Below are 72,089 nucleotides of genomic sequence, written 5' to 3'. Positions count from 1 at the left end.
AGAAGATCGACGTCACGAAGGAGACTTACCGGTCTGGCGGGAGATGGATCGGGTGAACCGGCGTGCGGGAAGAAGGCCAGGAGAGGTCCGGAACAAGCAGGAGGTCGGTGCGGCAAGAAGGGGCCTGCGGCAGTGAGAGGCGGCGTGGTCAAAATGGCGGCATCCCGAGGGGTTGCGAAGATGGCGGATGCGCGTGGAGGCCAGGAGCGGGATCGCAACCGGAAGAGGAGGTGTGGCCTGGAATCGGCGCCCGGAAGTGACGAAGACGGGGAGAGCCGACGCGCGGGAGGATCGAGGGACGCTGCCACCAGGCCGGCGGTGAGTAGCGGTGAAGAGCGAGCAGCAGCCGGGCGCAGGGGAGCGGCGGCGGAGCTAATGGCAGAGCGGAGGTTGGCGGCTGCTGACCTCTCCTGGGGGGCGGACGTGATGATGGCAACTAGCAGTACCCAGCGGGGGTCCCCAGGTGAGGCGGGGGCCTCCAGGCAGCAAGCGGTCCCAGCGGAGATGGAGCGGGGCCCCTTATGGGAGGCGGGGGCCTCAGGTCTAATTTTGGAGGGGGGGCCGCGGGAGAATGCGGCCTCCTATGGGTGCATGGCGGCGGGGGGGGTTCACGGCTCAGCCACCCCCCCTAGGAGTGAAAATGTGCAGCCACCGGGGGTTAGTCAGGGCGGGCATAGGGCCGCTGTGGGGGCCCAGCAGATTTCTGGGGGCCTGTACAGTGGCAGTGGGGGTCAGGTGGCTCTGGTGGCGCCACCGGGTGACAACGTGGATATGTACCAGGGTGTTTCGTCGGTGTTTTTTCCTTTGCAGGAGAGGGGAGGTACGGACGGGGCAGTTCGGGACGTGCTGCGGCGGGCTGTGGGCACAGCTACGCCAGGACGAGGAGCGGCATTGGATCCGGTGCCTGGCGTTGGGAGGACATCGACTCCGAGAATGGCGACAGGGGAGGCTGGATCTGCGTCGGCGCCGCTGAGCGGTAGCCTGCTCCAACCAGGTGGGTCTACAGCACCACAATTTTCACCAGATACACACACTTTGCAAGGGGGTAACATGAGTAGGGCTTTAGTGCCGATGGGCCCGCCTACCACAGGGATGGTGCAGGTGGGGCCGATGGGAGAGCTTTTCCAGAATGTCAGGCAGTTATTGACGACGATGGAGTCTTCTTGGGGGTCACAGTTAGGGAGCCCGTTGGGGGCGTGGAGGGCGAGTCAGGATCCCGTTCAGAGTATGAGTTTGGTGCCAGCGGGGGCGCCGGGGTCAGGGCAGGGAGTAGTTGAGCGACAGATAGTGACGGAGGTCTCGACTGATGCAGGTGTGCAGACAGAAAAAGTGGTGGCGAAACCACTCCCGGTGTCGGACGCGGCAAAAGGGAATTTATATATATGTTTTAACGGGCCGTTGGGAGGTCACTTAAAGCAGGAGGTGAAGGAAAAGATTTGGAAAAGGGAGAATTTGGATATCTTCACTTTGCTACCCTTGGAGCGGTTTAGTATTGAGAAATGGGAAAAAGGGAGGGAGTATAGGAAGGAGGAGGATGACGAGCGGAGGCGGTATCGGCTGATTCCACGTAACTTTGGGAATTGGTTGCATGCATTCGCAATTCTGGGAAGTGTAATTGGCGAAAAGCACCCGGAATGTTGCTCGGGTTTGTTTGCGCATTTGGACACTATATGGGATGCGTACAAGACATATGGGGGAACAGCGTGGTTAAGATACGATGAACAATTCAGGCAGCGGATGGCGGTGCAGCCGTCTCTACAGTGGGACCATAGGGACATTTCGTTATGGATGCAGATTATGACAGCTCCTAAGACTCCTGTTAGGAATCCTTTTAGTAGCGGGGGGGCTAATAGCGGGTCTTCCTTTCATTCTGGGCCCGATGGGGCAAAGGGAGGAAGCTCATCGGGCGCAGTTAAGAAGGGAGTGTGCTGGAAATACAACGAGGGCGCTTGCTCGTGGGGAGTCTCATGCTCCTTTCGGCATGAATGCTCAGGATGCGGGGGGACCAATCACCCCTTGGTTAAATGTTTCAAGAGGGGAAAGTCAAGTGACGGTGCTCAAAAAGGGGGTGACGCCAGTGCGTCTCAGCGAAATGATACCGTGGCTCGAAATGTACCCAAATAAAGAGAAGGCAAGGTTAATTTGGGAGGGTTTCAGAGATGGTTTTAGGATACCCTTCCGAGAGGGTGGGGGGATTGGTTTTGTTAAAAACTTGAAATCGGTGGGTCAATACAAGGAGGTTGTTAAGGAAAAGATTGAGAAGGAGGTAAAATTGGGTAGAATGCTAGGTCCATTTTCGGTGGCTCCGGTCAGGAATTTAAGGGTGTCACCGTTAGGTGTAGTTCCGAAGAAGGAGGCGGGCAAGTTTCGCCTTATACACCATCTTTCTTACCCGGCAGGATCATCAGTTAATGATGATATCGAGCCAGAGCTGGCGGCGGTGTCATATACTTCTTTTGATGCAGCAGTGGCGTTGGTTCGGGATGCGGGGCAGGGGGCGCTGATGGCAAAGGCTGATATTGAGGCAGCATTTCGCCTCCTGCCGGTGCATCCTGAATCCATGCATCTGCTAGGTTGTTATTTTGACGGGGCCTTTTACGTAGATGGGTGCCTCCCGATGGGCTGCTCCATTTCGTGTGCTTATTTTGAGGCGTTCAGCACGTTTTTGGAGTGGGTCATCAGGAGGGAATCTGGGTCACAAAGGGTCTTACATTATTTGGACGATTTTTTGTGCGTTGGTCCAGGGGAGACGTGGTGTTGCCGGATATTGTTACAGACATTGACTGATGTTTTTTCGAGATTTGGGGTTCCGTTAGCGCAGGACAAAACGGAGGGTCCTACAACAAAGTTGTGTTTTTTGGGGATTGAAGTGGATTCGGTAAGGATGGAATGTAGGTTGCCAGAGGACAAATTGCAGGATTTGAGAATGAGGGTACAAGAAGCGATAGTGAAGAACAAAATATCGTTGAAACAGTTACAATCGTTGCTTGGAAAGCTCAATTTTGCGTGCAGAATAATGCCGATGGGCAGAGTTTTTTGCAGAAGACTGGCGCAGGCAACTGCGGGTGTGAGGAGGCCGGAATTTTTGATAAGGTTAAAAAAGGTGCACAGGGATGACCTACGAGTGTGGGACAGTTTTTTACTTGATTTTAATGGGAAGACTTTGTGGATGGAGGAACCGGTGGCGAATGAGGCGTTGCACTTGTTTACGGATGCGGCAGGGTCAGTGGGCTATGGGGCTTACTATCAAGGGGAATGGAGTATTGGAGCCTGGCCGCAGTGGTGGATTGAGAAAGGTTTGACGGGGAATCTTTGTTTGCTTGAGCTATTCCCGATTGTGGTTGCAGTAGAGCTGTGGGGTGGGCGGCTTGCGAACCAGCATGTAGTTTTTCATTGTGACAACATGGCGGTGGTAGAGGTGATAAACAAACAGACAGCTTCGTCCCCGCCGGTGGTGGTGTTATTACAGCGGTTAGTGCTGAAATGTTTACAGTGGAATGTTATGTTTCGGGCGGTTCATGTTCCGGGGGTTGAGAATACCATCGCTGATGCGCTGTCTCGTTTGCAGTTGGACAGGTTTCGGGAGCTGGCCCCGGGGGCGGCGAGGGACCCCCTGCAATGCCCAGGGCATTTATGGGAGCTGATGTGGTAAAGTTTCTACGGTGGGTACAGAGGTCTTTGGCTCCATCTACGTGGACGGCTTATCAGAAGGTATGGCGGAGTTGGTTTGAGTTTGAGGATGGTTGTGGGATCGGATGCATGGGGGGTAGTCGGGCTGATGTGCTTTTTTGCTTTATGATGGGTTTGTTTGATAAGGGCGTGTCGGGTGCCATGGTGCACAAAACTTTGTCGGCGCTATCCTTTTTGTTCAAGTTGATTGGAGGTGGCGATGCTACACAATCGTTTCTGATACGTCAGGCGACAAAAGGTTTTGTTAAAAACAGGGCAAGGGAGGATGGCAGGCGTCCGGTGTCTGTTACAATATTGGGGGAAATTGTGGAAGAGTTGAAAGTGGTTACAAGGTCTGCTTACGAGTTTCATCTTTTTTGCTTGGCTTATTCTTGGGCTTTTTTCGGGGCTTTTAGGGTGGGGGAATTGGTGAGCGGCAGCCGGCTGGTGGCTGGGGGGATTCAGTGTCGGCATGTGTTGTTGGGCAGTGAGTCGATTCGCATTTGGTTGTTTGGGTCTAAAACAGATAAAAAAAATAAAGGATTTGTCGTGCAGTTGTATCGTGTTGATGGTTGTGAATTTTGCCCGGTGGCATGTTATGAAGCATTCTTGAGGGTGAGGAAATTGGATAAGGAGTCACTGCTGGTGCATGAGGATGGTACGTCACTGTCGAGATATCAATTTGGGGCGGTTTTTAAGCAATGCATATCTCGCATTGGCTTGAGTCCAGGTGACTATAGCTCTCACTCTTTTAGGATTGGGGCGGCAACTGAGGCCGCTCGGTGGGGGTTGAGGGAGGAGGAGATAATGAGAATTGGGCGTTGGGAATCGCAACGATTTAAGTCGTATGTGAGACTGGGATTGCTGGAGCGTTAATACGAAATGGAATGTTTAGTTACGGCAAATGTTTTTTATGGTTTGTTTACTGCAGTTATGTATTTTCTATCAGGAACGAGAAATGTGTCATTTGGGTATTTGGCCATTCTTTCGTATACTGGGCCGAAAGGAGGGCGAGGTTACGTTTATGGGGTAGGTCTCTTGGGCTTGACCCCGATCAGGTAAGTGTACACTGGATGGGTTTTAGAGGGCTCACGTGGGGTCGGGTGAGACCGAAACTGCAGGAGAATTTTAGAAGATGGGGCCCGCCGGATGTTCTTATATTGCATGTTGGGGGAAATGATGTGGGTAGTTTTCCCATGCGCCCCTTCATTAAAGCTATCAAGAGGGACCTGCTGTGTCTGTGGGATAGTCATCCGAGAATGTTGATTGCATGGTCTGACATTATTAGGAGGGAGAGCTGGCGCAATGCGATGTCAGTCACAGCGCTAAACCGTTGCCGCATCAAGATCAACAAGAGCGTGGCAAAAATGGTGCGTTTGAATGGTGGGCTGGTTGTGAGACATTCTTTATTGGACGAAGACAAGAGCTATACGGGCCCTGATGGTGTACATTTGACGGATGTGGGCCTTGATGTTTTTAATTTTGGTTTGGCAGAAGTGGCTGAATTCTGTGTTCGTTTGTGGGGATGCATGGCGAATTGAGGGGTCAATGTCGTCATGCGGTGGCGGGTTCTTGGCAACAGCCAGTTAAAAGGTAAAGCTGTGGTTATACTATGTAGCCACTATAATTCAAAGATGGTGGTCTTGTTTAAAACAAGACATGTTTTACCCGGGGTTTTAACCGGGAGGAAGGTATGGTTTACTGTCTCCAATGGTTGGTCTAGGGCCACATCTTCGTTCGCCACTCAGCTAGGAGGTTGGCGGCGAGTGGAGCTGGGGGTGTGGTCCTCGTGCGCTGAGCGTGCATTTGGTGTTTTTATGGAGACTGGTTTATCGGTGAGTTTGCAATTAAATATGACAGGATAATTTTGGTTGTTGCCAAGAGCTCTGCTGCTAAAAGAATGTATTGTTATAATAATTGATGTTATGTTTAATAAAGAATTTTTATCTTTCAGATTGTTTTTCAAGAACATTAATAAAGCTGTGACCATTCACCTTTCCAACAAAAATGGGGCACATTTACTTACCCGGCCCATTCGCGATCCAGCGGCGCGTTCTCTGCACAGGATTCGGGTCCGGCTGGGATTTAAGATGGTAGTTCCTCCGCCGTCCACCAGGTGGCGCTGCAGCGCCGAAAATAATCTTAACGCCCCGGAATGCACCATCCCATAGAAGGTGAAGGTGAGCGCTCCCCAAGCGACACATTTTCGGTTTTTAAATGCGGCGGTTTTTCCGAATACGTCGGGTTTTCGTTCGGCCACGCCCCCCCGATTTCTGTCGCGCGCATGCCGGCCCCGATGCGCCACAATCCGATCGCGTGCGCCAAAATCGCAAATCGGAAATATTCGGGTAACACGTCGGGAAAACGCGAATCGGGCCCTTAGTAAATGACCCCCAATGTTGTTGTTGTATTTTATTATTTAGGTGGGTGGTTAAGTTAAGGGGTATATGGTTGTTTTCCTGGTTCCAGAGCTCAGCCGTGGACTAGTCATGAAGGGTACACAGCATTTTGGCTACTGTCAGAATAAGACTGGCCCACCAAAGGATCCTCCAGTGGGTCCAGGCTCTTAGCTAATACTGACCCCAGAAGTCCAACTGAAGACAACCTTCTACTAAGGCTGCTAAGGCCTTCTCCCTAAAGTTGATGGAGGGTGATCCCTGTATATACATACATCACATTGAGTGTCATCCTATCAGGACCTGGAAAGGAAGAGGGAATATAACTAGGGATGAGTGGACCCTTTAAGGATCAGGATCCCAAAAGCTTGGTTCGAGGTTGCTCATACCTATCAGTAACACTAGGTGACAGGGGTAACACACTAATTGCTTGCACCGATTGCAAGTCTTACCCTTTAAAAGCCGCCGTTTAGATACCAGCGGCGTGTGCACACTGCCATTTTCCTTAAGGTGGAATCCTGCAATGTCCAGCAAGGAGTCCGAGTTCCGTTCCCGCGTTCAACTCCTCACTAGTAATGCCAGTGATTGATTCTGCCAAAGCCATTGTCACTCCCCGATGAGGTCACAAGAACAACAATCCTAGAAAAAATGGATTTGCCGGAATCCGAATGCCCGTGTCCGAACGCTGGACCAGAACCTGGACAGCCATAACAAGGGATTTATCAGGCTTGAGCAGGTGGCTCCTTTCTCAGCATTTGGCTGTGGAATTGTTTCCATTCTTTGAGTTGTGATCTATTAAAACTCTAGTTTATGGTTTTTTCGTGACATGAGAGAAATGGTAAAAACCTGTTTATTTCCTGAGAATTTCTGGCTATTTGTTTTAGAGCAAGGTAAATGTCACTGATCTGTTTTTAGTCACTCGCAAGAAACATAAGGTCATCAGTACAACGTGTTTTCATTCCTCCACTTATTAACAAGTAGATACATCTTCCTACCCGTAGATCGCTCAAGAAGTGTTCCGATCCCTGCCCCTACACCTAAATATCTTAAAGGAAACCCATCATGATAAACCATGAACACTTACTGATAGATCCAGGCACCAGGACTGTGGTAATCTTTAAATATTTGTTAAATATCCTTCCTTTTAAAATCAATTTTTAAAATTATTCAAATGAGCATGAGTTTCCAGAACCCCTCAGTGCTGTAGCTTCACAGGCTGTTACAATGAACAGGGCAGGTCTTCCCCTTCACATTCCACTGCTTATAGATTACAGATGGAGGAGGGGAGCTGAGAGAGCAGGGGTTTGGGTGAGAAATGTTCTGCTCATTGTAATAGCTTGTGAAGCTATTTTACTGAGGGGCTCTGGTAACGCCCCCAAAGCTCCTTTGGCTAAATAGCATAATTTTACAACCTGATTTTAGAAGGAAGGGGGCCATGGATAACAGATATAAGAAGATTACCACAGTAACGATGCCTGGATCTATGACTAAGTGTCCTTGCTTTATCATGTTTGATTCTGATAGAAGATTTTCTTTAATCCCTTCTTCACACTAGACAGTTTTAATTCTCAGGTTTTTTCTATTATATAAGAACAGATCACTTGATGCAGCAATAATTGAAAATCATGAAAATATCTCATAAAAAGGAATAGAGCACTTGCTTGTACATGCGCACCAGAGATTGGATTCAGCATTGGCGTAGACTTTTCATTGTGATTGCTGGGTGTCCCAGTGGGTGTCCCAGTATACAATATACTCTTGTATATCAGTTAAGGACTAACGAGAACCCCATGACCCGAAGAATGAGGGTCGTCTGCATCCCAGATCTATAGCCACCACCAGGGGGAGCTCAAGGACATTATGCATACTGGTTTCAATGGAACAATGCTCCCCCTACTGGTCGCAAAACATAGAAATAGCTTTTTTGGAATTGCATCATCATTTTTGCAAAAATTAAAAAAAATTGTAGCCTTGCATAATATGAAATATTCATTTACTGTGTATGGCCACTTAAAGAAAACCTACCATGAAGATTCTACTATCGGAAGTAGATCTGGTGGTAGATTCCTCCTGCTGCCTCTGCCCTAATCTATAATTTAATAATCCTGAAACCTAACCTAACGTTTAAAAAATTTTATTTTATTAATATGTAAATTACCTGCAGAGGCTACTGGGGCGTGTACTAGCTTGGCTGGGCAGTGGGAGCTAAGGCTACTCCACGCCCCAATAGCCTCTGCAGGTAATTTACATATTTCTAAAATAACGTTTAACAAGTTAGGTTCCAGGATTATTACATTACAGATTAGGGCAGAGGCAGCAGGAGGAATCTACCATCACAGCTACTTCTCATAGTATAATCCTCATGGTAGATTTCCTTTAAAGGGAACCTGTCATCAGAAATTTTCCTAATCAACCACTAACAGTATGTTGTCAAGCAGTTTAACAGCTTCTAGATGATGTTTATTTCATTTACCTAGCTTGGAGACATCATCCAGAAAAATTAACTTTGAAGTGAGATGTAAGTTAGAGGTATGGAGTCAGGGAGGCGGAGAGCTTTACACTGAAGTCAAGCTCTCCCTGCCTCTAAACACCTCCTACCCTGTGATTGACATCATGTGGCAGACTTTAGGAGATCTGGTCAATTATGTCCCTGGACACAGGATCATCAATTACAATGAAGGAGGCATTTTAAGGATTAAATGTTAAAATCTCCGCCTCCTTGACTTCATAAAACCAATTTACATCTCACTTCAAAGTTGATCTTCTGGATGATGCCACCACAAGAGGCCATGCAAGAAACATGATCTAGAAGCTGCTCAGCTGCTTGACAACATACCGCTAGTGGCTTATTAGTCCAATTTCTGATGACAGGTTCCCTTTAAAGTAGTTAATGGATCAGTACCGATTTTACGACGTTGAGTACAAATTCTTGTAGGTCAATAGTAAACAGCGAGTCTTTACGCGGCATGGTGGTCTCTGCCCTGAATTTACAGATCCCGGGGAATCTGGGTCAAGACGTCATATAATAGCTGTTCATGCTTAATGTCTCCATGTTGGAGGTCTGGAAACAGCGGGGGAAGGAAACAAGACTGGTATTAGGAGCACTTAGTACGGCTCGCGGAGATGTAAGCACGCTAATGAAGTCATTGGTAATTTTCTGCTGAGATTATAACAAAACTCAATTAAATTGTACTTTTTGGTAACATTTTTTTTTTTTTTTTTTTTAACTTGAAATGCCAGATGTTTGGGTTTGATGAACTGAAGAAGAGAAAATAACAAGTAATTTTCATTGGAATAGACCTCTTAACAAGCTCCCCTTAAAATAGCTAATGAGTGTTATTATGTCTACTTAGACGGAGCTCGTTATCTTATTATAGGTTTCCAAAATGTAACTTTCTTCTCTCAGACAACTCAATAAATCGAACTTGAGAAAATCTATCGCCCGTACGTGGTGCCAAAAGCTAAACATATCGACTGTGCCTTAACCCCTTCAAAACCAAGTTTCCGTTTTTCACTCCGCTCCTTCCACAAGCCGTATCTTTTCGGTTTTTTTAGCTTTACAAAGCTGTATGATGGCTTCTTACCTGAGAGACAATTGCCATGTACTGGGAAGCTGGAGAAAAATTCCAAATGTGGTGGAATTGGTAAATAACACAGTTGCGCCATACAGGCAGTCCCCGGGTTACGTACAAGATAGGGTCCAGAGTTTTGTTCTTAAGTTGAATTTGTATGTAAGTCGAAACTGTATATTTTATAATTGTAGATCCAGTCAAAAAAATTTTTTGGCCCCAGTGACAATTGGAGTTTAAACATTTTTTGCTGTAATGGGACCAAGGATTATCAATAAAGCTTCATTACAGACACCTTACAGCTGATTATTGCAATCTGGGACTACAGTAACATCCAGAGAGCCTCACCAGAGGTCAGCGGGCACCGTCTGTAACTATGGGTTGTCTGTAAGTCGGGTGTCCTTATGTAGGGGACCGCCTGTATTCTGATTGGTTTTATCTTTACGGCTTTGAATGTTTGGTTAAGATGACACCTCCCCTTTATTCTTTGACGTAGTATGATCGCAGAGATAATTTGTATAGTTTTGTTATGTCTTTATACCATCAAAAAAATTCAAAAACCTTGGATTAAAAAAAACAAACACCTTGCATTGAAATATTCTGTCACCCGTAACTTTTTTTATACTTCAGTGTAAAGAGCTGTGTCATTGTTTCCAGGATGCGACGACCTTTTCATTGCTACCACTATGACCACGGAATTTTATTGGAGGCAAAATGGCCAAAAAGGTGCAATTTAGACATTTGGGCACAATTTTTCATCACAGAGTTCACCACCGGGAATAATTGTTTATATTTTGATGTTTTTTGGACGTGGCAATACCTAACATGTTTATTATTTCACTTGTTTATTTTATATGTGTTCTAGGGAAAGGCAGGTTTTCAATTTTTAGGGTTTTTTAAATACTTTTTAAAAGTTTTCTTTTTAATTTAAATTGTTTTACTAATATTTCAGGCCCCTTAGGCTACTTAATCCCTTAGAGGGTCTGATCACTTATACAATATACTGCAATACAATTGTATTGTAGTATATAGTGAATATACTGCGCCTGTATTACAGTCTTTCTCTGAAAATAGGGAAGCAAGACGCAATTTAGTCACTGTTTGTGTCCCAGAGCAAGTAATTGTGACTGCTCTGCCCTCTATGCCGGTTAGGCAGGGAGGGGACAGTGCCAGGCCATATAGTGGGCCTGCGCGGGCAATCCCTTCCCCACTCCTGTTCAGTTGCAGACTAGGGCACAATTCTACCCCAGGTCAGACTTGGTGTAGAATTGCCCCACCTGTGCAGCACATTGCAGCTGCCTGCCAGGATTTATCAGGAGGCTGGGCACCAGGATTAAGCCTGCCATGGGCTCTGGGTTGTAGGAATATTATAGCCCCTACAAGTCTGGAATCACTTCCTACATCTGGTACTAGAATCAGCTTTTTGGGGAATGGAGGATGTGTTCCTTCTGCCTACTTTCAATCTGTGGTTTCAGGACCTTTGTAGGACCTTCAAAGGTCATGAAATGGCTCATATGTACCTGTGCATTGAGAACAGGAACAGATATCCGAAGATTTCATGGGTGAAGGTCCAATGGTTAATGGCTGAAGTATAAAATTTTGTAGGTGGTTTGGGGAGCCATGAGCCCCCTAGAAGGACAAATCGCCTATATTATAATCCACTACTGCCGAGCGCCTCCTTTCCATAGCACTTTACAAATTCTGGGGAACATATACAAATAAAATAAGAGCTTACAGTCTATGAGGATGAGGGGGTGACACAAGAGCTTACAGTCTATGAGGATGAGGGGGTGACACAAGAGGTATAATAGCTTCTATAATGATCCAGCCATTTTTATTTTTAAGGGAATGGAATAAATATAATTTAATAAATAAAAATGTTGCTGCCTGAACCACCTATCAGCCACCATCTTAGGCTGCATTCACACTGCCGACGTATATACGGCCGATATACGTCCCACATAGAAGGCAATGGGTGCACGGCGCCCAACGGGAGCTCCGTACCCCATAGAAAGATTGTACATGACTTATCTTTCTCCAGAATACGGCACCGTGCGTCCTATATTCCTATGAGTGGCGCTCTCACCATCCTCCTCTCCCTGGCACTGCCGTGTGCCCGTCGTGCTACGGTGTGAATGTAGCCTTAATTACATAGTCCAAAGTCAGTGGAACTGCAGAGATGTATTTTCCGTTTAACATACAGAGGGAGTACCCAGAATTGGTTAATAAAGAGTTAAAGTTGCATGCAGTTAGCAAGTGTGATAGGCCTTTGGAGCACATTTGAAGCTTTGGGGGTTGGGCATTAGTCTGATAGACCGGGGTAGGGCATTCCAGAGAATTGGTGCAGCTCTAGAGAAGTCCTGGAGATGTTAGTAGGAGGTTCGGATTAAGGAAGAGAATAATCTAAGATCCCTGGTGGTTACACCATCATGTGCACTTAATAAATGTGCCCCATAGAGTTGGGGTTAGTAAAGGCGATGAAAGGTTCTCTTTTAAAATGCTACTTCCCAACAAGTAGATTTTACATATTTTCTGCTTATTAATTGTGAATCATCTCCGCAATTTGCAGCATCAGGTGGATTGATTTGCTCACGTCTGACTCTTTTTGGCAGGCAGTATACAGAAGCAGATGTTTAATATGATATTTTTCGAGGCTGAGTGCAGGTTCACATTCCCACTAGCTGCCATTCACACTACATCGTGATCCATAAAGTTGGCAGTGTTATTATCCTCCCACGTGCTGTAAGTAAAGGTCTCGATGAACTTGCAGACTTTTCTGTCTTTGTCTCCTGAAATCAGGTCTCGTCTAGTTGAGAAACACCTTTGGTTTTGATTAACACAACCTCGGGCATGGCACACGGCGGGTCCTGTGCCAGTGCGCCTCAATATATCTGTAATGAGCCTCCTGTGGCTGCGCGAGTCACAATGTCAGTTGTCTTACCGAAAATAATGTACAATTCATCGCTTATTCACCTTCTATGGGAAATTACAATAAAAGCGAGGAGGCCTTTAATATCCGCACACACAAGGGTAATGTTTGCTTCCCACACTTTACGTATTGTAGTAGATACGAGATGTCAAGTGCTAGACATGAAGGTTGGGCACGCGTCCAACGTGGTGGAGAACATGGAGAATATGTTAGTTATTCACAGGTATGTTGGTTATATAAAGGAAAGATTCTCCCAATTCCTGATATGGGAGCTGCTACCGGCTTTACCTCAGTGATTGATTCTACTACTAGTTACTACACAAAGCATAGGAATGATAGGTAGGGAGATTTATCAGAAGTTTCTGAGGTAAAACTGTCCTAGTTGCTCATGGCAACCAATCAGAGCTCAGCTGTCATCTTATAAACTGCTGTGGGAACATGAAAGCTGTGCTCTGATTGGTTGCCATGAGCAACTAGAACAGTTTTACCTCAGAAACTTCTGATAAATCTTCACCAAAGACCCAGAATGTAATGTTCTATATACAGAAGTAAAGTGGAAATTCTAAAACTTGCCTGGAAGTCAAGAATAATTAAAAAGAACAAAAATAGTAGCATGTCTTTAGATTCCACCGTGATCTGGGCCTGGATGTTGCCTGTCGTGGACAACCATGAAAGAAGAGCATAAGATGAACAAGAAGAAGGTAATTATTTGAAGAGTCTGGACCATCTGATCTGGGGTCTGAGTTGATTTAGGTGATCTGATTTGAATCTATATGTCACGGGTGCTCACCCATGCCCCTCTCTACACGCTGTTGGGGCACCCGTGCATCTCACCTGTCCACGCTCCTGATCTCGGTCCTCAGGCCGAGCGCGCATGCCCCTGTCTCCTAGTGCGCGCACGCGCCAGCTTCAGAAAGTTTAAAGGGCAAGCGCACTGTTAATGAGCATTGGCCATTTTCCTACCTCACTCTGCACACCCTGCTGGATCTTCGTGCCTTGTGCCTAAGAGAAAGCTTTGTCTCATTCATTGTGCTGAAATTGTGATTTCCCGTTGTGACCCTGGTTCCGTTCCTGACTACGCTCCTCTGCTGCCTGCCTTGACCTATTGCTACGTTCCCGACTCCACTCCTGTGCTGCGCGTCCTGACCTCCTGCCTGTTCCCGACTACGATTCTGCTCAACATCACTGTAACTTGCCTTGGCTAACCCCACGGACAAAGTCGTACCTGTGGAACGACCTGGTGGCACCAAACCGCAGCAAGTCCAATCCGCTTTGATTCCAGTCCCAGGTGTCGGCTTACGTTATTGTCTGCGTGGGTCCAGTGAGTCCACTACCCCTGAAGCCTGACACTATATTAGTTTAGGTAGGGAGCATGATCTGAGGTCTACAATCTGGATTTTGCTACAATGTTTGTTCTGTAGTGTTTAAGAAGGTCTGGTCTAGGGTCTATTTTTAATTGTGGGTCGGTTGTTGGGTTTCAGGCTTAGAATTGTTTTTAATTATCAGTATTTATTGAGTTGGGCTTGTTTGAGTACTGTATTTAGGGTGTCTGTATTAATTAATTTTTGTATTTAGGTTGTTGGGTCTGGGATGGGTATTGTGTAGAAGAGGGTCTTGCCAGGAATGTATATTTGTTGGGAAAAAGGGTCTGGTCTAAGTACCGTGCTTAAGTGCTTTATATTTATTTTTAGGCTTTAGTCTGGGGTCTGTGATGAATACATGTGATATTGTAAGGTGGCACATGTATTATACAATCTTAGAACATCATTAAAAAACATGTTTTTAGTTACTCTGGCCTGGGGCAAGCACTTTTTTAGAAGGGTAGGGTTATTTTTTAATACAGGGTCTGGGGTCTGTATTTAGATTGTTGTATCTGGGTTTGTTTTCATTTGGTATCTGGTGTGAAAATGTTATACATTTTAGTGGGGCTGGACTATAAGGGGTCTATATTTATTTAGCAGCTCTTATTTAGGATGTTTATTTATATGGTGATCTGGGGTCAGTATTTAGGTTCTTAGGTCTGGGTGTAAGAGACAGGCTGGGAACAGAAATACAGACAAAGACTGTGAGCCTTAAAACTGAACCCACTAGTAGAACCCTACCTACTTTCTTGAAACCCTAGGCGGTAGCCAGTAATTAGGCGACAATCCCTTTCCTAACTGTAGGTGATGACAACAGATGAGGATAAGACAAACTAATGAATAAGAAGAGTAGTCATAATAGTGTCAAAAACTTAGAGGACAACGAAGTACCAAATCTATAGGCAAAAGTATAACCAGTAAGAGAAGCCAAAGAGTCATAACATATGAGATATTAGCAGACAGAATACACACAAGCTAGGTCAATTGTACCTTCTATGTGATGTCAGTATCCTGGTTCAAAGAATAAGAATAAGATAGAATAAGGATTCAGGTTAACTTTTAGCTAGAATGTAATAGACCAGTGTTCATACCAGTAAAGAAAGAACAATGTTTATCGTTGCATCCTCAGCCGCACTTTTTTGACCGAGGACAATGCCGGAACAGATACACTGGGTGTCGTATTGGTTTAGTATTTACAGTCATGGCCAAAAGTTTTGAGAATGACACAAATATTATATCTGTTGCCCTCTGGTTTTTATGTGTGTTTGTCAGATGTTTTTATCACATACAGAAATACAAGTGCAATCATATTATGAGTAACAAAAGCATTGATTGACAGTTAGAATGAGTTACTGCAGCAAGTCAGTATTTGCAGTGTTGCCCCTTCTTCTTCAGGACCTCTGCAATTCTCCCTGGCAGCTCTCAATCACCTTCTGGACCAAATCCTGACTGATAGCAGTGCATTCTTGCACAATCAATGCTTGCATTTTGTCACATTTTGTTGGTTTTTCTTTGTCCACCCGTCTCCTGATGATTGACCACAAGTTCTCAATGGGATACAGATCTGGGGAGTTTCCAGGCCATGGACCCAAAATATCTATGTTTTGCTCCCTGAGCCATTTAGTTATCACCTTTGCTTTATGGCAAGGTGCTCCATCATGCTGGAAAAGGCATTGTTATCACCAAACTGCTCTTGGACGGTTGGGAGAAGTCGCTCTTGGAGGACATTCTGGTCCCATTCTTTATTCATGGATGTGTTTTTAGGCAAGACTGTGAGAGAGCCGATTCCCTTGGCTGAGAAGCCGCCCCACACATGAATGGTTGCAGGATGCTTTACAGGTGGCATGAGACAAGACTGGTGGTATCATTCACCTTGTCTTCTCCCAACAAGCTGTTTTCCAGATGTTCCAAACAATCGGAAAGCGGATTCATCAGAGAAAATGACTTTCCCCCAGTCCTCAGCCGTCACTCCCTGTACTTTTTGCAGAATATCAGTCTGTCCCCGATGTTTTTTCTGGATAGAAGTGACTTCTTTGCTGCCCTCCTTGACACCAGGCCTTGCTCCAAGAGTCTCCGCAGTCTCTCAGTGTGTGCAGATGCCCTCACACCTGCCTGCTGCCATTCCTGAACAAGCTCTGCACTGCTGGGAGCCCCATCCCCAAGCTAAAACACTTTTAAGAGATGGTCCTGGCGCTTGCTGGTCCTTCTTGGGCGCCCTGGAGCCTTTTTGGCAACAATGGAACCTCTCTCCTTGAATTCCTTGATGATGCAATAGATTGGTGACAGGTGAAATCTTTCTAGCTGCGATACTCTTCCCTGTTAGGCCAGTTTTGTGCAGTGCAATGCTGACTGCATGTGTTTCCTTAGAGATAACCATGGTTAACAGAAGAGAAACAATGATGCTAAGCACCAGCCTCCATTTAAAGTGTCCAGTGGTGTGATTCTTACTTAATCATGACAGATTGATCTCCAGCCCCGTCCCCATCAGCACCCGCACCTGTGTTACTGGAGCAATCACTGAAACCATGTTAGCTGCTCCTTTTAAGGCAGGCCTGCAATGAAGTTGAAATGTGTTTTTGGGGAAAAAGTTCATTTTCTAGACAAATATTGACTTTGCAATTAATTGCTGTTAAGCAATTTTATAACATTCTGGAGTATATGCAAATTGTCATTATAAAACCTGATGCAGTAGACTTTGTAAAAATTTACATTTGTATAATTCTCAAAACTTGTGGCCACGACTGCATACGGAGAGTAATAGTCTGATCTTTTTTACTTACGGTATAAGTCAGTCTTTAGGTTGTTGGTCTTGGGTCTTAATTTGTTCTGTATGCGTCTGGTATCTGGGTTTGTGTTTATTTTACGGGAAGCTGCTTTGTAGTCTATAGTGGATCTATTTTTATTTGGAAGCTATGGTCTGGTGTGTTTATTTATATAGCGGTATGGGGTCTGTGTTTATAATGTTGGGTCTTGGCTTTGTGTTTGTTTAGAAGGGGGCTTGGTTTAGGACCTGGATTTTTTTTGGTTGGGCTATGGTCTGTGTAGTATTTATTGGGGGTCGGTATTTATTTTGAACTTGATGGACTTGAGTCTTTTTCCGGCCTTATATATTATGATACTATGAGACGCTGATTTAACTTTGCGTCGCACGATCAAGCACTTACATGCACCGGGAAGAAGATGGTGAACTCTATCGGACCTGAGCAGGGAAGTGAAACATGCAGGATATCGGGCGCACGATCTTAGTGAATTGCAGCACACAGCATTATCGTCGGTTCTGTGAACTCCTCCGGAGGGGTAAGTAAATGTGCCCCTTTATTTAAAGGGTTTGTCCAGAAAATATCATTGATCAGCTTGGTGTCCGGCCCTTTAACTAATCAACTCTTCACCCAGCAAACATACAGCATACGCTTTGTGCAGTTACAGCTTCTGGCCACTACAGGGACACTGGGTCCTGGTCTATTTTTAATTCCAGGCCCAGCAGATGATAGGGATGGCAGATGGGTGTCACCGTACAATTCGGCCATCACTGATAATAACAACTAATTAAATCTAATAATTTACCCACCAATGTTTCTTCTACTCTATATAGTTACAAAGTAGAATTGAATCCCATGTTACATTTGATCCGGAAATGTCTGGATTATCTGGTAGCCGCCTGGAATGGTATCACATTTGTGTGCGGCTGGAGAGCTGCGCCTTCAATTTACCTCTTATGATCCACTGCTGTGAATATCTGAACAATCCAATGTGATTGGACAGTATACGCAGGATGCATGGATGGAGAGGGGAGGAGGGATGAGTACAATGCAGGATATCTACAACCTCTTACAGATATCAGCTCTTCTCTCAGGGTCCCTATGTCTAGTCCTCCTGGTGTTACGGTCTGGTGACTCTTGTTGGATGTAATGATGGATTCTCTGTGATCGCTCGGCCGCGGCCTCTTATAGAATGGAAATAATACGAATCGCCAGTAATTGTCTAGTGCAATGGAAAGCATCAGTGGAGGAAAGCTAAGCAATTAGAATCTGATGGTTACATTGTTGTAAATAGGAAGTTGATGGATGATCTGAATTCCAGCAGACATGTCCTGAGAAGGAAATTTCTTGGGGGAAGTGACATGCTGCCTTCACAGACAATATTTTTACTTATTTCTCCATGAAAAATATCCAAATTGTCTTGTGTATTTCATTCCAAAGCAAACACATGCATTGCTATGGTAACAGACAGCAAAGAAACCCCATGTAGTCAGATTGTGCAGTCATACTCTGTGCCCTGCTGCTTCCTAGAATAAGGCACGTGAGCAAGATGTAGTGTGGAAGGGAAAAAGAAATATAAATGTTAATCTTTTGGGGTTGATTTCCGGAACCCACAATATAAACACATGTAATAAACTTTATCCTGGGATTCCAAGGTGCTCTACAGATAGGATATACCGTAGATATGTCTCTTTTAGTTCAAACATTTATCGGTATATCTATTCTTTTACTACAAATTTACTATTAATCTAATTGTGTATTGTACCAGACCTGATGAAGCACTTTGCATAGTGCGAAACGCGTTGTCCCAAAAGCTTTTTCTGAATAAAAGAAACCCTTACCCTTGAGTACCAGCGCCATCCAGACAGCTCTTTATTTTGCAAAGGGAGTTACAACCAGTAACCTACCCTCCTATCTATCTGTTACACCCCTTGGGTGAGGGTGGAGACGCGGCAGCGGACACTCACCATACATGCCTAACACCAGCGTTGTGCCGGTCTCCAGCACAACCAAGTAAGGTGAGTACATATCTCACCCAATAACAAATTCCAACCAACCAAGGATGATCTTGCACTAGGTAGCGCTACTTTTCTCTGTTCCCCTTCCTTTTTTTCTCCATACACCCACAGATATCTAGAAAGATGGATAGATAGATATGAGATAAAGAGATATGAGATAGAGAGATATGAGATAGATAGATAGATAGATAGATAGATAGATAGATATGAGATAGATAGATAGATAGATAGATAGATAGATAGATAGATAGATAGGAGATAGATAGATAGATAGATAGATATGAGATAGATAGATGGATATGAGATAGATATGAGATAGATAGATAGATAGATAGATAGATAGATAGATAGATATGAGATAGATAGATAGATAGATAGATAGATATGAGATAGATAGATAGATAGATAGATAGATAGATAGATAGATAGATAGATATGAGATAGATAGATAGATAGATAGATAGATAGATAGATAGATAGATATGAGATAGATAGATAGATAGATATGAGATAGATAGATAGATAGATAGATAGAAAATGCAAAGTCCAAAGCAGCACAAGCCAGTAATTAGCTCAGGGCGATGCAGCATTTCTTAGCGTTCCCACCACAGAAGAAATGAAACGTAAATATGAATTTATTTCTAAAAGAATTATATCCCTACAACTTCACATGATCACGCTGTGCGAGTATGTTAAAAACAAAAGGATTCCAAGAGGAATGAGATCAAATGTGCGCCCGAACCTTTTCTCCCAAGATTCTAACTTTTGTACTAAATTTATGCATATTGCCAATAAGTTCTCTATGGACTTGATGCTATTAAACATTGAATTTTTACAACAAGAAATCAAAAAATTACAAATCGCAACAACCACCCTGGAAACATCATTGCGGGAAGCCCTTAATCCTACGGATTTAAAAACCTTCATGGATACTATTTCTGAAAGGCTGACACGCCTTAAGTCTGAACAGGAACTAATCAAGAGATCCAAATGGTCAAGAGACGAGGAGGATTACAAGTCTGGAAAGATCTACACCTGGCAAATGAACACAACCACCGCCTCCAAGAAGGAAACGGCAAGAAAGAAAAAAAGTACCCCTACACGGAATACCACTCACATGGACAATAATCCAGATATTCTGGACACAAACACAGGTGATTCTTTTTTAGAACAGGATCAAAGCAACACAAAAGATCCCGGCGGGGCGGACAACATTGGCACCGAAGGAGGAAAAGCAAGAACCATGAGAAGTCGGAATCACCCACAAAGGACTGTCAACAAGAGCCAAAGACAATAGTGGTAAATATCTCCTCTCGTACCCTTGATGTACATGAAATGTCTGTTTTGCAAAAAGGTCTATCATTTTCACCATGTGCACAAACTGACTGGTTCGAGGTTGAACAAGATTTATGCAGATTTTTTCGTAACATCAGACTTAAGTATTGGTTCCATAATAACCCCATACCAAAACACAGCACCGATAGGGCATTAGACCCCAAACAGTTTGGGTTGTACAATAAAAGCCAGTTTACCCCGAGCATAGATGCACCTGCCATTACCACTTTTTGCGAAGCAGTACAACATGATGTTGAATCATTAACCACAGACACCAGGTTAACACATGCCAATATGACATCCGCTGAAATAGATGCTTTAAAAACATTGGTCCATGATGGCGACATCACTATTAAGCAAGCCGATAAAGGCGGAGCTGTCGTCATCATGGACACCTCAGCATATATTACAGAGATCCGCAGACAACTCAGTGACACTTCAGTTTACAGATACATATCAGGAGATCCAAAATTCACCATTGCTCGCAAGATCAAAAATATTTTGGACAGGTCTTATTACTGAAAATATGCACAAATACCTGACTGTACTACACCCCATTACACCGGTGATATATATCCTCCCAAAAATTCATAAAAGTTTACAAAATCCACCCGGTAGGCCTATAGTCTCTGGACGCAATTCCATTTTTTCACACATAGCCATCTTCTTGGATGTGATTTTGGGGGAATCAGTACAGAAAATCAAGTCTTACGTCCGTGACACATCAGACTTTTTGAGCAAACTACAAAACATCAATATTACAAAAGAGGATCAATTTTTACTGGTGTCATTTGACGTGGTATCTCTGTATACCTCAATAGATCATTTACGAGGTATAAAAGCTGTAGAAAAATGTTTACAACTTACGGAGTATTCTCCACAAACTATTCTACTTATCATAGATCTGTTAAAGGTGGTGTTATATAACAATTATTTTTTGTTTGGCAATGAGTTCTACACTCAATTAAAGGGGGTAGCAATGGGGGCGAACATGGCCCCTAATTACGCAAATATCATGATGGCAATGCTTGAGGAGGACTTCATCTATGTGTCCCACCACTTCCAACACGCTAGGGAGTGGTGGCGATACATAGATGATGTCTTCCTTCTATGGTCGGGCACTGTTCAGGAACTTGAGCAGTTCCATGCATATCTCAACACCAGTGATGATGATATAAAGTTCACTGTTGTGCATTCTTCTTATTCTTTACAGTTTCTCGATGTCACTGTGTATTATGAAAACCACGCAATACATACGGATTTATTTACAAAACCCACAGACAGAAACACCTTATTGAGGTATGACAGCGCACATCCACGGCATATGCTTGAGTCACTTCCACTAAGCCAGTTCCTCAGAGTAAAGAGGATCTCTAGCAATGAACAGGCCTACGAGACTAACAAAACAATAATGACAAAAAAATTCTTGGACAGAGGTTACCCTAAAAAAATAATTGATAAGAACATCAGTTTGACTGATACACATGACAGAAGTGACTTACTCCAACCTAAGAACAAAGTACGCAAAACAGACAGAATCCCCTTTGTATCTACTTTTTCCGACAAAAGCAACTTAATCTCTAACATCATAAAAAAACATTGGAAAGTGTTAAGTAAAGAAACCACGGGAGTCCCAGAATTCAAAAACCCTCCCCTTTTCTCTTACAGACGGGCTAAGAACATTGGGGACCGAGTGGTTAAATCTGATGTAGGACCTTTAAAAATGTCCCGACAAAGGGGTATATTGGGCATAACTCGTACAGGGAGCTTTCCATGTAGAGCCTGTATTAACTGTGCATTAATGCACAAGGGAGAAACGTTCTCACACAATGGCACTACATATAGGATACGTCACTACCTCACATGCAATAGTGACTACGTGATCTACATGTTATCATGCCCATGTGGACTTAAATATATTGGCGAAACAACGAATGACTTTAAAACGAGAATTACGCATCATAAGTACACAATCAGGAAGAAAAGACAGGATTTACCTGTAAGTCGACATTTTTTTGAAAAGGGTCACACAGAATCTCAATTAAGGTTTGTCCTCATTGATCATGTCCCTCCCTTGAGACGAGGGGGCGACAGGACACTACTATTGAGGAAACGAGAGCTTCAATGGATACATCGCCTAAATACGCTACAACCACATGGCCTCAACATTGAGTATAATCTCACGAGCATTATTTAGATTATTTCGTTCTTCATGTCATGGTGGAGCGCATGGGACTGCTGGTCACTTTGTTCGTCCCAATGTTTCTTCTGTACCTTCATGTGATGTATATTGTACGGGGAGAATCCCCCTTTTTCTTTATCCAACTAATCCGTGTATTTCTATCTTTTTAGATGTCAAGACAATTGTTCATTAATAACCCCCATCGGACGGACCAACTTTGTTCACGTCTCCTATATGAGTCTTATTTTTTGGTAATTTTGTCCCCATATATACACAGATGTTACTTGGAGGTGGGATTATTATCCCTAGGGGCAACAACACGTTGTAGGTGTATAGTACTTTGTCCCATAAACACACAGGTCTGTCGACTGATGGACCAGTGACAAATGGGCGGTACTAGACATACTGTGGGTCTTATATAGTCTAGGACCCCCAGAATTTGTCCACCTCGTTAGCGTGCGCCTCACTAGTACAGTATTTTTATACTTACCTCCTCTCATCATAAGTATTGTTGGTGGAAATGGGCTGCCAGATTCCAAGATGGCCACCGCTACCTGCACATGTCTTACACGCCTGCACGAGTGGTGATGTATACAACAATGTCATCACTTTCGGCGTTTCCACACACCCACCTCCGGTATCACGTGGATCCATGACGTATGGCCGCTGGCGGTTCCGAAAACAAAAAACTATTTATGAATGAAACTCAGGAGACGTGGGGCAGGTCTGAATACCGATGGGCGGGATCACTGGTTTTAATAAAGCACTATGTCACTTTTGTATCGTTTACACTGTTTATTATGATGTATCAATACTATTGCACTTTAATAATGCTACATGCATTCTGATATTGCACTACTGGATCAATTTTGTATTTTGTATCAACTTTTGTTTCACATAATGATTGACCAATCAGCAGGGCTGTTGGTCCTTAAATAGTTGGATCTGTTTCACTGTTGTTATGCTTGAGAAAGGTGCGGTTTTAGCACCGAAACGTCGCTGTGTGATGGAATAAAAGTTCACCACTTTTCTACAATTCATTGAGTGCTGCCTCTTCACTACGTAGATAGATAGATAGATAGATAGATAGATATGAGATAGATAGATAGATAGATAGATAGATAGATATGAGATAGATAGATAGATAAAATAGAAAAATAGGCGGCACTCCAATATTGTGGGGATAAATCAAGTGGTTTTTATTCCCAAGTTGCTACGTTTCAGCCTCGTCCGAAGCCTTTCTCAAGCCTCAAGCCTCAAGATAGATAGATAAATGGATATGAGATAGATAGATAGATAGATAGATGATAGATAGATCCTTAACAGAGTATAATTTTCTCAAAATTGCATAAAACGCACTGCACTTCCCATCATATGACGGGGTGACTCCATGCATTTACGTAATCCAGGCTGACATTACAGTAGCGTCCAGTTTGCTCATGATATGACTCAAAAAAGGCTTCTGTTCTTATTTTAGCTTTTGGCCGAATAGGATGACGTTAGGAGGAGATAACACGGAGCTTCACCTCATCCATACTATTCCTGTTAGAAATCTATCAGCCCGGTGATGTGTCTCTCACCTCATTACATCCGCTCGCTGTCTGACGTGCGCCATTCTTTATTATGACAGAAAGTTTTATTTGACATTTTTGCTTTTAAGTAGTGGGACAGAGCGACTAGACAGTCTTATACTGCTCCAAAGCTGGAAGATATATCTGTCACATCTATACACTGTACGATCTAAGTTTTTATTAATTACAGTTTTTTTTTTACCAAAAGTTTTGGCATAATATTGCAACACATTGGGGCACATTTACTAAGGGCTTTGCATGTTCTTCTGGGTGCAAACTGCTTGCACCAGTATTTAAGAAGTGTCCGCGCCACAATTGTGTCATCATGCAGCACAAATTAGGGAATGTTCCGATGTTCCGGTGCTCAGTCGCGACTATTTATCATGCAAAGTCCGACAGAAGTGTGTCACATGCCCCATGTTAAAGGTGCACCAAAAAAAAGTGTTGCACTCTGTTGCGGCAGAGCAGGGGGCGCCAGATTCATGAAGAAAGTGCACCACAAATCCTGCTCATTTACTAAGGGTCCGTCGGATGCATTTTCATCGGGTTTCCCGACAATTTCTGGGATTTTGGCGCACGCAATCGGATTTTGGCACATCGACGCTGGCTTGTATGCGACAGAAATCGGGGGGCGTGCCATCAGACAACCCGACGGATTCGGACAAACCGCGGTATTTAAAAAAGGAATTGTGACGCAAGATCAGCACTTCCATGCACCAGGGAGAAGAAGGTGAACTCCAGCGGACCTCAGCATGGAAGCAACGGATGCAGGAACTTGGGAGCACAAGGTTACTGAATCGGGCCGGACCCGAATCCTCGTTGGACAACGCACCGCGGGATCGTGACAGGACCGGGTAAGTAAATGTGCCCCAATGTTTCGATACATCATACATGCACCAATTGTTGTACTGAAACTGAAGCTCCCCCGTGCAGCAGCACAAATCCAGGTCCACAGCTCCACGATACAAAGATGCTCCAATTCTCAGACCACGTTACCCAGAATGGGGCCAAACAATAAGAAGGTTGGAGAAGCACAGAGCACAGAGAAATAGAAGGGTGCGGGTCTTCTAACAGCCGACCAATCCGAAATAAATCCGCAGAAAAATAGCAACGCAACAGCACTCCGTACAAAAGTGATTTTCTATCCCACCATAGACCAGAGCTTGATAATGTCATAGAGAAGGCGAAACATCGCGTGTTTGTTTTTTTTGTTATGGTGAAATATAAGAACATTTGTTACAGAGTTCTGCTTCATTGCTATTTTTCTGCTGATTTACCTAGAATTGGGTAGTGGAAGACCCTGCCTCCTGGTTTCTTCACTGTGTCATTTATATAAAAAATGGAGGGATGCAGAAGGAAGGAAGGTTAAGTTAACTAAGTTAACCTTTTAGTTAGCAGCAAACACAAGGGGGGTCATTTACTAAGGGCCCAATTCGTGTTTTCCCGACGTGTTACCCGAATATTTCCGATTTGCGCCGATTTTCCCTGTATTGCCCCGGGATTTTTGCGCACGCGATCGGATTGTGACGCATCGGCGCCGGCATGCACGCGACGGAAATCGGGGGGCGTGGCCGAACGAAAAACCCGACGGATTCGGAAAAACCACCGCATTTAAAAAAAGCAATGTGTCGTTTGGGACGCGCTTACCTTCACTTGGTCCGGCTCGGTGAACTCCAGAGCGTTCAGATGCTTTTCAGCGCAGCAGCTCCACCTGGTGGACGGCGGAGGAACTACCTTGATGAATCCCGACCGGACCCGAATCCAGCGCAGAGAACGCGCCACTGGATCGCGAACGGACCGGGTAAGTAAATCTGCCCCAAGATCTTACAGTCTATTTGGATGAGGAGGTGACACAAGAGCTTACAGTCTATGAGGATGAGGGGGTGACACAAGAGCTTACAGTCTATGAGGATGAGGGGGTAACACAAGAGCTTACAGTCTATGAGGATGAGGGGGTAACACAAGAGCTTACAGTCTATGAGGATGAGGGGGGGGACACAAGAGCTTACAGTCTATGAGGATGAGGGAGTGACACAAGAGCTTACAGTCTATGAGGATGAGGGGGGGACACAAGAGCTTACAGTCTATGAGGATGAGGGGGTGACACAAGAGCTTACAGTCTATGAGGATGAGGGAGTGACACAAGATCATACAGTCTATGAGGATGAGGGGAGACACAAGAGCTTACAGTGTATGAGGATGAGGGGGTAACACAAGAGCTTACAGTCTATGAGGATGAGGGGGTGACACAAGAGCTTACAGTCTATGAGGATGAGGGGGTGACACAAGAGCTTACAGTCTATGAGGATGAGGGGGTGACACAAGAGCTTACAGTCTATGAGGATGAGGGAGTGACCCAAGAGCTTGCAGTCCATGAGGATGAGGAGGTGACACAAGAGATTACAGTCTAAGAGGATGAGGGGGTGACACAAGAGCTTACAGTCTATGAGGATGAGGGGGTGACACAAGAGCTTACAGTCTATGAGGATGAGGGGGAACACAAGAGCTTACAGTCTATGAGGATGAGGGGACACAAGAGCTTACAGTCTATGAGGATGAGGGGGTGACACAAGAGCATACAGTCTATGAGGATGAGAGGGTGACACAAGAGCTTACAGTCTATCAGGTTGAGGGGGTGACACAAGAGCTTACAGTCTATGAGGATGAGAGGGTGACACAAGAGCTTACAGTCTATGAGGATGAGAGAGTGACACAAGAGCTTACAGTCTATGAGGATGAGGGGGTGACACAAGAGCTTACAGTCTATGAGGATGAGGGGGTAACACAAGAGCTTACAGTCTATGAGGATGAGGGGGTGACACAAGAGCTTACAGTCTATAAGGATGAGGAGGTGACACAAGAGCTTACAGTCTATGAGGATGAAGGGGTGACACAAGAGCTTACAGTCTATGAGGATGAGGGGTGACACAAGAGCTTACAGTCTATGAGGATGAGGGGGTGACACAAGAGCTTACAGTCTATGAGGATGAGGGGGTGACACAAGAGCTTACAGTCTGTGAGGATGAGGGGTGACACAACAGCTTACAGTCTATGAGGATGAGGGTGTGACACAAGAGCTTACAGCCTATGAGGATGAGGGGGTGACACAAGAGCTTACAGTCTATGAGGATGAGGGGGTGACACAAGAGCTTACAGGCTATGAGGATGAGGGGGTGACACAAGAGCTTACAGTCTATGAGGATGACACAAGAGCTTACAGTCTATGAGGATGAGGGGGGACACAAGAGCTTACAGTCTATGAGGATGAGGGGGTGACACAAGAGCTTACAGTCTATGAGGATGAGGGGGTGAAACAAGAGCTTACAGTCTATGAGGATGAGGGGGGACACAAGAGCTTACAGTCTATGAGGATGAGGGAGTGACACAAGAGCTTACAGTCTATGAGGATGAGAGGGGACACAAGAGCTTACAGTCTATGAGGATGAGGGGATGACACAAGAGCTTACAGTCTATGAGGATGAGGGGAGACACAAGAGCTTACAGTCTATGAGGATGAGGGGAGACACAAGAGCTTACAGTCTATGAGGATGAGGGGGTGACCCAAGATCATACAGTCTATGAGGATGAGGGGGTGACACAAGAGCTTACAGTCTATGAGGATGAGAGAGTGACACAAGAGCTTACAGTCTATGAGGATGATGGGATGACACAAGAGCTTACAGTCTATGAGGATGAGGGGGTGACACAAGAGCTTACAGTCTATGATGATGAGGGGGTGACACAAGAGCTTACAGTCTATGAGGATGAGGGATGACACAAGAGCTTACAGTCTATGAGGATGATGGGGAACACAAGAGCTTACAGTCTATGAGGATGAGGGGGGTGACACAAGAGCTTACAGTCTATGAGGATGAGGGAGTGACACAAGAGCTTACAGTCTATGAGGATGAGGGGGTGACACAAGAGCTTACAGTCTATGAGGATGAGGGGGGACACAAGAGCTTACAGTCTATGAGGATGGGGGGGTTACACAAGAGCTTACAGTCTATGAGGATGAGGGGGTAACACAAGAGCTTACAGTCTATGAGGATGAGGGGGTGACACAAGAGCTTACAGTCTATGAGGATGATACAAGAGCTTAAAGTCTATGAGGATGAGGGGGGACACAAGAGCTTACAGTCTATGAGGATGAGGGGGTGACACAAGAGCTTACAGTCTATGAGGATGAGGGGGTGACACAAGAGCTTACAGTCTATGAGGATGAGGGGGGACACAAGAGCTTACAGTCTATGAGGATGAGGGAGTGACACAAGAGCTTACAGTCTATGAGGATGAGGGGATGACACAAGAGCTTACAGTCTATGAGGATGAGGGGGTAACACAAGAGCTTACAGTCTATGATGATGAGGGGGTGACACAAGATCTTACAGTCTATGAGGATGAGGGGGTGACACAAGAGCTTACAGTCTATGAGGATGAGGGGGTAACACAAGAGCTTACAGTCTATGATGATGAGGGGGTGACACAAGATCTTACAGTCTATGAGGATGAGAGAGTGACACAAGAGCTTACAGTCTATGAGGATGATGGGATGACACAAGAGCTTACAGTCTATGAGGATGAGGGGGTAACACAAGAGCTTACAGTCTATGAGGATGAGGGGGTGACACAAGATCTTACAGTCTATGAGGATGAGGGGGTGACCCAAGATCATACAGTCTATGAGGATGAGGGGGTGACACAAGAGCTTACAGTCTATGAGGATGAGAGAGTGACACAAGAGCTTACAGTCTATGAGGATGATGGGATGACACAAGAGCTTACAGTCTATGAGGATGAGGGGGTGACACAAGAGCTTAAAGTCTATGATGATGAGGGGGTGACACAAGAGCTTACAGTCTATGAGGATGAGGGATGACACAAGAGCTTACAGTCTATGAGGATGATGGGGAACACAAGAGCTTACAGTCTATGAGGATGAGGGGGGTGACACAAGAGCTTACAGTCTATGAGGATGAGGGAGTGACACAAGAGCTTACAGTCTATGAGGATGAGGGGGTAACACAAGAGCTTACAGTCTATGAGGATGAGGGGTGACACAAGAGCTTACAGTCTATGAGGATGAGGGGGTGTCACAAGAGCTTACAGTCTATGAGGATGAGGGGGAACACAAGAGCTTACAGTCTATGAGGATGAGGGGGTGACACAAGAGCTTACAGTCTATGAGGATGAGGGAGTGACACAAGAGCTTACAGTCTATGAGGATGAGGGGGTGACACAAGAGCTTACAGTCTATGAGGATGAGGGGGTGACACAAGAGCTTACAGTCTATGAGGATGAGGGGTGACACAAGAGCTTACAGTCTATGAGGATGAGGGGGTGACATAAGAGCTTACAGTCTATGAGGATGAGGGGGTGACACAAGAGCTTACAGTCTATGAGGATGAGGGGGTGACACAAGAGCTTACAGTCTATGAGGATGAGGGGTGACACAAGAGCTTACAGTCTATGAGGATGAGGGGGTGACATAAGAGCTTACAGTCTATGAGGATGAGGGGGTGACACAAGAGCTTACAGTCTATGAGGATGAGGGGGTGACACAAGAGCTTACAGTCTATGAGGATGAGGGGGTGACACAAGAGCTTACAATCTATGAGGATGAGGGGGTGACATAAGAGCTTACAGTCTATGAGGATGAGGGGTTGACACAAGAGCTTACAGTCTATGAGGATGAGGGGGTGACACAAGAGCTTACAGTCTATGGGGATGAGGGGTGACACAAGAGCTTACAGTCTATGAGGATGAAGGGGGGACACAAGAGCTTACAGTCTATGAGGATGAGGGAGGACACAAGAGCTTACAGTCTATGAGGATGAGGGGGTGACACAAGAGCTTACAGTCTATGAGGATGAGGGGGTGACACAGAAGCTTACAGTCTATGAGGATGAGGGGTGACACAAGAGCTTACAGTCTATGAGGATGAGGGGGCGACACAAGAGCTTACAGTCTATGAGGATGAGGGTGAACACAAGAGCTTACAGTCTATGAGGATGAGGGGGTGACACAAGAGCTTACAGTCTATGAGGATGAGGGGGTGACACAGAAGCTTACAGTCTATGAGGATGAGGGGTGACACAAGAGCTTACAGTCTATGAGGATGAGGGGGCGACACAAGAGCTTACAGTCTATGAGGATGAGGGTGAACACAAGAGCTTACAGTCTATGAGGATGAGGGGGTGACATAAGAGCTTACAGTCTATGAGGATGAGGGGGTGACACAAGAGCTTACAGTCTATGAGGATGAGGGGGTGACACAAGAGCTTACAGTCTATGAGGATGAGGGGGTGACACAAGAGCTTACAATCTATGAGGATGAGGGGGTGACATAAGAGCTTACAGTCTATGAGGATGAGGGGTTGACACAAGAGCTTACAGTCTATGAGGATGAGGGGGTGACACAAGAGCTTACAGTCTATGGGGATGAGGGGTGACACAAGAGCTTACAGTCTATGAGGATGAAGGGGGGACACAAGAGCTTACAGTCTATGAGGATGAGGGAGGACACAAGAGCTTACAGTCTATGAGGATGAGGGGTGACACAAGAGCTTACAGTCTATGAGGATGAGGGGGTGACACAGAAGCTTGCAGTCTATGAGGATGAGGGGGTGACATAAGAGCTTACAGTCTATGAGGATGAGGGGGTGACACAAAAGCTTACAGTCTATGAGGATGAGGGGGTGACACAAGAGCTTACAGTCTATGAGGATGAGGGGTTGACACAAGATCTTACAGTCTATGAGGATGAGGGGGTGACACAAGAGCTTACAGTCTATGAGGATGAGGGGGTGACACAAGATCTTACAGTCTATGAGGATGAGGTGGTGACATAAGAGCTTACAGTCTATGAGGATGATGGGAGTGACACAAGAGGTATAAGAGCTTGTATAATGCTCCAGCCATTCTTTGTAAGGGAACCACAGAGGGCTAGGACATATCCCCCTGTTGCTTAGTTCTCTCCTGAAAGCGGGTATAGAAGTGAACATCAGCTGTTCAAGGTGTTTCCTACAATGTATTCTCAGCAAGGCCAGGGATGGGTGCAATACTTTGCATGCATCCCCTAAAAGCTCCAATGGCCTCCGCTGGTTGTATACGACACCCAGCAGGAGTGAGCAGGGTGGAAAGATGTCGCTTGTTTACCCCAGTATTCAACACATACAGGTTAAAAGGAGACAAAAAGGATACCCCCACCTGCCAGTATATGTCTATGGATATGCTCAGGGAATATATACGCTGGGAGTGTATGGGAGTGTATGAAAATAACGAGGTGTGAATGTAGCCTTACATGTTATCTCATGGGATATAGTCACCCTTGCTCCAGTACCTTTACTTTCTGGCAGAAACCCGCTAAAAGCCCATACTTTTTGCCTATAGGATTTACTCACCATGAGCGCACTGCATTTTGAAGCCACACCCATGGCCAACTGAAACACAAGAGTTGAATTTGTATGTAAGTCGGAACTGTATATTTTATAATTGTAGCCCCACCTATTTTTTTGGTCTCTGTGACAATTGGATTTAAAAAATGTTGGGTTGTCATAAGAACCAGGAGTAACAATAAAGCTTCATTACAGACACCTGTGATAACTGTTACAGCTGATTATTGTAGCCTAAGGATAAAGCACAGAAAATTAACAATTACCAGAGGTCCGTTTGTAACTAAGGGTCGTATGTAAGTCGGTTGTTCTTAAGTAGGGGACCGTCTGTAAATGAAAACATCAATTTCTCTGTCATTAGATCATACATTTTGTATAAAATAGAAATTTATGATGCAGAAAACTTCAGCTACAAGGTCATAGGTTTATTTAATATGTGAATGGGAGTTGACAGATTCACCTTTTAAAGGAAATCCACCATGAAAATGACACTGTGCCGGGGCACTTCCACCCTCCCACTGTGTGAGATTACAGCAGGGGGAAGTGCTGAGGGAGCAGGGGGAAGTACTCCTGCACAGTGTAACAGCCGGTGAAGCTGCAGCATGGAGGGGCTTATGTAACACCCCTTACGACTCATTAGCATAATTTTAAAAGTTGATTTTAGAAGGAAGGAGGCCATGGATAACAAATATAAGAAGATTACCACAGTCACAGTTCCTGGATCCATGAGTAATGTCCCTGGTTTATCCTGATGGATTTTGATAGTAAATATCCTTTAACAATGAATGTTTTGTCTGCTGTATAAGGCATAAATATCTGATCTATAGAGGAGGAAATCCTTGGTCCCTTGTTTCTTATCACGGGGACAGATTGGGACACCTTAGGGTCTGTGTCTTATGGATTTATGCAGTGGTGTAACTAGAAGCTGATGGGCCCTGGTCTGGTTTAATGTATGGTTTATAGTAATAATCTACTCATATGGGAAAGTGACACCATAAGGGCCCCCTAACCTCTTGGGCCCTGGTGCGATCGCACCCTCTGCACCCCCTGAAGTTACACCCCTGGATTTATGCTATAGATGGGGCCCCAGCTTCCATTAATTACATGGGACAACCCCTTTAAGAAGCTGGTATGATGATATATGGCGGATATTGACCCTACAAAGCTGATACGTGCTGCGAGTGGCTCCCGTCCTCTCCTCCATGTGTTGTGTTTGCTGAAGCATAAAGAAATCATGATTTTTTTCCTTGTCAAAACACCAACCTCCATTCCTTCCTCTCCTCGGGTGAAATCGCTTGAGACAAAGACTCGGTATCCCAGGAAACTGCGATCACATGAAAATATCTTCATGTTAAGGTTGGACTGTATCTACGTGAATGGGGACCGGGGCGCAGGAATCGCATTAACCCCTTATGTCTCTTACAGTCTCTCGTGTCCTCGTATCCAGATACATTGAATAATTTATGTTTAGAAAATCATCTTTGTTCTCGTAACATTCCAGATGTAAAGTGCGTCCGTCTCTGCGGAACAGATTAATGAACACTGTAAGAAAAACATAAATCCAGCAGAAAGCGGTCGGACGGGAGAGCGCGCGCACCATCGCCATGGAAACTAGTGCGCAGTGTTGTCTAGTCTCCAGTAATCAACCTCTATTCTTTATTATCCTAATAAATTAGCACAACTTCCCATGTAATGCCGCCAATTATTCCCCGGGGTGCCGGGACGTCAGCGCCTGCACTATGGTCACGCAGGATTTTTTAGATATTCCATATTACACCAGGTTCATTAACCCCAGGGGCGTAACTTGAGGGGGTACAGAGGGTGCGGTCGCAACGGGGCCCAAGAGGTTAGGGGGCCCATAAGGAGTCACTATCCCATATGAGAAGACTATTACTATACACCATACATTATAGTCGGGGGCCTGACACAGACTTTGCACTGGGGCCCATCAGCTTCTAGTTACACCACTGATTATCCCCCTGAGATGAATAATGGTGGACACTGTGGGACCCATACATATATGTCCATAGTTATCACAGCGATATCGCTCATCACAACAGCTTTACCCCAGAGGAGAGGCTTTTATAATTAAAGGTGCATTAATCTGCATAATTTTGGCAGCCGCACTAATTACCTAGTGCTTCGGAAAAACAAACCCCAGAGCCCTTTAGGCTCAGACTCATTAGCATAAATTTAAAAGTTGATTTTAGAAGGAAGGAGACCATGGATAACAAATATAAGAAGATTATCACAGTCCCGTTGCCTGGATCTATGAGTAAGTGTCCCTGGTTTATCATTTTGATGGTAGATTTCCTTTAAAGGGGCCGTCCTTATAGACTAAATACCTTTATACTTACCCCGGGTGTACTGCATTATTGTGCAGCCAAGGGGAACACCAGGGATGAGTCCGGTGTGCCTCATCCATCTCTAGGTAACTATAAAGGTTTTTTATTGTGTTTGTTTTATAGCAAGCACAAGCGGACTTTTGGGACACTAACCCACCAGGGGCGGATAAAGACGGCCATGTGCCCATGTGGCTGTGCTACAATGCTGGACCATTACAAGTCTGATTATTTAATAGCATTTACTTCCTTTATATGGTACTAGAATAAAGCTACGCAGGAAAAGAGAGGGAGGTCCCTTCTGTCCACTTTTAGTTATGCAGTTTAAGGACCTTCAAAGGTCCTGGAAGGACCATTGTATATATTTGTGTTGAGAGTCTGAGGATTTCTTGGCTGGAGATCCTTCTCTTTCTTATCTCTACAAACCAGTCTCAAATTTGGCAAATTCAGGTGACCATGGGCCCCGGGCAGCTGCCCAAACCGCCTATATTATAATCCACTACCGCTGTTGTGTCATTTCTTATTTTGATGTTGGATTTTCTTTAGGGGACCAATTAACCCTACAAGTATTGAGTTACACCTCGGATGTGATAACCATCAGCTCCTAATGAGAAAATGATGTAAATGCAGCGTCTGGATACGGATTCTTATTGCAGGACATTATCAATAACCACACAATCTAATAATATAGTGTGGAAATTTACAAGGGCAAATGTAAGATATTATTGGGGCTCATTTACTAAGGGTTCAAACGCCGCACTTTTGTCGGGTTTTCCGAATATTTCCGTTTTGCGCCGAATTGCCCCAGGATTTTGGTACACGCGATCGGATTTTGGTGCATCTGACAACCCCACGGAATCGGAAAAAACACAGAATTTAAAAAAGGTTTTGTGTCGCAAGATCAAGCACTCACATGCATCGGGAAGAAGAAGGTGAACTCCGGCGGACCTCGGCGCAGCAGCGACACATGCAGGAACTCAGACGCACGACCTTAGTGAATCGTGCCAGACCTGAATCCTCGTCGGATAACGAACCGCGGGATCGTGACGGGACCGGGTAAGTAAATCTGCCTCATTCTTGCTATATATTGATGACCTTTGTATAATGTAGCTCATCAATATGAAATTAATGGTGGTCCAACATCCTAATGGATCAACTATGGCTTCCTCCACTGGCAAACCCCCACCTGATACTGAGATCTTATCCTATGGATAATTGTCAGGCTGTGCAAGATGTAGGACACAAAGTATATCAATTTTTTTTAAGGTTTCCCTTAAATCCTTCTGCACATAAAAGGATACAATAAAACAATTATATATATATCAATATGTATATAATGTGACAGTGAATGTAATATTATGGAACCCGCCCTGACATTCACCAAAACTTTATCATCTTCTGCAGCCGTTTTCTATAACGTTGCTGCCACCTTCTGGGGAAAAGTAGGTATAACTCATTACGCACATCACGTAGCAGGAAAGTAACATCTGGTTTTCAATTTTAAAATTTTGTAACAAAAAAAAAAATTGGCCTGTGGTGAAAACATTCGGGTCCGTTGGGTCTATAAAAAGCGTCATAATTAAGAACATCTTTTGGGGAGTTCTGTAATGAGCATAGTTCAGGTTAATTCTACACAGGGATTTATAAGACTCGACTAGGGGGACCCAAAATATTGGGGCACATTTACTTACCCGGTCCTGACGTAATCCCCGATCCAGCTGGTCCGACGAGGATGAAGTCCGGCGCAATTCACGTAGATTGTGCACCCGATATCCTGCATGTGTCGCTTCCCCGCTGAGGTCCACCGGAGTTCACCTTCTTCTTCCCGGTGTGATTGCATTGTCTTGCGACACAATTTGCGATGTTAAATCCTGTTGTCGGATCGTCCGACGGCAGGCCCCCCCCCATTTGTGTGGCATGAAAGTTGTCATCCGAAAGTTTAAAATCCGATCGCTTGCGCCAAAAACCCGTTAAATGCAGCGCACATCGGAAATCTTCGGGAAACCTGACACAAATGTAATCCGCGGACCCATAGTAAATGAGCCCCATTGTCTGTGTGATCTGCCTCCAAGTCGTGGCACTGGTCCTACACCCCTATTAAAGTGACCCTGATGCAGCCAGTTGTCTTACAGTCAGACGATCAAGAGGAGGAGGGAGACATGCAGGACACATAAAGAGGCAGCAAATTCAAGGCTGGTTCCCTTTTCTACCAAAGGTGGCCCAATATTGTCTGTGTGGTCTGCCTCCAGGATGTTCCTCTGGTCCTATACACAGTGCTCCTGCTGCAGCCAGTTGTCTTACAGTTAGACACAGGAAAGTGAAGAGTAGTATGGGGGGGATATGCACAGGAACGGTAAGAAAAGCAATAAATGTAAATATAAGAAACATTTATTTTCTTATATCATTCAGTTGTTGCATTTTTCCAGTAAAACCCAAAGAATATTAAATGGTGCCAGTAAGAAATACAATTTGTCCCACAGAAAACAAGCCCCCAAATGGATAAAGTCAGGCTTTGGAAGGTGAGGAGTAGAAAACAAATATCGGCCTGCTCCGTAGTGGGTTAATCTCGAGTCATTTGTTGTATGTAACTTCTCCAATATGTTCTTGGAAGTCTCAGTGTATTCATGTGAACATGAAAGAGGGGAGACCTTCCTCTACTCCCAATGCAATGAAGACAAAGCAATGGTAACCCCTCCCCTTAAGTTAAACCCCTCCCCTAAAATATTTTTTTAATGAATAAATAAGCAATCAGATGATTTTATTTTTAAATATGCAAACTTTTATATCAAGTAACTATAAACCACAGTATAACAAACGATATTCTTACACACATGTGACATAACATATCATAGCGTTTATTCATGTCAGTCTCAGGCTTGGAATTTAGCTTCTTAATTCCTAGAACCCTTTAATTTTTAGGAAGAAAAATCCACCCACCATTGGAAACTTAGCTTCCAGCTCAGATATGTTTACACAGCTTTTGTTTTACACATGAAAATACATAGTAAAATGACAATGTCGGTCAATGTGCGTGGGCGGAGTAATCAGGACTCTCCCTGTCAATCACTGTGTGTGGGCAGAGTAAGGACTCTCCCTGTCAATCACTGTGTGTGGGAGGAGTAATCAGGACTCTCACTGCCAATCACTGTGTGTATGTGTGTGTGTGTGTGGGGGGGGGGGTAATCAGGACTCTCACTGCCAATCACTGTGTGTGGGAGGAGTAATCAGGACTCTCACTGTCAATCACTGTGTGTGGGAGGGGTAATCAGGACTTTCTCTGTTAATCACTGTGTGTGGGAGGAGTAATCAGGACTCTCACTGCCAATCACTGTGTGTGGGAGGAGTAATCAGGACTCTCACTGTCAATCACTGTGTGTGGGAGGGGTAATCAGGACTCTCTCTGTTAATCACTGTGTGTGGGAGGAGTAATCAGGACTCTCACTGCCAATCACTGTGTGTGGGAGGGGTAATCAGGACTCTCACTGTCAATCACTGTGTGTGGGAGGAGTAATCAGGACTCTCACTGTCAATCACTGTGTGTGGGCGGGGTAATCAGGACTCTCACTGTCAATCACTGTGTGTGGGAGGAGTAATCAGGACACTCACTGCCAATCACTGTGTGTGCATTTCAGCTCCAGAATCTGGTAAAATAACAGAAGATGTACAATAATTTGAGGAAAGATTGTCTGCCCCACATGTTCTTCTATACCCCACAGATCTCACAAACCTGAATGTCACTTGTAATGAATTCCTGGCTGCCATGAATAATTAAGGCAGGAATGAACATTCTCCAAGTACAGGCGAATGAGAAGATTTCGGGTGGCATTTAGTTAGCAGGACATCGACTTCTGATGTGACATTTCCAGTTTTGGTCTCTAGATCTGAGGTGACAATGTGAAGTCACATAACTCTGAACTTTTCCAAAAGCTAAACTTCAATTTTGGGTGGATTTCTGTTTATTATTAGTTTTAATATAAATAACTTATGATAAAAGAAACCAAAATATAACAATCATACACAAAAAAAATGTAAACTAACCCATAGTCTGCTCCATTAGTCCAAAATGTCTCCCTACCCAACAATAAGGTTGTGTGGGGGCCTTCAATAGGAGCGGAAACTTACCTTTATGTCCTCAAACCGATGAAGCACTGCAGAAATAATCCTCTTTTTATGGATATGTAAATCAGCTTGCAAGTGCACTGTGGGCGGGCCACAATTTTTTCCCCCAAAAAAACAGACACTTTTTGCTTTTTGTCTTCGGCTCCTATGTATGTCGCCGGTTACTAAATATATACAAATCTTATGTGGTCTGATCCTTCTTCTACAATTGTATCAGAAAGAAATATGGCCTGACTGCAAGATTTGGACCATTGTTTGTAGTCTGTAACCGTGGATACACATAGGACGGCACAGGAGCTGAATACATGAAACGGGGACATATGTATTCAGAGTGTAGTATTTAAAGGGGTTGTATCAAGTTTTAGATTGTTTCTCCCAAAAATTATGGGGGGGGGGTCTGACTGCTGAGGATTCTCCTTCGATCCCCAAAATAATGGAGTACAAGTGGCTTGACCTGCTCCATGCTCCGATTTTTGGAAGTTCCATACAAGTCAATGGAGAACAGAATGCAGCTCCATCCTCCGCACCATTGAATTCTATGGGAAGTACCTTTGATACAAAATTATTGATAATTATTCTTATTGGTAAGTTGTGTCTTGGGAACAGTCTTTGGCATATTACTTAGCAGCATTCACTTAAAAAACACACATATATATATATAAAATGGGCATTCACCCTAGCACTGTCCTCACTTCTTCATTCGCCGTATAGGATGTGATATAGAAATTTTAAAGGGGTCGTCCACTTTCTGCTAATAATTGATATTGTTTGTGTAATGGAAAATTATACAATTTTCCAATATACCGTATTTACTCGAATATAAGCCGACCCGAGTATAAGCCCTAATTTTACCACCAAAAACTGGGAAAAACTATTGACTCGAGTATAAGCCGAGGGTGGGAAATGCATTGGTCACAGTATATAGCCAACCAGCCCCCTACAGTATACAGCCAGCCCAGCCTGCCCCCAGTAGTATACAGCCTGCCCACAGTGGTATACAGCCTGCCCACAGTGGTATACAGCCTGCCCACAGTGGTATACAGCCAGTCCACAGTGGTATACAGCCAGCCCACAGTGGTATACAGCCAGCCCACAGTGGTATACAGCCAGCCCACAGTGGTATACAGCCAGCCCACAGTGGTATACAGCCTGCCCCCAGCATTAAAAAAAAAAGAAACTTATATACTCACCCTCCGGTGGCCCGACGTGCAGAGCTGCTCCCCCGATGTCCGCGCCGCTTGTCTTCAGGCTTCCGCGCCGTCTTCTTTCTTCGGCAGGGCGCCGCCATTGCTCTCTCCGCCGCTGCTGATGCCATACTAGGCGCCGCCCGGGTGAAAGACATGGCGGCGCCCAGCAGAAGACAGAAGACGGGCGTGGAAGCCTGAAGAGGAGCCGCGCGGACATCGGGGGAGCAGCGCTGCACATCGGGGCCACCGGAGGGTGAGTATATAAGTTTATTATTTTTTAAGTATTTTTTACTCTGCATTGACTCGTGTATAAGCCGAGGGGACGTTTTTCATTGTCTATTTCCTATGGGTATAATTCAGTCCATGATCATGTGATGTCACGCTGGTGATACGAATGTGTGTCATGTCACATGATCATGGACAGATTTCTATCCAGTCAACATGAAAGCCTTGTATAGGAAGACAGCAAACAGAGGCACAAGCTATTACAATTATTTGCTGAAACTGGACAACCCCTTTAAATAAGGCAGGCATAACTCCAGACTCGTATCAGAAATCTGCATCCAGAGTGAAGACGTTATCGGCCGTCTGAGACATGACAGAGAAGCGCTGATATTCCGACACTCGCTTCTCAAAGAAATTGGTTTTTCCCTCCAGAGAAATATTCTCCATGAAGTCAAATGGATTTTCTACATTAAATACCTGGAACGTAAAGAAAAGAGAGAAAGACAATAAAAGATGATATCATGTAGAATAACAGACAGGATCTATTTTTTTAAGCTGGGGCCCCCTTTTATGTAGCAATGGGTATTAACCCCTTCTCACTTAGAGCTGATGAACTGCAGCAAGAATAGGAGATAAGTGTCAGATCACTAAGAGTCCCATCACTGGGTGCCCAACGAATCATAATAATCCTTTATTTATATAGCGCACACAGATTACGCAGCGCTGCACAGAGCTTGCCAGATCTGTCCCTGTCCCCATGGGGCTCACAATCTAATCAACCTACCAATATGTTTTGGAGTGCGGGAGGAAACCATAGGACCCGGAGGAAACCCACGCAAACACGGGGAGAACATACAAACTCTTTGCAAATGTTGACTTGGATGGGAATTGAACCCAGCGCTGCAAGGCTGTAATGCTAACCACTGACCCACCGTGCTGCTTATAGGGATTATCCCAGTTCCCGCACTGATCAGCTGTTGGGGCTGTCACTGTATGGAGTCCTATGTAGTAGTCAGAAGTATAAAGTGGAGGTCATCACATTAGCTACACTAAGTAAGTGTTTCTCGAGCGATACTGGCCATATCCTTACTGTTCTTTGCCGCCGAATAGCTTAGCAACTTTGTATCTAAAACCCCTGTATGAAAGAGAGATGGGTGGAACATCACCGCCACCTACTGACCTGAGTAGGTATTTTTGTGCATTTTCATATTTTGTTACTCATGTTTTGTATTTACTGTTAAACATCACCTGGTAGTAAGCAGGCTGTGCTGTTGGCTGGACGCCCAGAGCCATGTAGAATGGAGAATATCCTATAGATCATAAAAGGGAATCTGCCCTGGTTCTGGGGTTTTCTTCTTGTAAAGTGATTAAACTAGAGAATTGTATGTAGCAGTGCCGAGTCGGCTACTGCAGGAGTCCTGACGTGCAGACTGTGGCTGAAGAAGCTCATTTTCTGAGTCTTACAACCAGTCAGTTGGATTCTACTGTCTCCTTGTGTGTCCCAGGGCTACCCGCTTAACCTCACAGTCCTCACCCTGAACCCTCCTAATGAATGCAGTGTCAGTGAACTCTATTCATATCTATGGGGCTACCAGAATTGTGCTCTCCAGTGAATAGGTGTGTTTAAAGGAAATCTATCACCAGGATGAAGGTTTGTAAACCAAGCACACAGACATATTGGCGTGTGCCCCCTCTGGTAGGATCTGCTCTTCTTTTAGCTTCTTATTTCCTGATTTTCACAAAAAAAAAAGGGTTTTGAATTATGCAAATGAGCCTGAGAGCCTAGGTCAGTGGTGGCGAACCTATGGCACGGGTGCCAGAGGTGGCACTCAGAGCCCTTTCTGTGGGCACTCAGGCCATTGACCCCAAGATTGTTCACCAAACAGGACCAAATTCACAATCTTCCTGAAGACCCAGGCAATTTGAGAGATGCTGCAATCAGATCTATTTTCAAACGACACTTCATTGGCTGTTTGGAACTGCAGGAAAAGTGAGAAGGTGTTGATAGAGCTGCATTATCTGTGGAGGTCATCCTACTGGTCTCTTCATTCTTACTGTACAGAGAGACCCTGGCGAGAAGTTACAATGATAGTCTGAATGTGCCCTCCGGGGGCCGATATGATTGATAGATGTTGAAGGCCAGGTAGCAATAAGTTACTGCTTAAAATGCAATGTTGGCACTTCACAGTAAATAAGTGGATTTTGGTTATAGTTTGGGCACTCTGTCTCTAAAAGGTTCGCCATCACTGGCCTAGGTGTTTATGAGCATATCATTTGCATAATTTTCAAAGCCTTTTTTTCCTAAAAACAAGGGCATAAGAAGCTAAAAGAAGAGCAGATCCTTCCAGAAGGGGCACACACCAGTATGTCAGTGTGCTTGGTTTACAATCCTTCATCCTGGTGGTAGATTTCCTTTAAGACCGTCTATGTCATTACTGATGCAGAATATCTCCATGGAATGACAATGGGAGAAATATCTTCTCACAATTTACCTTTGAGAAGCCGAGTTCCCCCAGCAGCCGATCGGCCACAAATTCTATATACGTCTTCATTAACCTGCAGTTTATACCGATGAGGTCCACGGGTAAAGCTTCTGTCAAAAACTCCTGTGGAGAGAGGAAGGTAACGAGATGCTGATCCGGCAGGATACATTGGGGGTCATTTACTAAGGGCCCGATTCACGTTTTCCCGACGTGTTACCCGAATATTTCCGATTTGCGCCGATTGTACCTGAATTGCCCCGGGATTTTGGCGCACGCGATCGGATTGTGGCGCATCGGCGCTGGCATGCACGCGACGGAAATCGCAGGGCGTGACCGAACGAAAACCTGACGTATTCGGAAAAACCGCCGCATTTAAAAAACGAAAATGTGTCGCTTGGGAAGCGCTTACCTTCACCTGCTCCAGCTCGGTGTCTTCCGGTGCGTTCCGACGCTTTTCAGCGCAGCAGCGCAGCGCCACCTGGTGGACGGCGGAGGAACTGCCTTCATAAATCCCGTCCGGACCCGAATCCTGTTCAGAGAACGCGCCGCTGGATCGCGAATGGGCCGGGAAAGTAAATCTGCCCCATTGTATCAAATACAAGAAGGGTTATTAACCTTTATATCAATCCCAAATAGAATGTCGACCCTGTGACCCCTGATGTATTATTAACGGGTTACGTTCTGTCATATGTCCGGATTATAAACCTAAGGCCATGGACCCAAGTAATAATAATGTATACAGCTATAAGGAATGTGCTATCACATGCAAATCCAAGGAATTTTTCATTAGAACCTGTCACCATATTTTACCCCATTAAACTAGTAGCCCCCTCGGGTAGGATATGAAATGTCCTTCCTAGAATTCCCTCTTTTTTGTGAAATTTCACCCGTTTACTTAAAAAAAAAAAAAAATCTCCAAAATCTTGAAAATGACTCTTCTCAATTCATTTTCACATGAGATGAGTCAAGTTTAGCGGTTTTAGGGAAAGTATCACTTCGAAAGCCGCTACCCTCTGTTCTATAGCACCTAGAAACGTAATTTTGGTGTCGTATTAAAGATAAGAATCTCATCTTTACGATCACATCAGGCTTATGGCTTTGTGACCAGAGATAGAGGAAATGCAAATTACAGATATAGATCCAGTTGTTGTCTATTTTTTAACTTCCTTTATGTCTGGTTCTGTAGCTCCCAGAACCATAAGCTTTTTCATGTGATCGGAAAGATGAGATTCTTATCTTTAATAGGACACATAAAGCTTTTTCTAGGTAACAGACATCCAAAGAAATGGACTTCTGAAATGACACTACCCCCGGAAACCACTAAACTTGACTCATCTCCTGTGAAAAAGTGAGAAGAGTCATATTTGCTTTGGAGGAGATTTTTTTTTATAGGTAAAAAGATGTGATTTCACATAAAAGAGAGAATTTTTAGAAAGGACATTTCATCCCCTACCATAGGGGGCTAGTAGTTTATAGGGCGAAAAAAACCTGGTGATTGACTCCCTTTAAGGGTGGGAGGAGTTGCATTTAGCTCTTGGCTATGGCGCCCCCTCTGTCCGCCGTACATCACTGCATTAGTGTATTGTTCTGAATCCATTACCTGTTCTATCCTCACGGCGCTGACTATGATCTCCGTCACTCGCTGCTGGCTGGGTTTATTCACCAGGTAGTGAAACATCAGGCAGGCAAAATCACAATGTAGACCCTGAAGACAAAAGAAGAGATCGCAAATAACATGAAAATTAAAGATTGATTTTTATAACAGCAGTTTGTATAATGTTTGATTTCTTAAAGGGATTGTCCAGAAGTTGGAAAACATGGTTGCAGCTCAGCGCCATTCATTTCTATACAGCCGAGCTGCAATACTGGCACAGACCAGGTGTGGCGCTGTTTTTTTGAAGAAAGTCTTTCAACCTATGGACAACCCCTTTAAGGGAACATTTAATGGCCAGCCCCCCACACCACCAAAGCTGTCAGGTTCGGCCAAAGTTTATCTCAATTGTATGACCCCTTTTTTAAGGGGGTTTCTAAACATCCAAAGAAATTCAAGGGGTTGTACCAAGTAAATAAGTAGAGACGAGTGGACACCCCTGGCCAATCATAGCCATGGCTAGTTGTTAGTGGGCGTGGATTTGCCTGATTGGCTGCAATATGTCCGGGTTGGTGAGCAAACACAGAACCAGAACATCAAGTCCGCTCATCTCTATTAGTAAGTACTACACGGGATAACAATCTGATGAGTGGGGATCCGACTACTGGGACCCCAACCGATTACGAGACCCCCAGCAATCAAGAGAATGAGGGTCCTTTTTCACCAATGGATGGAGTGGCAGGACGAGCATGCATCCATTCAATAGTATAGGAGCGTCAGAAATTACAGAGCACAGCGCTCAAGTATCTCCAGCTCTCATTAAAGGAAACCTACCACTTGAAGTGGCAGGTTTCCGATGGCAATACCGAGCACCAGCTCAGGGTGAGCTGGTGCCGGAGCTTATTTTAGTTAGTGTTTTAAACCGCGGTATCGCGGTTTAAAACACTTTTTAAACGTTATAGCCGGCGCAGGCAGGTACGCGCTCGGTGCTTACCGTGCACGCGGCTCTCATTCACTTCCTATGTAGCCGCGTGCACGGTAAGCGCCGAGCGCGTACCTGCCTGCGCCGGCTACAACGTTTATAAAGTGTTTTAAACCGCGATACCGCGGTTTAAAACACTAACTAAAATAAGCTCCGGCACCAGCTCACCCTGAGCTGGTGCTCGGTATTGCCATCGGAAACCTGCCACTACAAGTGGTAGGTTTCCTTTAACTGTCCATGGCAGTGCTGGAGATACCCATGTGCCGTGCTCAGCAAATTTGCTATCAACAAGTCAGAGGGAGCTCATCTGCTGCAAGTACATGGAATTCCAACCTAATAACAGATCACAACTGAACTCCCAGATTCCCCGGGGTTCTGATGATCCGAACCTAGAAACCTACAGAAATCTATGTTCACTTGTGCAGAATCCCAGACATTCCATAAGGGTAATAGTAAGGAATTGTGTAATAGAAGTTGCCCCAGAGATCTGCGCCCTGTATTCTTATGCTTCTCTGTGCGATCATATACCTTACCACTCTCTCCAAATATATTATGTGTGTATAAAAGGAAATCTACCAGCAAAATCCATAATGCTAAACCAGGGAATTACTCATAGATCCAGGCACCGGGACTGTGGTAATCTTCTTATATGTGTTATCCATGGCCTCCTTCCTTCTAAAATCAACTTTTAAAATTATGCTTATTAGCCAAAAGAGATAGTGTGGTGTTACCAGAGCCCCTCCGTGCTCTAGCTTCACAGGCTGTTACACAGTGGGAGAGGAGAGGTGCTCCTGCACATTGTAAGATTAGTCCAGAGGGTGGAAGAAGTGCGGAGGGAGCAGGGGGAGACAGTGTAATAGCCTTTGTACCTACAGCTTGATGGTGCTCTGGTAACACCCCAGGGAGCCCTTATGGTTCATTTGCAAAATTTTAAAGGTTGATTTTAGAAGGAAGGAGGCCATGGATAACAAGTATAAGATGATTACCACAGTCCCGGTGCCTGGATCTATGAGTAATGTCCCTGGTTATTCATGATGGATTTTCATGGAAGATTTCCTTTAGAGGGGTATACCCAGGATAACAAAATAACACATTCTCTAATTCAATGTTATTAAATAAAATACAGCATTTCACAGATATAATTACAACATCAATCCTGATGTTTATAATTTGGTTGTCCCTGGATACGACCATAAACTCCTGTTTATGGTCGGTAGATTCCTCTGACATGAATAGCTTCTCTTGTACTGCAGCAGAGGGGCAGGAGGCAGAGAACACTACAGACAAAGGCACTTCCTGTCCAGCAGCATCACAGACAAGATTAGCTCTGTAGCCAAAGGGAGGGGGGGCATAGCAGTGCTGATTGTGTGTTTTATAGGTGAGGCAGCAGAGCTGAGTGTGTCATTGTGTCATTTCCTGATTCTGATCCGTCTCATCTCTCTTTGTGTCAGATACTAGTAGAATGTTCAGAAGCTAAATTAAAGTGCACATAAACCCTGTACCCTGACAATCTAAGCACATTATCAGCACACAGCATCTCATAGCACTAGAGGGATCATGAAGTGTCTGCTTAGAGTCCCCGCTCTAAGGAGCTAAAACAGCAATAAAACTGAGTAAAATTGTAAAGTTAGGGGTTAAAAATGATCTTTATTGTGTAAACATCACTAGGGGGTTGAAATCACTAGGGGCCCCTTTAATAAAGCGTAAGAAGATGTGCCGTTACCTCATCCCGACTGATGAGTTCATTGGAGAAGGTGAGTCCGGGCATCAGACCTCTCTTTTTAAGCCAGAAAATAGCAGCAAAAGATCCGGAGAAGAAGACGCCTTCTACAGCAGCGAACGCCACGATCCTCTCCCCTATAATACAGACAACAATTATTGTGCAAGTGACTGCTCAGCCAATCACTGGCCTCAATGGTCATGTGTGTATGAATGGCATGTGACTTCTCAGCCAATCACTAACCTCAATGGTCATGTGTTTATGAATGGCATGTGACTTCTCAGTAAATCACTGGCCTCAATGGTCATGTGAGTACGAATGAACGTGGCTGCTCAGCCAATCACTGGCCTCAATGGTCGTGTGTATGAATGGCATGTAACTTCTCAGTAAATCACTGGCCTCAATGGTCATGTGAGTACGAATGAACGTGGCTGCTCAGCCAATCACTGGCCTCAATGGTCATGTGTGTATGAATGGCATGTAACTTCTCAGTAAATCACTGGCCTCAATGGTCATGTGAGTACGAATGAACGTGGCTACTCAGCCAATCACTGGCCTCAATGGTCGTGTGTATGAATGGCACGTGACTGCTCAGCCAATCACTGGCCTCAATGGTCATGCATGTATGAATGGCACGTGACTGCTCAGCCAATCACTGGCCTCAATGGTCATGTGTGTATGAATGGCATGTGACTGCTCAGTAAATCACTGGCCTCAATGGTCATGTGAGTATGAATGGCATGTGACTGCTCAGTAAATCACTGGCCTCAATGGTCATGTGAGTATGAATGAACGTGGCTGCTCAGCCAATCACTGGCCTCAATGGTCATATGTGTATGAATAGCACATGACTGCTGAGGCTGAGCGCTGATATTAACCATTACAGTCCAATGGTGACTGATGCCACCGGGACCAGACCAGTAGCAGAGGAACTACAGGTCCTTCAGCGCGTGAGTAAGGTTTTTCTTACGTTTATATGGTGGATTAGTGGAACACCCCTTTAAATATATAAAAGTATCTAACACGTACCACAGTATAATACATACCAAATGAAGCTTTCCTGTTTGATATCCATTGCAAGGCCCACTCCGCTTTTTTCCTGATGCACGGCATTGTTTCAATAGCATTAAATAAAAAATTACTGTAAAAAAAAAAAAAAATTAAAAACTATATCAATATGAGACAAAATCCATTGTAAAATCCAGAAAGTGATTATTCTTTAATGGGCAAAGCTTGTGGAGCCCTGGTGACCTGTGTAACCTTTGTGTGTGTGTTGTTAGTAGTAACAGGATTGTGAAAAATGCATAAATATTCCAGCATTGTAGCTGGACTTAGAGCACTCTGGTGCACTGGTGTGTGAAAGCTCTTCAGTGAGCACAGAAGAAACTCCACGTGAAACTGCTGTAGTATTCAAACTGAAGCTGCTACAGCAGTGACTTATAGCAGGGGAGAGGGGCTGTGGTGAGATGTGCTAGTCCAGCCACAATCCTAAAATATAATGTATTTTCACAGTTCACCTGCTAACAACGAACATGGAAAACATAATCTATTGGGACTTTTGTCAGTTTGATGGTAAAAATTATTTTAGAAGCAGTTTTGGAAAACAAGGTGTGGACCAGGAACCCGATTTTCGGGTTCAGCATCCTCCTGTTGCTTGATGGGTTGGAGAGCAGCCAATAAAGCGGATTTGCTGTGATTGGTTAGGGGCGTAGAGCTGACTTATTGGTTGCACTACAACTCCGAAACCTTATTAGGGGGAGGTGCCGAACGGAGGACGACCAAACTTAAGGTTGGTGGAGCCGGGTGCCGTTAGCTCCTTGCTCCACCATTGAGCGTAAGGCCTCAGGAGGCGTGATGACATCACTACATCTCTCCTCCTGAGAGGGGAGATAGGGTAAGGCAATGAGTAAGTCTTACCGTCTGTGAGGATCCTTGATGTACGTCTCGATCAGCAGGCTGTACATTTCAGAGTGAATATTTTCGATGAGAATCTGAAAGCCGTAAAAACATCGAGCTTCTGGTACCTGCACCTCCTGCGAGAATCGTTCCACCTGAGGAGCACATGGAAAGGTAATTCCCTACTATACATGGGATCACTGAGGATAAGTACCCCAGGGAGAGCACCGGGGGTACAGAACATGCACATAGCCCCTTAAAGGGGTTGTCCCGACTGATTACCCCCTGAGGAAGCGACGGCGAAACGTACGTCGGGGTTGTCTGGTACAGCGCCACATCTCCTGTTCAATATGCAGCCTGGTTGGTATATATAGCTATTTTGCACGTTGCACTTTATTTTGTCTTGTTTGGTTTATATGACCTCCTACCAGGTTCCATGTTATTTAGATTAGGTTTACATTATAAACCCCTTGTTTACACTTGTAATATATTATATCGATTGACTTGTGTGTTACATTGAAACCTTATGTTTACACCTGTAATGAATTGACTGACTGTGGTTTACAATGTGATTGTACAGGAATGGCGGTGTACTTCTAGTCCACCAGGGATTGATTTTATGGGTTGTTTTTATTGCAGTGATCATATGTGTATTATTATTTTGTTCAATAAAATTTTGTGTTTTCCATATTATGGTATTTATACATTTATTTTGTGTACTTTGTTGTATAAGGCCTGTATATAGGTACATATTGTCCCGACTGATGGTCTGAAAAATGCTGAGGGTCCAAGTCCCCTGGCAGAAGCTGAGGGCATCCTGCATGTTCCAGGAGGAGTCTCCTATCAGTAGGACTAGGACTATGGACTAGACTAACACATACTATACACATCACATACAACCTATAGTATCACATCACACACAACCTATAGTAACACATCACATACCACCTGTAGTAACACATCACATAGAACCTATAGTAACACATCACATACCACCTGTAGTAACACATCACATACAACCTATAGTATCACATCACACACAACCTATAGTAACACATCACATATCACCTATAGTATCACATCACACACAACCTATAGTAACACATCACATACCACCTGTAGTAACACACCACATACCACCTATAGTAACACATCACATACCACCTATAGTAACACATCACATACCACCTGTAGTAACACACCACATACCACCTATAGTAACACATCACATACAACCTATAGTAACACACCACATACAACCTGTAGTAACACATTACATACCACCTATAGTAACACATCACATACCACCTATAGTAACACATCACATACCACCTATAGTAACACATCACATACCACCTATAGTAACACATCACATACCACCTATAGTAACACATCACATACAACCTATAGTAACACATCACATACCACCTATAGGAACACATCACATACAACCTATAGTAACACATCACATACAACCTATAGTAACACATCACACACAACCTATAGTAACACATCACACACAACCTATAGTAACACATCACATACCACCTATAGTAACACATCACATACCACCTATAGTAACACATCACATACCACCTGTAGTAACACATCACATACCACCTATAGTAACACATCACATACCACCTATAGTAACACATCACGTACAACCTATAGTAACACATCACATACCACCTGTAGTAACACATCACACACAACCTATAGTAACACATCACATACCACCTATAGTAACACATCACATACCACCTATAGTAACACATCACGTACAACCTATAGTAACACATCACATACCACCTGTAGTAACACATCACATACCACCTATAGTAACACATCACATACCACCTATAGTAACACATCACACACAACCTATAGTAACACATCACATACAACCTATAGTAACACATCACATACAACCTATAGTAACACATCACACACAACCTATAGTAACACATCACATACCACCTATAGTAACACATCACATACCACCTATAGTAACACATCACATTCAACCTATAGTAACACATCACATACCACCTATAATAACACATCACATACCACCTATAGTAACACATCACATACCACCTATAGTAACACATCACATACAACCTATAGTAACACACCACATACAACCTATAGTAACACATCACATACCACCTATAGTAACACATCACATACCACCTATAGTAACACATCACATACAACCTATAGTAACACACCACATACAACCTATAGTAACACATCACATACCACCTATAGTAACACATCACATACCACCTATAGTAACACATCACATACCACCTATAGTAACACACCACATACAACCTATAGTAACACATCACATACCACCTATAGTAATACATCACATACCACCTATAGTAACACATCACATACCACCTATAGTAACACACCACATACCACCTATAGTAACACATCACATACCACCTATGGTAACACATCACATACAACCTATAGTAACACACCACATACAACCTATAGTAACACATCACATACCACCTATAGTAATACATCACATACCACCTATAGTAACACATCACATACCACCTGTAGTAACACATCACATACCACCTATAGTAACACATCACATACCACCTATAGTAACACATCACATACCACCTATAGAAACACATCACATACCACCTATAGTAACACATCACACACAACCTATAGTAACACATCACATACCACCTATAGTAACACATCACATACCACCTATAGTAACACATCACATACCACCTATAGTAACACATCACATACAACCTATAGTAACACATCACACACAACCTATAGTAACACATCACATACCACCTATAGTAACACATCACATACCACCTATAGTAACACATCACATACAACCTATAGTAACACATCACATACCACCTATAGTAACACATCACATACCACCTATAGTAACACATCACATACCACCTATAGTAACACACGACATACAACCTATAGTAACACATCACATATCACCTATAGTAACACATCACATACAACCTGTAGTAACACATCACATACCACCTATAGTAACACATCACATACAACCTATAGTAACACATCACATACCACCTATAGTAACACATCACATACCACCTATAGTAACACATCACATACCACCTATAGTAACACATCACATACAACCTATAGTAACACATCACATACCACCTATAGTAACACATCACATACCACCTATAGGAACACATCACATACCACCTGTAGAAACACACCACATACCACCTATAGTAACACATCACATACCACCTATAGGAACACATCACATACCACCTGTAGTAACACATCACATACCACCTGTAGTAACACATCACACACATCCTATAGTAACACATCACATACCACCTATAGTAACACACCACATACCACCTATAGTAACACATCACATACAACCTATAGTAACACATCACACACAACCTATAGTAACACATCACATACCACCTATAGTAACACATCACATACCACCTGTAGTAACACATCACACACAACCTATAGTAACACATCACATACCACCTATAGTAACACATCACATACCACCTATAGTAACACATCACATACCACCTATAGTAACACATCACATACCACCTATAGTAACACACCACATACAACCTATAGTATCACATCACACACATCCTATAGTAACACATCACATACCACCTATAGTAACACATCACATACCACCTATAGTAACACACCACATACCACCTATAGTAACACATCACATACCACCTATAGTAACACATCACATACCACCTATAGTAACACACCACATACCACCTATAGTATCACATCACACACAACCTATAGTAACACACCACATACCACCTATAGTAACACATCACATACCACCTATAGTAACACATCACATACCACCTATAGTAACACACCACATACCACCTATAGTATCACATCACACACAACCTATAGTAACACACCACATACAACCTATAGTAACACATCACATACCACCTGTAGCAGTGATGGCGAACCTTTTGGAGACAGAGTGCCCAAACTACAACCAAGATCCACTTATTCACAGTGATGTGCCAATATGAAATTTTAAGCAGTAACTTATTGCTACCTGTTCTTTCGCATCCTTCAATTGTATCGGCGGTCTGAGGCCACCAGTTAAAAGAAGGAGGGCAAATTCAGATTATCATTGTAGCTTTTCTCAAGGGTCTCTCTGTAAAGGAACAATGGTGGGGGTCCAGCATGATGACCTCCAACTATAATGTAGTTCTGTCAAAATCTTCTCACTTTTCCCGCAGTTCCAAACAGCCAACAAAGTGTCGAATAGAGAGAGCAGCATCTCTTAATTTGCCTGGGACTGCAGGAAGATTGGAAGTGTTTGGTGAACTCTGTCCTGGGGTGATGGCCTGAGTGCCCATAGAAAGGGCTCTGAGTGCCACCTCTGGCACCCGTGCCATAGGTTCGCCACCACTGACCTATAGTAACACATCACATACCACCTATAGTAACACATCACATACCACCTATAGTAACACATCACATACCACCTGTAGTAACACATCACATACAACCTGTAGTAACACATCACATACAACCTGTAGTAACACATCACATACCACCTATAGTAACACATCACATACCACCTGTAGTAACACATCACATACCACCTATAGTAACACATCACATACCACCTGTAGTAACACATCACATACCACCTATAGTAACACATCACATACCACCTGTAGTAACACATCACATACCACCTGTAGTAACACATTACATACCACCTATAGTAACACATCACATACCACCTGTAGTAACACATTACATACCACCTGTAGTAACACATCACATACCACCTGTAGTAACACATTACATACCACCTATAGTAACACATCACATACCACCTGTAGTAACACATTACATACCACCTATAGTAACACATCACATACCACCTATAGTAACACATCACATACCACCTGTAGTAACACATCACATACCACCTATAGTAACACATCACATACCACCTATAGTAACACATCACATACAACCTATAGTAACACATCACATACCACCTATAGTAACACATCACATACCACCTATAGTAACACATCACATACCACCTGTAGTAACACATCACATACCACCTGTAGTAACACATCACATACCACCTATAGTAACACATCACATACCACCTGTAGTAACACATCACATAGAACCTATAGTAACACATCACATACCACCTATAGTAACACATCACATACAACCTATAGTAACACATCACATACCACCTGTAGTAACACATCACATACCACCTATAGTAACACATCACATACCACCTATAGTAACACATCACATACCACCTATAGTAACACATCACATACCACCTATAGTAACACATCACATACAACCTATAGTAACACATCACATACCACCTATAGTAACACATCACATACAACCTATAGTAACACATCACATACAACCTATAGTAACACATCACACACAACCTATAGTAACACATCACATACCACCTATAGTAACACATCACATACCACCTATAGTAACACATCACATACCACCTATAGTAACACATCACATAGAACCTATAGTAACACATCACATACCACCTATAGTAACACATCACATACCACCTGTAGTAACACATCACATACCACCTATAGTAACACATCACATACAACCTATAGTAACACATCACATACAACCTATAGTAACACATCACAAACAACCTATAGTAACACATCACATACAACCTATAGTAACACATCACATACCACCTGTAGTAACACATCACATACCACCTATAGTAACACATCACATACCACCTATAGTAACACATCACATACCACCTATAGTAACACATCACATACCACCTGTAGTAACACATCACATACAACCTATAGTATCACATCACACACAACCTATAGTAACACACCACATACAACCTATAGTAACACATCACATACCACCTATAGTAACACATCACATACAACCTATAGTAACACATCACATAGAACCTATAGTAACACATCACATACCACCTATAGTAACACATCACATACCACCTGTTGTAACACATCACATACCACCTATAGTTACACATCACATACAACCTATAGTAACACATCACATAGAACCTATAGTAACACATCACATACCACCTATAGTAACACATCACAAACCACCTATAGTAACACATCGCATACAACCTATAGTAACACATCACATACCACCTGTAGTAACACATCACATACAACCTATAGTAACACATCACATACAACCTATAGTAACACATCACATACCACCTATAGTAACACATCACATACCACCTATAGTAACACATCACATACCACCTGTAGTAACACATCACATACCACCTATAGTAACACATCACATACAACCTATAGTAACACATCACATACCACCTATAGTAACACATCACATACCACCTATAGTAACACATCACATACCACCTGTAGTAACACATCACATACCACCTATAGTAACACATCACATACCACCTATAGTAACACATCACATACCACCTGTAGTAACACGCCACATACAACCTATAGTAACACATCACATACCACCTATAGTAACACACCACATACAACCTATAGTAACACATCACATACCACCTATAGTAACACACCACATACAACCTATAGTAACACACCACATACAACCTATAGTAACACATCACATACCACCTATAGTAACACATCACATACCACCTGTAGTAACACATCACATACCACCTATAGTAACACACCACATACAACCTATAGTAACACATCACATACCACCTATAGTAACACATCACATACCACCTATAGGAACACATCACATACCACCTGTAGTAACACACCACATACCACCTATAGTAACACATCACATACCACCTATAGTAACACGCCACATACAACCTATAGTAACACATCACATACCACCTATAGTAACACACCACATACAACCTATAGTAACACATCACATACCACCTATAGTAACACACCACATACAACCTATAGTAACACACCACATACAACCTATAGTAACACATCACATACCACCTATAGTAACACATCACATACCACCTGTAGTAACACATCACATACCACCTATAGTAACACACCACATACAACCTATAGTAACACATCACATACCACCTATAGTAACACATCACATACCACCTATAGGAACACATCACATACCACCTGTAGTAACACACCACATACCACCTATAGTAACACATCACTTACAACCTATAGTAACACATCACATACAACCTATAGTAACACATCACATACCACCTATAGTAACACATCACATACCACCTATAGTAACACACCACATACAACCTATAGTAACACATCACATACCACCTATAGGAACACACCACATACCACCTGTAGTAACACACCACATACCACCTATAGTTACACATCACATACCACCTATAGTTACACATCACATACCACCTATAGTAACACATCACATACCACCTATAGGAACACATCACATACCACCTGTAGTAACACACCACATACCACCTATAGTTACACATCACATACCACCTATAGTTACACATCACATACCACCTATAGGAACACATCACATACCACCTGTAGTAACACACCACATACCACCTATAGTTACACATCACATACCACCTATAGTTACACATCACATACCACCTGTAGTAACACATCACATACAACCTATAGTAACACATCACATACCACCTATAGTAACACATCACATACAACCTATAGTAATACATCACATACCACCTATAGTAACACATCACATACCACCTATAGTAACACATCACATACCACCTATAGTAACACATCACATACCACCTGTAGTAACACATCACATACAACCTGTAGTAACACATCACATACCACCTATAGTAACACATCACATACCACCTGTAGTAACACATCACATACCACCTATAGTAACACATCACATACCACCTATAGTAACACATCACATACCACCTATAGTAACACATCACATACCACCTATAGTAACACATCACATACCACCTATAGTAACACATCACATACCACCTGTAGTAACACATTACATACCACCTATAGTAACACATCACATACCACCTATAGTAACACATCACATACCACCTGTAGTAACACATCACATACCACCTATAGTAACACATCACATACCACCTGTAGTAACACATTACATACCACCTATAGTAACACATCACATACCACCTGTAGTAACACATTACATACCACCTATAGTAACACATCACATACAACCTATAGTAACACATCACATAGAACCTATAGTAACACATCACATACCACCTATAGTAACACATCACATACCACCTGTAGTAACACATCACATACCACCTGTAGTAACACATCACATACCACCTATAGTAACACATCACATACCACCTGTAGTAACACATCACATAGAACCTATAGTAACACATCACATACCACCTATAGTAACACATCACATACAACCTATAGTAACACATCACATACAACCTATAGTAACACATCACATACAACCTATAGTAACACATCACATACAACCTATAGTAACACATCACATACAACCTATAGTAACACATCACATACAACCTATAGTAACACATCACATACAACCTATAGTAACACATCACATACCACCTATAGTATCACATCACACACAACCTATAGTAACACACCACATACAACCTATAGTAACACATCACATACCACCTATAGTAACACATCACATACAACCTATAGTAACACATCACATAGAACCTATAGTAACACATCACATACCACCTATAGTAACACATCACATACCACCTGTAGTAACACATCACATACCACCTATAGTAACACATCACATACAACCTATAGTAACACATCACATACCACCTATAGTAACACATCACATACCACCTGTAGTAACACATCACATACAACCTGTAGTAACACATCACATACAACCTGTAGTAACACATCACATACCACCTATAGTAACACATCACATACCACCTGTAGTAACACATCACATACCACCTATAGTAACACATCACATACCACCTGTAGTAACACATCACATACCACCTATAGTAACACATCACATACCACCTATAGTAACACATCACATACCACCTGTAGTAACACATTACATACCACCTATAGTAACACATCACATACAACTATAGTAACACATCACATACCACCTATAGTAACACATCACATACCACCTGTAGTAACACATCACATACCACCTGTAGTAACACATCACATACCACCTATAGTAACACATCACATACCACCTGTAGTAACACATCACATACCACCTATAGTAACACATCACATACCACCTATAGTAACACATCACATACAACCTATAGTAACACATCACATACCACCTGTAGTAACACATCACATACCACCTATAGTAACACATCACATACCACCTATAGTAACACATCACATACAACCTATAGTAACACATCACATACCACCTATAGTAACACATCACATACAACCTATAGTAACACATCACATACAACCTATAGTAACACATCACACACAACCTATAGTAACACATCACATACCACCTATAGTAACACATCACATACCACCTATAGTAACACATCACATACCACCTATAGTAACACATCACATACCACCTGTAGTAACACATCACATACCACCTATAGTAACACATCACATACAACCTATAGTAACACATCACATAGAACCTATAGTAACACATCACATACTACCTATAGTAACACATCACATACCACCTGTAGTAACACATCACATACCACCTATAGTAACACATCACATACAACCTATAGTAACACATCACATACAACCTATAGTAACACATCACAAACAACCTATAGTAACACATCACATACAACCTATAGTAACACATCACATACCACCTGTAGTAACACATCACATACCACCTATAGTAACACATCACATACCACCTATAGTAACACATCACATACCACCTATAGTAACACATCACATACCACCTGTAGTAACACATCACATACAACCTATAGTATCACATCACACACAACCTATAGTAACACACCACATACAACCTATAGTAACACATCACATACCACCTATAGTAACACATCACATACAACCTATAGTAACACATCACATAGAACCTATAGTAACACATCACATACCACCTATAGTAACACATCACATACCACCTGTTGTAACACATCACATACCACCTATAGTTACACATCACATACAACCTATAGTAACACATCACATAGAACCTATAGTAACACATCACATACCACCTATAGTAACACATCACAAACCACCTATAGTAACACATCGCATACAACCTATAGTAACACATCACATACCACCTGTAGTAACACATCACATACAACCTATAGTAACACATCACATACAACCTATAGTAACACATCACATAACACCTATAGTAACACATCACATACCACCTGTAGTAACACATCACATACCACCTATAGTAACACATCACATACAACCTATAGTAACACATCACATACCACCTATAGTAACACATCACATACCACCTATAGTAACACATCACATACCACCTATAGTAACACATCACATACCACCTGTAGTAACACGCCACATACAACCTATAGTAACACATCACATACCACCTATAGTAACACATCACATACAACCTATAGTAACACATCACATAGAACCTATAGTAACACATCACATACCACCTATAGTAACACATCACATACAACCTATAGTAACACATCACATACCACCTGTAGTAACACGCCACATACAACCTATAGTAACACATCACATACCACCTATAGTAACACATCACATACCACCTGTAGTAACACATCACATAGAACCTATAGTAACACATCACATACCACCTATAGTAACACATCACATACAACCTATAGTAACACATCACATACAACCTATAGTAACACATCACATACAACCTATAGTAACACATCACATACAACCTATAGTAACACATCACATACAACCTATAGTAACACATCACATACCACCTATAGTATCACATCACACACAACCTATAGTAACACACCACATACAACCTATAGTAACACATCACATACCACCTATAGTAACACATCACATACAACCTATAGTAACACATCACATAGAACCTATAGTAACACATCACATACCACCTATAGTAACACATCACATACCACCTGTAGTAACACATCACATACAACCTATAGTAACACATCACATACAACCTATAGTAACACATCACATAGAACCTATAGTAACACATCACATACCACCTATAGTAACACATCACATACCACCTATAGTAACACATCGCATACAACCTATAGTAACACATCACATACCACCTGTAGTAACACATCACATACAACCTATAGTAACACATCACATACAACCTATAGTAACACATCACATACCACCTATAGTAACACATCACATACCACCTATAGTAACACATCACATACCACCTGTAGTAAGACATCACATACCACCTATAGTAACACATCACATACAACCTATAGTAACACATCACATACCACCTATAGTAACACATCACATACCACCTATAGTAACACACCACATACAACCTATAGTAACACATCACATACCACCTATAGTAACACGCCACATACAACCTATAGTAACACATCACATACCACCTATAGTAACACATCACATACCACCTATAGTAACACACCACATACAACCTATAGTAACACATCACATACCACCTATAGTAACACGCCACATACAACCTATAGTAACACACCACATACCACCTATAGTAACACACCACATACCACCTATAGTAACACACCACATACAACCTATAGTAACACATCACATACCACCTATAGTAACACATCACATACCACCTATAGTAACACACCACATACCACCTATAGTAACACATCACATACCACCTATAGTAACACACCACATACAACCTATAGTAACACATCACATACCACCTATAGTAACACATCACATACCATCTATAGTAACACACCACATACCACCTATAGTAACACATCACATACCACCTATAGTAACACATCACATACCACCTATAGTAACACACCACATACAACCTATAGTAACACATCACATACCACCTATAGTAACACATCACATACCACCTATAGTAACACACCACATACAACCTATAGTAACACATCACATACCACCTATAGGAACACATCACATACCACCTGTAGTAACACACCACATACCACCTATAGTAACACATCACATACAACCTATAGTAACACATCACATACAACCTATAGTAACACATCACATACCACCTATAGTAACACATCACATACCACCTATAGTAACACACCACATACAACCTATAGTAACACACCACATACAACCTATAGTAACACATCACATACCACCTATAGGAACACATCACATACCACCTGTAGTAACACACCACATACCACCTATAGTTACACATCACATACCACCTATAGTTACACATCACATACCACCTATAGTTACACATCACATACAACCTATAGTAACACATCACATACCACCTATAGTAACACATCACATACAACCTATAGTAATACATCACATACCACCTATAGTAACACATCACATACAACCTATAGTAACACATCACATACCACCTGTAGTAACACATCACATACAACCTATAGTAACACATCACATACCACCTATAGTAACACATCACATACAACCTATAGTAATACATCACATACCACCTATAGTAACACATCACATACAACCTATAGTAACACATCACATACCACCTGTAGTAACACATCACATACAACCTATAGTAACACACCACATACAACCTATAGTTACACATCACATACCACCTGTAGTAACACATCACATACCACCTATAGTAACACATCACATACCACCTATAGTAACACATCACATACCACCTGTAGTAACACATCACATACCACCTATAGTAACACATCACATACAACCTATAGTAACACATCACATACCACCTATAGTAACACATCACATACAACCTATAGTAACACATCACATACAACCTATAGTAACACACCACATACAACCTATAGTAACACATCACATACAACCTATAGTAATACATCACATACCACCTATAGTAACACATCACATACCACCTGTAGTAACACATCACATACCACCTATAGTAACACATCACATACCACCTATAGTAACACATCACATACCACCTATAGTAACACATCACATACCACCTGTAGTAACACATCACATACCACCTATAGTAACACATCACATACCACCTGTAGTAACACATCACATACAACCTATAGTAACACATCACATACAACCTATAGTAACGCATCACATACCGCCTATAGTAACACATCACATACCACCTATAGTAACACATCACATACAACCTATAGTAATACATCACATACCACCTATAGTAACACCTACCAGGTTCTCATTAACAATGCCATCACTAGCAGCAAAGAAAGCCAATACATGGGAAATGAAGTATTTCTCATCCGACGTCAGCGTCTCCCAGTGAGCAAGATCTCTGGACAAGTCCACCTAATAGAAAATGATAACATGCAGCACATTATAGAGCAGCGGTAAAGGAAGTGTAACAGCAGTTACAACCATACAAAGCTCCAGACAGTGAGAACTCTGCAACCATCCTTTTGGTGTTCACAGCAGGACTGTGAAGAATACATTCCTATTCCAGGATTGTAGCTGGATTTAGAGCTCTTTGGTGCACTGGTGTGTGAGATCTCTTCCTTGTACTGCTGCACAGTCCCGCCCCTTCTGTTTGGATACTACAACAGTTTACTCCAGGGGGAAGGGCTGTGCAGCAGTACAGGGAAAAGATCTCGCACAGCAGTGCACCAGTCCAGCTACAATCCTAGCATATAACTGCCTTTTTCACTAATAACAACACACACAAAGGTATGATAACACATCTCTCCAGGGACAATACCAAATGCTGCCTATAGCTATGTATGGTCAAAACTGACGACGTAATCCCTTTCAAATATACGGAGTTCCTTATATGTCATTGTTATTATATACAGCAGATAATGTAATGTCATCATTTACCGGTGTTATATCCCTGCGTCTACGGCCAAAGTGTAAAGTTACGGCTGCAGATGGTGAATACATTGGTTGCATATTGATACATTGTCAGTTGTATATCGATACATTGTTGATTGTATATCAATACATTGTTTGTTGTATATTGATAAACTGTTGATTGTATTTTGATACATTGCTGCTTATAATGTTCGGAAAACGGGAGAATTCTGCACCAAAATTTTACACATGATTTTGTCACAGGTTTGCTACGGATTTAGGACAAGACCTACCTAGCAACCTATCAGCACTCAACTTTTCTTTCCTAATCATCTCCAAAAAATACAATTAAAGGGAATCTGTCACTATGATTTACCTACCTGAACTACCTACTATGTGATGTAGGGCTATGCCAACACCTGCTGCTCTTACCTTTATACTTATTGTCCAGCTGCTCCTTTCCTTCCAAAACTTTACATTAGAAATATGCAAATTAGGCTGAAGTGCTCTGGCAGAGCACTTTAAGGATACAGGTCCACGTCTCGCTGGAGCCAGGACTGATGGAGTTGAAGGGAGAAGATGAGAGTAGTCGCTGGGCAGTGGAAGTGCAGCCGGGGGCGTCGTTATTGCTGTGGTGTTAGAAACCTGAGGTGCTCTTCTAGAGCTCCCAAAGCACTTCAAGCCAATTTGCATATTTGTAGACTAAAGTTTTGGCATGGAAGAAGCATGTCTTAAAAATAAGACATGGGTGACGTGTGGTCACAGCCCTATGTAACATAGCGGTTAGTTTGGGTAAATTGTGGTGATGGATTCCCTTTAAATCACTTACCCGGGGCTGTGACTGTGCCTATATTCTTATATTAGGTATCCATGGCCTCCTTCCTTCTAATATCAACTTTTTTAATTAGGCTAATTAAAGGGGGGGAATTATTAGATTTCTTTCTTGCTGTAGCTTCACAGGCTGTTACACTGTGCAGGAGCACCACCTCAACAGTATGAGAATACAGCAGGCAGATGGAGGGGGGAAGAACTGAAGTAGCAGAGGAGGAGAGGTAAACAGTGTAACAGCCTGTTAAGCTACAGCACAGAAGGGCCCTGGTAACACAGAGTATTTCTGTCTCATTAGCATAATTGTAATAGTTGATGTTAGAAGGAAGGAGGCCATGGATAACAAATATAAGAAGATACCACCGTCCCGGTGCCTGGATCTAAGGCAGGTCTAATCTAATAATCACTTACTTCCTCCACGGTCCAAAATGAGGCCTGCGCCTTTTTATACATTTTCCAAATGTCCGGATACTGTATTGGAAAAATGACGAATCGCCGGGGGTTCTTCCTGAGAAGGGGCTCATCTTCATCACTGGCTCCATTACTAACACTGCAACCGTTCTGCAGAAAAAAAGACACAATGGTAAAAATGGCGCCAGTTTATATTTTTGATGCTGCACTTAAAGGGAACCTGTCACCAGGTTTTACCACATTAAACTAGCAGCCACTAGCAGGTGTGAAATGTCCTTTCTAGAATTCCCTCTTATGTGCAATCTAACCCATTTACCAATATAAAAAAAAAATCCTCCAAAGCAATATGCAAATGATCTGAGACGAGTCACTTTTTGCATGAGATGAGTCAGGGTTGGAGGCTGCAGGGGAGGTGTCACTGTGCTCTAGCACCTAGAAGCGTCTGAGGGATGTCAGTAGTGGGAGGCAGCAGTCTGTAGCCGTAATATCTCAGGTGTCTCCTCAGGTAAATGCTCCGCAGCAGATGTTTCACCATCAGTAAGTTCCTTTATTGCATTCAGAAAGTCACTGAGGAGTTTTCTTACCATATTTTGGTACGGTATATAGGTACAGTATGTTACAGTATGTTGGTACGGTATATTACAGTGTATTGGTACAGTATGTTACGGTATATTACATTATATTGGTACAGTATATTACAGTATATTGGTACAGTATATTACGGTATATTAGTACAGTATATTACAGTATATTAGTACAGTATATTGGTACAGTATGTTACGGTATATTGGTACGGTATATTACAGTATATTGGTACAGTATGTTACGGTATATTGGTATGGTATGTAACAGTATATTGGTACAGTATGTTACGGTACGTTGGTGCGGTATATTGCAGTATAACAGTACAGTATGTTACGGTATGTTGGTACAGGATGCTATGGTATGTTGGTACAGTATAATGGTACAGTATGTTGGTACGGAATGTTGGTACAGTATGTTACGGTATGTTGGTACAGTATATTGCAGTATAACAGTACAGTATGTTACGGTATGTTGGTACAGTATAACGGTACAGTATGTTGGTACGGTATGTTGGTACAGTATGTTACAGTATGTTACGGTACGTTGGTACGGTATATTACAGTATGTTGATACAGTATGTTACGGTTTATTGGTACAGTATGTTACAGTATATTACAGTATGGTACCGTATGTTACAGTATATTAGTACAGTATGTTACGGTATATTGGTACCGTATGTTACAGTATATTACAGTATATTGGTACGGTATGTTACAGTATATTACAGTATATTAGTACAGTATGTTACGGTTTATTGGTACAGTATGTTACAGTATATTACAGTATGGTACCGTATGTTACAGTATATTAGTACAGTATGTTACGGTATATTGGTACCGTATGTTACAGTATATTACAGTATATTGGTACGGTATGTTACAGTATATTACAGTATATTAGTACAGTATGTTACGGTATATTGGTACGGTATGTTACAGTATATTACAGTATATTAGTACAGTATGTTACGGTATATTACAGTATGGTACCGTATGTTACGGTATATTGGTACGGTATGTTACAGTATATTACAGTATATTAGTACAGTATGTTACAGTATATTACAGTATATTAGTACAGTATGTTACGGTATATTGGTACGGTATGTTACAGTATATTACAGTATATTAGTACAGTATGTTACAGTATATTAGTACAGTATGTTACGGTATATTGGTACGGTATGTTACAGTATATTACAGTATATTAGTACAGTATGTTACGGTATATTGGTACCGTATGTTACAGTATATTACAGTATATTGGTACGGTATGTTACAGTATATTACAGTATATTAGTACAGTATGTTACGGTATATTGGTACGGTATGTTACAGTATATTACAGTATATTAGTACAGTATGTTACGGTATATTACAGTATGGTACCGTATGTTACGGTATATTGGTACCGTATGTTACAGTATATTACAGTATATTAGTACAGTATGTTACGGTATATTGGTACGGTATGTTACGGTATGTCCTCGGTTTTACTGATGAGGTATGTTCTATATACGATGTTGCTATATGAGTCTATAGATTCTCCCCCTCACAGTCCAGCACCAGACAATGGCAGCTGTGTACAGGCCGCACCTGTAGTACAAGTCTTTCCTCCAGGTACAACGTTATGTAACATGTCATAAATCCTCCGGGTTGTAGCTTCACAGGCTGCTACACTGTGCAGAAGCACTACCCCCTACCACTGCGTGAGATTACATCAGGCAGAGTCAGGGGGGAAGTGCTGAGGGAGTAGGGGGTAAGAGCCTGTGTAAGCTACAGTGTAACAGCCTGTGCAGCTACAGAACAGAGGGGCCCTGGTAACAACCCCTGGATCTATGAGTAAGTGCCCCTGGTTTATCATGATGGATTCCGATGGTACATTCCCTTTAAGCCTCTGCTGTTGCTCTGTGCAGAAGAGACAATCAGACGCAATGTGATGATGTCATCGCGCCTGCGCACTGCTGCGACACAGGAGGAGGCAGAGCTGCTGAGGGGGAAGGAGAGATGCAAATAATAGATTTTAATTCTAATATAAAACAACAGAGAAGGAAGACAGTGGCCACAATGTGACAAGAGGAGGAGAGGAGCACAATGTAAGGGGGAGGGGCACAATGTGAGGGGGGAGGAGGAGGAGAAGAGGGGCCACAATGTGAGGAGGGAGGGGGACACAATGTAAGGGGGGAGGGGGCACAATGTTAGGGGGGAGGAGGAGAAGAGTGGCCACAATGTGAGGAGGGAGGGGGACACAATGTAAGGGGGGAGGGGGCACAATGTTAGGGGGGAGGAGGAGAAGAGTGGCCACAATGTGATGGGAGGAGGAGAGGAGCACAATGTGAGGAGGGAGGGGACACAATGTAAGGGGGAGGGGGCACAATGTGAGGGGGGAGGAGGAGAAGAGGGGCCACAATGTGAGGAGGGAGGGGGACACAATGTAAGGGGGGAGGGGGCACAATGTTAGGGGGGAGGAGGAGAAGAGTGGCCACAATGTGATGGGAGGAGGAGAGGAGCACAATGTGAGGAGGGAGGGGACACAATGTAAGGGGGAGGGGGCACAATGTGAGGGGGGAGGAGGAGAAGAGGGGCCACAATGTGAGGAGGGAGGGGGACACAATGTAAGGGGGGAGGGGGCACAATGTTAGGGGGGAGGAGGAGAAGAGTGGCCACAATGTGATGGGAGGAGGAGAGGAGCACAATGTGAGGAGGGAGGGGACACAATGTAAGGGGGAGGGGGCACAATGTGAGGGGGCAGGAGGAGAAGAGGGGCCACAATGTGAGGAGGGAGGGGGACACAATGTAAGGGGGGAGGGGCCACAATGAGATGGGGGGAGGGGGCACAATGTTAGGGGGGAGGAGGAGAAGAGTGGCCACAATGTGATGGGAGGAGGAGAGGAGCACAATGTGAGGAGGGAGGGGGCACAATGTGAGGGGGGAGGAGGAGAAGAGGGGCCACAATGTGAGGAGGGAGGGGGACACAATGTAAGGGGGGAGGGGGCACAATGTTAGGGGGGAGGAGGAGAAGAGGGGCCACAATGTGAGGAGGGAGGGGGACACAATGTAAGGGGTTGGGGGCCAAAATGAGATGGGGGGAAGGGGCACAATGTGAGGGGAGGAGGAGGGGAGGAGCACAAGGTGACGGGAGGAGGAGGGGAGGAGCACAAAGTGACCGGAGGAGGAGGAGGAGAGGAGCACAATGTGAGGAGGAAGGGGGACACCATGTAAGGGGGGAGGGGGACACAATGAGATGGGGGAGTGGCCACAATGAGATGGGGGGGAGGGGGCACAATGTGAGGGGAGGCGGAGGAGAGGAGCACAATGTGAGGGGGGAGGGGACACAGTGTGAGGGAGAGAAGAGAAGCACAATATGATGGGAGGAGGATGACAGGAGCACAATATGAGGGGGGAGGGGGACGGGACTCAATGTGTTGGGAGGAGGAGGAGAGGAGCACAATGTGAGGGGGGAGGGGACACAGTGTGAGGGGGAGAAGAGAAGCACAATATGATGGGAGGGGGATGACAGGAGCACAATATGAGGGGGGAGGGGACACAATGTGTTGGGAAGAGGAGGAGAGGAGCACAACGTGAGGGGGGAGGGGGACACAATATGTTGGGAGGAGAGGAGCACAATGTGAGGGGGAGAAGAGAAGCACAATATGATGGGAGGATGACAGGAGCACAATATGAAGGGGGAGGGGGACACAATGTGTTGGGAGGAGGAGGAGAGGAGCACAATGTGAGGGGGGAGGGGGACATAATGTGAGGGGGGAGGGGGACACAATATGTTTGGAGGAGGAGGAGGAGAGGAGCACAATGTGAGGGGGAGGAGACACAGTGTGAGGGGGAGAAGAGAAGCACAATATGATGGGAGGATGACAGGAGCACAATATGACGGGGGAGGGGGGCACAATGTGTTGGGAGGAGGAGGAGAGGAGCACAATGTGAGGGGGGAGGGGACACAATGTGAGGGGGTATTATGCCCCACTCTGCATCACAGCTCTCACATTACAAATAATGACTTCCCCTTTAAATGAGAGAAAATCACATTTTGTTACATGTTGCAGTTTTCATTGGTTGCTACGGGTAACACTGACTGTTTTGGGGTTAGAAGAGCCCCCTGTGTACCATGGACCATTGTGACCCCCTCCCCTTGCACAGATCCGCTGCTATTATGAGAGCAGGAGGGGTCTCTGCAGGTCACACACAGTGCGGCTGCGTCACTACATGTTCCGGTGTCTTCCGTTGCAGTGTGTCAGCGCAGTGTACGTGCTGTACATTACCTGCTCTCCTATGCGGCAGCCATCAGACCCCGGAGGAGGAAGCCTGCAGTCCCCCATAGCAGGGCAGATCCGGGCACCGGCTGTGACTCCTCCTTACACAGGGCGGGAGGGGCGGCACAGTCACAGTGTCCCATCACTAAGCCGGGCGTGCACGTCCCCTCCTCCATGGCAAGGCATAGACAATGCAGGGTGCCTGCTGGGTGCACCCATAGGTGCTCTGTGAGAGTATGGAACACCCGGCCCTTATTATCTTCCACAACTAAACCGATTACACCGGAAGTCTATGGGATCCGGTACCGGGGATTACCAGGGATCTGTTCGTCTTCCGTTACTATTGTTTCAATGACAGAAGACGATAATAATGGAGCTGAACTGGGCCTAACCGTGTACACAGGTTCTGTAGGTCCAAAATCTGTAGATCCATGTAATGATCTGGCCCAGAAGCTGCATTTATAGACATAATTCTGGGTCCAGTTGGATTTAATGTGAGAAAATCAGTGAAAAAATACAAAGCTGCCCTGAGAGTGTAGGGGGGTCCATAATTTGGTACCTGTGCACACATGGAAATACCGGACCAAGCGCCAGGTCTATATGCACAATAGATTGTAAGCTCTTGTGGGCAGCCATCATTGCTATTCTTCTTCCCGTCAATGTTATTGCCATGTAATATGTTATATGAATTGTAGATGTTCCCCATGATCTGTAGAGAGCGCCACAGTATACGATGGCGCCATAGAAATAACAATATTTGTTGTACAGGGATTATTTCCCTACAGCAGTGCATTGCTTTACCACAACCTATACCAGTGATGTTGAACCTTTTAGAGCCTGAGTGCCCAAACTTCAACCAAAAGCCACTTATTTATAGCAAAGTGCCAGCACAGCAATTTAAGCAGTAATTTATTTCTCCTTGTTCTTTGACAACTTTCAGTCGTTCAGCCTCCTAAAGACACCAACGCAGTGGAAAGGAGGAGGGCAAATTCATCTATCATTGTAGGAAGATTCTCCAGGAAGAGTCTTTGAGTTCTGTCTGGTGAACTTCATGCTGGGGTGATGGCCTGGGTGCCCACAGAGAGGGCTCCGAGTGCCGCCTCTGGCACCCGTGCCATAGGTTCACCACCACTGCCCTACGCCGGGAAAAAAAAATCAGATATGTCTCGGTAACCAAATAACAATGGTAAGATGTGGTCACACTAATGGGTCACAGAAGATCCTGGCAGTGTTTCTATATGGGCTGGGGATGAGGATGTAGACTGATGTGCATAAATCACCATAATTATCACTGAATATATGCAGAGACACAGATCACAATAACTGACTACAGTAAGGGATTGGAGACAATTTTAGCAATCTTTTGGCCTTTACCTAGAGGAGAGGAGGTTCTACCATCAGCATAGACAGGGGGCATCCTCTACACCTAGAGGAGAGGAGGTTCTACCGTCACCATAGACAGGGGGCATCCTCTACACCTAGAGGAGAAGAGGTTCTACCATCACCATAGACAGGGGGCATCCTCTACACCTAGAGGAGAGGAGGCTCTACCATCACCATAGACAGGGGGCATCCTCTACACCTAGAGGAGAGGAGGTTCTACCATCACCATAGACAGGGGGATCCTCTACACCTAGAGGAGAGAAGGTTCTACCGTCACCATAGACAGGGGGCATCCTCTACACCTAGAGGAGAGGAGGTTCTACCATCACCATAGACAGGGGGCATCCTCTACACCTAGAGGAGAAGAGGTTCTACCATCACCATAGACAGGGGGCATCCTCTACACCTAGAGGAGAGGAGGCTCTACCATCACCATAGACAGGGGGCATCCTCTACACCTAGAGGAGAGGAGGTTCTACCATCACCATAGACAGGGGGCATCCTCTACACCTAGAGGAGAGGCAGCTCTACCATCACCATAGACAGGGGGCATCCTCTACACCTAGAGGAGAGGAGGCTCTACCATCACCATAGACAGGGGGCATCCTCTACACCTAGAGGAGAGGCAGCTCTACCATCACCATAGACAGGGGGCATCCTCTACACCTAGAGGAGAGGAGGCTCTACCATCACCATAGACAGGGGGCATCCTCTACACCTAGAGGAGAGGCGGTTCTACCATCACCATAGACAGGGGGCATCCTCTACACCTAGAGAAGAGGCGGTTCTACCATCACCATAGACAGGGGGCATCCTCTACACCTAGAGGAGAGGCGGATCTACCATCACCATAGACAGGGGCATCCTCTACACCTAGAGGAGAGGCGGTTCTACCATCACCATAGACAGGGGGCATCCTCTACACCTAGAGGAGAAGATGTTCTACCATCACCATAGAGAGGGGGCATCCTCCACACCTAGAGGAGAAGAGGTTCTACCATCACCATAGAGAGGGGGCATCCTCCACACCTAGAGGAGAGGCGGCTCTACCATCACCATAGACAGGGGCATCCTCTACACCTAGAGGAGAGGGGGGTTCTACCATCACCATAGACAGGGGACATCCTCTACACCTAGAGGAGAGGCGGCTCTATAATCACCATAGACAGGGGACATCCTCTACACCTAGAGGAGAGGCGGCTCTATAATCACCATAGACAGGGGGCATCCTCTACACCTAGGGGAGAAGAGGTTCTACTATCACCATAGACAGGGGGCATCCTCTACACCTAGAGGAGAAGAGGTTCTACCATCACCATAGACAGGGACATCCTCTACACCTAGAGGAGAGGAGGTTCTACCATCACCATAGACAGGGGGCATCCTCTACACCTAGAGGAGAGGAGGTTCTACCATCACCATAGACAGGGGGCATCCTCTACACCTAGAGGAGAGGAGGTTCTACCATCACCATAGACAGGGGGCATCCTCTACACCTAGAGGAGAGGAGGTTCTACCATCACCATAGACAGGGGGCATCCTCTACATCTAGAGGAGAGGTGGTTCTACCATCACCATAGACAGGGGGCATCCTCTACACCTAGAGGAGAGGAGGTTCTACCATCACCATAGACAGGGGGCATCCTCTACACCTGGAGGAGAGACAGCTCTACCATTACCATAGACAGGGGGCATCCTCTACACCTAGAGGAGAGGAGGTTCTACCATCACCATAGACAGGGACATCCTCTACACCTAGAGGAGAGCCGGTTCTACCATCACCATAGACAGGGGGCATCCTCTACACCTAGAGGAGAGGCGGTTCTACCATCACCATAGACAGGAGGCATCCTCTACACCTAGAGGAGAGGAGGTTCTATCATCACCATAGACAGGGGACATCCTCTACACCTAGAGGAGAGGCAGCTCTACCATTACCATAGACAGGGGGCATCCTCTACACCTAGAGGAGAGGAGGTTCTACCATCACCATAGACAGGGGGCATCCTCTACACCTAGAGGAGAGGAGGCTCTACCATCACCATAGACAGGGGGCATCCTCTACACCTAGAGGAGAGGAGGTTCTACCATCACCATAGACAGGGGCATCCTCTACACCTAGAGGAGAGGCGGATCTACCATCACCATAGACAGGGGCATCCTCTACACCTAGAGGAGAGGAGGTTCTACCATCACCATAGACAGGGGCATCCTCTACACCTAGAGGAGTGGCGGTTCTACCATCACCATAGACAGGGGGCATCCTCTACACCTAGGGGAGAAGAGGTTCTACTATCACCATAGACAGGGGGCATCCTCTACACCTAGAGGAGAAGAGGTTCTACTATCACCATAGACAGGGGGCATCCTCTACACCTAGAGGAGAAGAGGTTCTACTATCACCATAGACAGGGGGCATCCTCTACACCTAGAGGAGAGGAGGTTCTACCATCACCATAGACAGGGGGCATCCTCTACACCTAGAGGAGAGGAGGTTCTACCATCACCATAGACAGGGGGCATCCTCTACACCTGGAGGAGAGACAGCTCTACCATTACCATAGACAGGGGACATCCTCTACACCTAGAGGAGAGGAGGTTCTACCATCACCATAGACAGGGGGCATCCTCTACACCTAGAGGAGAGGAGGTTCTATCATCACCATAGACAGGGGACATCCTCTACACCTAGAGGAGAGGCAGCTCTACCATT

General features: G+C 44.0%; 1 protein-coding gene across 1 annotated transcript; it reads right to left on the bottom strand.

Annotated features, from left to right (window-relative positions):
• Window positions 1-39,096: 39,096 nt before the first annotated feature.
• RRM2B (ribonucleotide reductase regulatory TP53 inducible subunit M2B) lies at window positions 39,097-68,230 on the bottom strand. Its single transcript, XM_072154630.1, has 9 exons — window positions 68,003-68,230; window positions 63,142-63,291; window positions 61,288-61,404; window positions 47,750-47,883; window positions 46,879-46,973; window positions 45,836-45,969; window positions 43,140-43,244; window positions 41,549-41,662; window positions 39,097-39,533 (listed from the first exon to the last, which is right to left on the bottom strand). The coding sequence occupies exons 1-9, from the start codon at window positions 68,057-68,059 to the stop codon at window positions 39,381-39,383; spliced, it is 1,059 nt and encodes a 352-aa protein (XP_072010731.1). The 5' UTR covers window positions 68,060-68,230; the 3' UTR covers window positions 39,097-39,380.
• Window positions 68,231-72,089: the final 3,859 nt, after the last annotated feature.

Source organism: Engystomops pustulosus, chromosome 5 (genome assembly GCF_040894005.1).
Source record: "Engystomops pustulosus chromosome 5, aEngPut4.maternal, whole genome shotgun sequence".
Taxonomy (NCBI): Eukaryota; Metazoa; Chordata; class Amphibia; order Anura; family Leptodactylidae; genus Engystomops; species Engystomops pustulosus.
This window is presented reverse-complemented; position numbering and strand designations above follow the sequence as displayed.

Excerpts from the sequence above, each read along its gene's own strand:
- RRM2B (XM_072154630.1), bottom strand. The coding sequence starts at position 68,059 with ATGGGGGACTGCAGGCTTCCTCCTCCGGGGTCTGATGGCTGCCGCATA. Across the intron at positions 46,974-47,749 it reads ATCAAGGATCCTCACAGACG|TAATTTTTTATTTAATGCTA; the intron begins GTAAGACTTACT and ends TTTTTTTTACAG. Across the intron at positions 45,970-46,878 it reads AAACAGGAAAGCTTCATTTG|GGGAGAGGATCGTGGCGTTC; the intron begins GTATGTATTATA and ends TCTGTATTATAG.